General features: G+C 45.7%; 3 protein-coding genes across 4 annotated transcripts; all 3 read left to right on the top strand.

The window, feature by feature from the left end:
• The first annotated feature begins 9,489 nt into the window (after nt 1-9,489).
• LOC142587051 (sulfotransferase ssu-1-like) lies at nt 9,490-15,422 on the top strand. The gene is made up of 3 exons (XM_075697935.1): nt 9,490-9,881; nt 13,025-13,501; nt 14,264-15,422. Exons 2-3 carry the CDS (start codon nt 13,046-13,048, stop codon nt 14,750-14,752), a joined length of 945 nt encoding a protein of 314 aa, XP_075554050.1. The 5' UTR covers nt 9,490-9,881; nt 13,025-13,045; the 3' UTR covers nt 14,753-15,422.
• Nucleotides 15,423-28,984: 13,562 nt separating this feature from the next.
• Nucleotides 28,985-48,116, top strand: LOC142587819 (sulfotransferase ssu-1-like). 2 transcript variants are annotated; one of them, XM_075699105.1, is made up of 3 exons: nt 29,002-29,091; nt 31,814-31,870; nt 44,223-48,116. In XM_075699105.1, the coding sequence occupies exon 3, from the start codon at nt 44,226-44,228 to the stop codon at nt 45,186-45,188; it is 963 nt and encodes a 320-aa protein (XP_075555220.1). In that variant the 5' UTR covers nt 29,002-29,091; nt 31,814-31,870; nt 44,223-44,225; the 3' UTR covers nt 45,189-48,116. The 2 variants fall into 2 exon arrangements, with proteins under 2 accessions (XP_075555219.1, XP_075555220.1); XM_075699104.1 differs by lacking the exon at nt 31,814-31,870 and having other exon boundaries at nt 28,985-29,091.
• A 16-nt stretch (nt 48,117-48,132) lies between these two features.
• Nucleotides 48,133-55,041, top strand: LOC142587817 (sulfotransferase ssu-1-like). Its single transcript, XM_075699101.1, has 2 exons — nt 48,133-51,170; nt 53,777-55,041. Exon 2 carries the CDS (start codon nt 53,780-53,782, stop codon nt 54,725-54,727), a length of 948 nt encoding a protein of 315 aa, XP_075555216.1. The 5' UTR covers nt 48,133-51,170; nt 53,777-53,779; the 3' UTR covers nt 54,728-55,041.
• Nucleotides 55,042-72,089: the final 17,048 nt, after the last annotated feature.

Below are 72,089 nucleotides of genomic sequence, written 5' to 3'. Positions count from 1 at the left end.
CCTTGAGATACTTGTCGGCAAAAGTGAGGTAGCCATGGATTGGAGGAAGTTGCGCAGAACAGACCTAAACGCGATAATTGGGGAATTCGGGATTGATTGTTGGAAAGCGCTAATGAAGCCAGAGTTATTGACGCGATTGAGGCAAGGGCCAGAGATGACGAGGAGATCGTGGGGGCTTGGAAGGATATTCAGCGACACAGAAAGTAAGAGCAGGAAGAACGCAAAATGGAAGAGCGAAAGCGACAGCACTGAATACAAATTGAGCAAATTCAAAAAGAAACGTATGAGCAAAAGCGACAGCACAAATTCGCAGTTCCGTCCAAAAGGCGGAGCACCGATTGCGATAGCAAATTGGTAGATAACCGTACGTAGTAACTGTAGTAGTTCTATGAGGAGTGTAAATTTTTAAACGTTCGCTTACTAACTAAATTAACAGTTATAGAATCTGCAAGCATTACTCAACGAGGACGCAGAAAGAAACGCACACACAGAGACAGCGCTGTCTGTGTGTCTGCTTCTTTATACGTCCTTGTTCAGTGGCGCTTACACATTCTACCATGGATTGAAACCGTGTTTCAACTAAAATAATCAGCACGGTGTCACGCGTGCACAGATAAAGATGGACACATCTCCCTCGATGAGCGCGGAAACTCGCCGTGAAAATTGCGGAGTGATGAATCGCGCTAGCAACAAGCGAATTGACCTTCATGCATGTCTCTCTTCAGCGCGAACGAAACATCGAAAGCGCAAGGCATGCGAAGCTGCCGGCACTACGAGCACTCACTCTGCAAACAGCAGATAGCTTTGAAGACGAGGCCCACGTGGGCGCGCACTGTAACCCCGTCGCAGATCGCTTTCAAGACACACGAGCGCCGTTAACGCGTCCCTACGGCTTTCGCCACAGCTTCTAGTACGGCGTCCGCGTTTTCGCATGGCCAACGCCGTAGTAGACGCCTCGCTTCTCTCCACTCTGTACGGAGCGGCGGGCGAGGACAGCATCGACGCACCATAGCAGCCACCTAAGACAAAGCCACCTAGAAGCTTTGCCTAAGAACGCGCTTCCTCACTCGCCTCTGCCTCGCGCGTCACTGGAGAAGGCACACATCCGAGCAGCGTTCCTCGCTCGCGCAAGCAAGATTGAACCGAGCTTTCCGGCTCACCCTCACAAGCTTTCACTCATACGGACCCTCATAGCTACGCCAACGACGACGGCAGAAATGTCCCTGGAGTGTTCATATAATTTCCATTGAAATAAAACGTCGGTTTCCGGTAATTCAGCCTTCAAACCTGCTAAGTGCGGCTCACGAAAAACTGCGCAGTTTTCTTCGCGCACCCATAAAAATTCAGGAACATCGCCTTCGTCGATCGAAAACCCAGGAAAAGACATCTGAAGTCGCAAAGGTCACTAGCAAAGCACGCCCAAACTCAGCTTTCACAAGTTCACGTGACCTGCAACAACTGAGATTACAGTGCTACGGTATGACGGGACCGCACAGTGCGCTCACGCAGAAAGCGGGAGAGTTCTATTTAGATAGTGAGCGATCAGTGTTGAGAAATATGATTCATCAAAAGCGACAAATGAAGATATTGGACATGACGGGCACTGTGATTACACTGCGCATTGCCAAGCTCATGTGTATTTACGGGAGCCTGGACTCCAATGGCGTTCCACGCAATTTTCACAGATAAACTATTTATGGCTAGGGTTTCGTAGATTTTTCCAGCTCCATAAGCTATAATGTGGGCCGATGCTGGTAACAATGCAGAATAGGTTCAAGCGCAATCGCACGTGCCTCTGTGGACTACTTGTGGTGGGCTACAGGACTTGTAACGCGCCCTTGAACTACCTTTGTCACATCTGGGACCCCAACAGATCCCAGGCATAAGGGTAAGAACAGACGTTTTAAAAAATGTTTGCATTTTCCACGCTATGAACATAACTCTGTGTCTTATCTTTAATTGTCCTTTATTGAAGGTAAGCGTGCGTCAGCGTGTTTCTGTCTTGATTTATGTTTGTTTATTCAAGCCTTCTCACGCAATGGCAGTTGAAAACCACAAGCGAACGTGTTCCCCCTCACCCGGACGCCGCGTGCGTAGAGTAGACTTCACGTGAAGCCGCGATGATTTCGCTGATTGCGAGCTTCTTGAACAGCCGGAGGTAGGTCCTGCTGCAAAGTTGTTTCAGGACTCAGTCGTTAGCTCGGTCCCACGATGCAAGCACACCGGCGTTATTTGCCTCGATGCTGACTCGCTAGTAGCGGCGGAAGAGGTAATCCCGGACGGGGTTGTGCTTCTCCACCTTTGCTTGTCGGGCTGCCTCCAGAGCCTCGACTCGATCCTCGAGCGGACAGGGCTCGTCCATGATGATAGCCTCCTCATCCTTGGTAAGGACCAGATCTGGGGGGAGTGTAGTGTCACCGGGCTAGCGTGTGCGGCGGCACACTCCATCACCTTTCCTTGGATATATTTCTCGTGGATGGCGTAGTACCGCGGCACGTCAGGTTAGCCCGGAGTGTACTGACTACTTTAGCGCGGTTCTTTGGACTCAATGTGTCCTTGCCGCAGGGGATGATGTCACCATTATGATGCATCTTCCAGCGGCACGCAAGTGGCAGGAGGCCTTCCGTGCTTCGGTCCACAACGACTGCAGCTGGGTTGCTCGAGCACGGAAGTCACTCTCTTCTACCCCTGTGCCGTCCCCATTCTACGTTTTTCACTCCTGAGGGTTGGATTCGGGACCTGTAACGCACCCTTGAGCTACCATTATCACACTTGGGACACAGAGGTCCTAGACACAAGGTTAACGCAAGTTTTCAAAAAAGAAAATGTTCGTTTACATGAAGACTAGAGTTCTGATGTCAGTTTTGGAACAGGCATGAATCTGTGTGGTCGTTTAGTGCTTGTTGGGTATTTTGGAAATTTTTAAGCTGGCGTAGAAGTGTTTGTCATTGCAGTGTGTCTAGTGATTCTCTTTCACTTAGCGGTGATGTGCTGAGCGTAGATGTTGTTAGCGCAATGATTGACTCGCTCATTACGCGGTTTTTAATTAGCCGCAGGTATTCTAGGTGGCAGAAGTGGCGCATGACTCGGTTGTTCTTGGGGTCCCCCGATCCAAGTGCCCCGAAGAAGATCGCTTCCAAGGACATCCTTTGGTACTTCCGCAGCAGGGACTCCCGGAGAAACTGGTATCTCTCCTCCTTCCCCTGGCTGCAGGTTGGTTGTCGAACGGGCAAATCACATACGCGATGATGGCCTCCTCGCCCCTGAAAATCACAAGGTAAGGACGGAGATTAGTCGTACCCACTGGCCGACCCTCGCGGGTGACAGTGAACTTGGTTGAGGCAGTGGCTGTCACTCGCTTCACGATCTAGTTGTGGCGGGTTGTGTATGGTTGGCTGTGAGTCATGAAATGACACGGGACATGCGGCCGGGTCTCGGGTTGACCATCGCACATCCTGCACCGTTGGTCCACAGCCGCAGCTCACGGGCTCACTGCGTTCAGGGGAACGGCGTTGAGTTGAGCGCGGTGAACGAAATGGCTAGTAGGAAACCTCGCGATTTGGGCCGGCACGCACAAGGTGGAGAATGCTCCGGTTCTCGGCAAAGCACTCCATCACTTCCCACTGACTGGGTTTTTGGTAGAGATCGCAATTACGCGGGTACGTCAGTGTTGTCCTGAGTGTCCTCACCACTTGAGCGTGTTTCCATCTACCAAGTTTAACATCGCCCCTGTAGATGCAGGGGCTTCTTCTAACTCTCAGCCAACAGCCAGTCACCGAGAAGCCTTGCGGGCCTCTGCTCACATGTACTGAAGTTGGCTCGCCGTGGCTTGGAAGTCACCCTCCATTTCGCCGCTCAGGTAGGCAGCTCTGCCACCGGGTTCGGCAGGTCGCTGCAGAGTCTTTCTTTTTACCGTCGTGAGCGCCTGCAATGCCAGGTCCTTGACTTCCGTGTCTGCAGAGGAGAGAAGTTTGAATGCAGTATCAGCTCTGCTGATGTCACTGATTTCAGCTGCCAGAGGAATGCCAATCACAGCGGCCGTTGAGCTACCGTAAAGGTAGTCGTTCGCAGCGTCGGCAGGCAGGTAGAGCGTCCGCTGGATGAGGGGGCGGGGCGCTGTGTCCAGACGAGACCGCTCTGCCCTACCAAGAAGTTACACCTCGTGGGAAACTAGAGCGCCGGAAATACGAATGTTTTAACGGCATCCAATCTGTACCAAGGGGCGAGCATCGAGGTAAGCAGATGGCTTACCCACGTTGATGGCTTCGTCTACAACTGGACTGGCCGCCCAAGGAAGGTGTGCGCCTCGAAGTTACCGACTCAAGGAATTGGGCGCCCTTAAAATTAATACACCTCAATGAGTGTAATAGGGGTGTTTCGGTTTTCTCACCCTTGTAAAATCCCTTGAAACGCCCTTTATTTTCCAAAAAAGGCTATTCCACAACAAAACACCCATGGAACACCCCATTCCTTCTAATTTACACCCTAATTTTACGGGTGTGAACCAACAAGGCTATAGTATGATAAATGAACGCTGACTCGTTACGCATTTATATTATACTGGTGTGCCAAGCAGTGAGACATCCTGTGTCCTTAGTGCAGCATGCTTTGTTATTACGCTGTGCTGCCTGGCAGCAGTGAACTATCACTGCAGAGTAAGATGACGAAAAGCATGGGATGTGTGCCTTGCTTCAATTACGAAACCTTAATGTTTTTTCTGAAAGGCTCTCACATTAAATATAGTACTACTTTCTCAACCAGGGGAGCAATGGGGCTACACCTCCCACATTCTGGCTCATATACTGAACAAGATAGTTACATAGCTAAGGCTAGGCAGTATTTAGAGTACTTAGGTGGTCCATTAACTACACGGCTGTAGTGAACGCTAACATGCTTCCAGGGACCCGCCGTGGTTGCTTAGTGGCTGTGGTGTCAGGCTACTAAGCATGAGGTCGCGAGATGGAAGCCCGGCCATGGGGGCCACATTTAAGAGCACGTTAAAGGACCCCCAGGTGGTTCAAATTTCCGGAGCACCCCACTACGGCGCGCCTCGGAATCAGGAAGTGGGTTTCGCGCCTAAAACCCCATATTAGAATTTTTTTTATTTTTACTTGCAGGAATAACACCTTTTTCGAAGGTTGGTGTCCGTGTTATACCCATATAGGAAGAGTATCGTTTCTTTTACACCCATGTCTTAAAGGATGCATTTTATTTCACACCCATAGACGAGGTGTTGTCATTTCAGCACCCTTTTCTTTGTAGGGTGTTATACAGCACCCTTTGCTTGGGGTATAGCAATACACCCAAAAGGGTGCCACCCATGTGCCAAGTCATTGACACCCTTAAGGGTGCTAAAATATTTAGAATGCAGACTGTGAAGGTAATAGATATTATACCCACGGGTGTCTTCCCGGAGTGGTTCAGTCAATTGCACTTCGCGGAGTTTAGACGTAGCTTGAGCCGGCTCGATAGGGCTACCGCTACGTTATTGCGGCTCTGTAGCATGCCTAGGTAGCCAACCAGCGACGTTCGATCCTCGGCGTAGGTCAGCCCGTTGTGCTGTCTGTCGCTTCTCTGTAGCACACACATGACTGGGTCGAGCATCAGGTTGAACAGAAAGCCGTTCTGTGTGCAACCCTGACGTAAGCCGGCAGAGATCTCCATCGGTGAGGTGATCCCTGCCCAGCAAGCACAGAACAATAGTTGTCACTCACGCCAGCTCCATGCATTGCGTCAATAAGGGCGTTGTAGGGGACAAAGCCAAACGCGATGGCGAAGTCGAGGAATGCCGCGCAGAAGTCCCCACGGCCGGTTCTCGCCGCGTCCAGGCGCTCCTGCAGTACGATGTTGTGCTCGTGCACACCGTACTACGGCAGGAACCCCTTCTGGCAACGGAGAGCACTTCTTGGGAGGTGATCCTTTCCTGTAAACGAGCCACCCAGCTTCCCACGTGCAGATTTGAAATCGTGCTCAAAAGGGTAATGAGGTGCCAGTTCATGAAACGCCTGAAGTCCTCTTTCTTGCAGATGAGCGCGGTCCATGGCTTCTTCCAGGCAGCAGGTATCCTCCGGTACTTTGGGTAGACGTTGAACACTGTGGTGAGGAAAAACAGCCTTGGGATCTGTGCAGAGCCAGTTTTGTTAGGTGAGGAGGTCCCTTCCGGGGGCAGTGTTCTCGCTCTCGCGAAGGCGGGAAACTACCTCGTCATCAGTGAATTGCGCAAGGCTGACTTCAGCCATGTCGCTTCGCTTCACCTTGCTCAAAAGTCGAGTGGTGCTGGGTTCTTGCAGCCCCCAAGCCTCGCTGAAGTGTTTCCCCGGTTGGTCAAGGGGGATCGAGCAGAGCTGGGACTCACCCTCCACGACCACCCTCACTCCACGTCGGTGATTATTTCTGTACATTGTCTGAATAAGCTCCGCCTTCTCAGTATACAGAGCGCGGCGTAGCTTCCCGGTAATGGAAGCGACGGAAAACATTAACGCCTCGTATACTACCTGTATGGCGTCATCCAGCGTCCAACACCGGCTCTCGTTGCAGCTGGCTGAGCTGTTTGGCGTGCTTGGCTCGCACACCGTCATCCTCGATCGAGCCTGCAAGAAAAACTGGGCCAATTTCCTGGGAGGCGTCGTCGTTGTGCTCAGTGGCTGCATGTGACAGTGGCACTTTGGGAGAGAGGTAGCTGCACTGCTTATTTTGTTGTCATGTGCTGCCTCATGATTGGCGTGTGCCTGCTGAGGGAGGAGCGAGAGAGTTAGCGGTGGGGGCAGCTTCATTACTCTCTTCTGAAGGATAGGAAGACGTCGTTGTCAAAGTCGGTGGAGAGTTCACATTCGCGGGGCTGCTACTTGCAGAAGCAGCTGGCGTTGATGCAAGCATGGTCTCCCTCGAGGGGACCGGAGTCGGAGTCATGCCTGAAAGCGGGAAGTCAGTGTTAGAGTCGTCGCTTGCTGTTGCCGAAGCCAGTTAGTTTGCAGACAAGGCTTGCCGTGCAGCCTGTTTTTGTGCCTGCTGGTGGTTGTCGGGATCTTTCATGGAAGGAAAGGAGCATGGGCGTTCAATGCACTTGTCCGGGTGTTGCATCCGCGTGATGAGGTCGTGCTGGTCGCCACAAAGGCATATATACGACGTCGGCCGGTTTCCCACGATCTTTCCGTAAAAAGAGTAAAAATGGTTAGTTTTTAGGATCCTGGTGCCACGCTATCGCTCGAGGTGTCACTGAAGACTGCCGTCAGGATGTCCAGACGGCCGGCAAGTAGCAGGTTCAGCAGCCTTCTTCTGTAAATATGAAACAGCTAAGGAAAAAAAGAGTATCAATTCCTGCTCGTTGTGCATCGGCTGTGATCCGGGACTGGCATGGATGAAGTAAGGTGGCGGCGGGCTAGCGGGCGAGCTAGCGGGCGGGCGAGCGAACTGGGATTCGGCTGGGTGGCCTGGAGTCAGGGGTGCTTCAAGGTGGCGCCATGTCGTCGAGCAGCGAGAGAGGAGAGCAGAAAAAATAAAAGAAGAACATCATGCAAACAGTAGACAAGCCGGCTCGTGAAGTGCACGTTAGCGCCTTTCTCTCCGCAGCGCAAATAGAGTCGGTAGGTTTCATGCTTGCAATGGCGCGCATACAAAAAGAAGGAAACGAAGTCAGAAACCCACGGCGCGAATGCCGCGAAACAAGAAGCAAAAAAAAAAGTTACCAATGGACTAGAAGTTCCGGCATGCAAGAAATGAAATAGAGCACTTCGATGAAACGCTATTGAATTAATTTTACGAGAAGAGAGAACAATAAAATACCGCAAAAACAACAAGAAAGGAGTTACTAGTTCAAAACCAGCCAAGCAGCGAATCCGGCAACGTTGACGCTTACTCAGCAGGGAGCAAGTCCTTCCAGGAGTACGGGGGTTTTCAAGAACGCAGGGATGTCCGAGCAAGATATTTACCGCTTCAAGCGATCGGATCTTAGCCCAAAAAGGACGACCCACGTCAACTGTTTCTATGTTCGTGCCGCCCTCTCTTTGTCGGCATTCCAAACGCTCGCGTACCTAGATTCCTTTCCTTCCACTCTCTAGCGGTGGTAGTGCCGTCGAAACGAGACATATGTCTAGTGTCCTCTGGCTCTTCGGGACAGCGGCTGCATTATCGCCTCTCTTCCTGCCGTGGCTCTTTCTAGGCGCTTTGCTCCTCAGGAGTCTGTACTATGCGCGAATGTAATGAAAATTATATAATAATAACAGAGGTGATATGAGAATGTGTGTGCGTTACTACCATTACGATGACTACCAATAAAGACAATAAATGTGTCCGTACCTTTGTTAAAAATTCTGTGTCACCTCTGTGTCGTGTGCTCAGCTTCACTAGTCATACACCTTCACAGTGTGGAATATCTCATGATTTCTTTTCTCTTTCCCTCCCCTGAGGACCTTAGCTACATATCGAAACTTCTCACATCGACAGTGCTTTCACTTTACTTTCTTCGTGAAATGAACCAAACGGCCAAGAAACTGATTTTTTTTTTGTGTGTTTCGGAGCTCAATTGGCAGCTTCAATCAGAGCATTCATTGACTGCATTATGAGCCCTATATAAAGTTACATATGTAGCATATAACGTCACTAGAACGATGTCTCGCTCCTTCGGTGGCGGCATTTCTTTATGGTGACCGTTGGAACATAAGACAGCCTTAAAAAAATTCTCGTACAGGAGGAGCGAGACATCGGTGGTCGTATGTGACAGGGGTTTTCTGTGGCGTACGCGCAGTTGGTGAACGGGATGGAGAGAATTGATGCGCAAACAGTGACATTTGAGTCCGCATTTTTTGCCACAGTATTGGCGTATGTCTGCACTGTCGTGAAAAAAAAACGTACTCCCTGAGGCTATCGCAGACATGCTACGATACAGACTATCGCTGTCGATTCATAGAACATTTTGCGCAGTCACTACGATGTGGCCTGCAAATCTGTGGCCCTCTACTTCCCGGTAGAAAAGAGCTTCAAGAAGTAGTTGAGTTTTTTCTAGAGTATTTGCTGCATGCACGCTGCCATGACTCTCTTTTTTAAGAGGGCGGTGTTTAAATTTTTCGTAGCTTGTTGCTTCAGATGAAACTTTACCCTTTACATACTACAAGCTAAATGTTGCTACACGTGGGAAAACACCTCAGGAAGGCCCGGTGAAGCATGTAATCTGGTGCTTTCACGGTCGCAAAGGTGTGAAAGCACCGACAATCACAGGGGCGGACACTTCACTAAAAAAAAGAGAACTTGTTCGCATACTTGCCCCGCTTCTAACTGAAGTGTTTTTGTTCTTCCAAGCAACAGGAGCACGCCTTAGTGCAGTAAGGTGTAACAAGATTGACAACTTGGGTCATTTTGCAAAGTAGATTATTGATACTTTGGAGCTGCATGCTTCTTCGCATTATCCGTGTGCCAGTAAGACACGAGCATAAATGTCTGGGACAGAAATAGATGTCTTTGCTCTGCCCATCGCTTCCAAAAACACTCAAGATAGGGGCGTTTGCTTCAAAGCTCGCATCCACTTCCAGTGCGATACTGCCATTCGTTATCACTACACGCGTAGCGGAATTTTCTTGGCACCAACCAAGGCACGGAAGGAAGACATCGGTGTTATCGCAATACACTGCTTGAACTTCGCCAGCTCCGGCCGGAGGGCGATGTTCGTGCAATCAGGCGCTGTGCTTAGACAAGCAAAACCTGTTTCTTGCAGGGGGCAGTAGCCTCGCGCATGTGTTTTCCTCCAGCTATTTGCATAACACTTACGCCTTTCCGCTACGATCAGTTCCCTCGAGCTCAGTGAACGAGAACAGTACTTCAGAGACGGCAGTTATTTTTACGGCTGGGACTAGTTAACGGCTTTCATCGACCCATCTGCTTGCTAAAAGGTAAGACATCAGTTCTTTTAGTGTCTGAGGCGTATTCTGTGCAGCTTTGTCCAGTTATGCGCGAACCTAGTAGAACTTAGTCCATTATAGCTAGCATTGCTAAAACGCAATTTTCGTTCTGATTTGTGCAATAACTTTTCACAAGGTTTCGACTTGCGCTGTGCTTCAAAATTTTTCCGGATGGCTTATATTACGCTTGCGTAACTGCATAACGACGACAAGTCTCTACAAAGTTTTCTTTTCACAGCAATTTTTCAAAATATGTTTTTAACCGCCCACGTCTCTTGGTTCGCTGGCTTCTAATCAATCAAATTTTTTTCTTCCCATTTCATTTGGTAAAAGTGCAGTGGGCATTGAAAGCGAAGGCTATGCTGAAAAATGTTCCTTTACATGTCACTGCAGGGAAATTTACATACTTAAGTTTTCTCCCAAACAATGTGCTTGAAGAAAAGAATACCCAAATTATGCGCAGTTTGAGGCAGCTGACAACTGTAGTGAAATTCTTAAGCATTTACATTTGCCAAGGCAAAGACGCTCACACATTTTTGGGTCATGGTGTCGGATACCAATTTGTTCCCTAATATTCATTCAATGGACGTATAGAGGCCCTTATAATGCAGTATGCAAACTCTTTCGAGAGATTTGTGTTAGCCATTCAAGAAAAGCTAAGAAATGTCTGTTTTCTGGGGCCAGTGCGGACTCCAACAAATTAGCCCTTGCTAGTCATAGCATCTCCCTATGGTCGCATAACGTACTTGTGAATTCTCTTCGTTGTGACAACAAAATTTATTAGCGTTATAGTGATCTTACACATAACCCTCTGCTAACCAAAACCATGGTATTATAAGGCGTAGACTATCAGTCGCAAAGAGAAGCTGCATGGTTTGCTCGGCATTACAGGAGTTAGAACGTTTTCTTTGTCTAATCAGAAGGCCTTCTACTCAATAACCAGCACCTCTAGTCATACGAAATATTTAGTTCTCTTCACAATATAGTGCGAAATCTCTAAAATGTCGGAATTCGTAATCAATTCTTTTAAATATGGGAAACTGGGCTCATATTACTTAAAAATTCCCACGACAGGTCCCATATTTGTTGTGAAAAGTCTGCGTTGTGTTCCCAGAAAAATATCAGTTTGGACGCCTTATGAACACCGTCATTAAAAGACGTGAGCGAATGAATAGTTGCACGAGCACACTACAAGCAAGTTTTTCGCAACCACAGCGTGCTTGCAGATGGCGAACTTTCTGGAAGGCCACATTAGCCGCATCGATAAACCTGCACTTTGCTTCAGTGAAGCAGAGGCCTTTGCTTCCGAAAATACCAGCTACGACGACATAATGCCCACTTTTGAGACCACTTAGTTTTTTTCCTCGTCATAGTATAGCAGAAAAAAAGGAAATGTTAGGTGATAGTTTAGTGCTGCAAAGCCAGCGCATACGGCGTACTGCTGGTCAGTATACTAATGGCAGAATGCTCGTTTTGAGCTCCTGAACTTGCTTTGGATCACAACTCTCATTCACGCCGGAGGTTTCACAGTGGTCGTGGCTTATTCCGAGAAATACAATTCAACTAGCACTTTGCTCTGGTGACTACTAATTTACTGGAAGAACAAGTTTCACATTATCTTTAGGTCGGTAGTGCCGACACGATTGGGCCGATCGACAGGGAATAGTGGTGGCTCTTTTGTGGCTGTTTGCTGGTCTTGCTATGCACTGACATCAAGCACCTTCGAGGTCTTCGTTTGCCTTATAGGTTTTGCAGCGGCCACCACATTCATGGAAGGAGCACTTGGGCCCATCCTATCGCCGGCGGGAAAAGCTCGCGCTTCTTTGTGAAAACTGTCGCTTGTCGGCATTTGGGGTCCCGTAATCCTCGAATGATACAGCTTCGTGAAGTTAGCGGGCCTTTACCGTAACTCAGAGCGACAGCCCAAAGGTATCTCGCAATATGTTACAGTAAGTAGCAAAAAACTATTGCCCGCATAACGCTTCTCAATGTTGAGTAAGAAAGCTCGCCATCTAGAGCTATCTTCTCCAAGATTAGCGTCGACCACTCTAATGTCTTGAGCAAAAGCAGTGAAATCCTGCGAGCGCGCGCAGGAAAGTACGGCAGCATCCATGGCTTGGCGTCACCGAAGCTAGCGTGACGTCAATTGCGGCTAAGTGCGCATGTGAGTCCCTATATTATTCATTGGCATGACCGTCCACTCTGTCCGACGCGCCTGCGCTATCGGTATGCTATGATATCGGCGGCTCGCGTAGAATTCGCAAAGTGATTGCATGGCACGTCGGACACAGTGAATGGTCATGTCGACGATGATATAGGAACGCACATGGAGGCAGCACCGCATTCGACGTCATGGGATCTTGATTGGCTGGCCGCCAGGTGGTGCTGCTATGCTCTTCAGCATACTGTGGTAGCGATCACCTTCTTTAGCTCATTACTGTGCGTGCTCGCACAAGTAGGCGCCTTAATCAGGCGTCGTTGCGTAAGCCGATATTTTGTATTGTTTGAATTAAATTAACCTCATTTTATCGTTAGCACTTAAGGTTAACCAATCTGAGCTGCTTACTTTATCTTCAGCGCGTGAGTTCCACTTCTATAAATGGACGTTTATTCACCCGACGGAAACCAAAGTTCGTCATACTTCCGGTACTAACCAGTTCGGTGACACACAAATCCTTCGAATGACCGTTCTCCCGGAAAACAGCGGTAATATATTACCGACATAAATTCTTCACTCGGAAAGATTTAATCTCTGCTTCCCTTCAGCAGTATCCTGGAACGCCGTTCGGTTCATACATTCACTGTCTCTAAGATAAAGCTTGGCGTTACCGTAAACGACGAGTTCACATCGCACTCGTTTTATTTGAAGTGTATGTGAAATATATGAATCTGTTCCCAACAGGCATTTCCTAGTGAAACAGCTGCGAAACAACGCAAAAGGAAAAAAAATGAGTGGATGCACATGGGCACTCTGGACGAGTTCGTACGACCCTCCTTGGTAGCATGTTGTTTGTGCTGTTGACCGGTCTTCATGTTCATTACCCACTAGCAGGAGCTTCGGTGCAGTTACGCGGTAAATTGTTTTACACTTCCACAAATATTTCGTCGTTCTGACGTTGCAATTTATTCTGCAGTGGGCCGACGGCAAGACTGCAATGGATGTCGAATCGTACCGAGATGTCGCTGGCGTCTGGCTGCACAATGCCTTCCGTGAGGAAAACGTCCGCTCGGCCATTCAGTACAAGCCTCGGGAAGGCGACATCTTCATCGTAACTTATCCCAAGTGCGGAACCAACTGGGTCCAGTTCATCGTCTACAACATATTGACGCGCGCCAAGCCCCTGCCGAGCCTGCGCGAATTTGGTCTCTTGAGTCCCTTCATAGATATGATCGGCGCCGAAGCGGCCAATAATCCGTCGAGAAACGGACCCATCATGACCCATCTTCCACCAAATGTTCTTCAGCCTGTCAAGGGTTGCAAATACATCTACGTCACCAGGAACCCGTATGACTGTGCCGTGTCCTTCTACCACTTCATCAAGGGATTCACACTGAAGACGGTGACTGATGTCTCTTTCGAGAGCTTCCTCTCCATGTTCCTGTCGGGAAAGGTGATTTTGAATCTTTAGCTTGCTTAGGGCATGCTAGCCCTAGCAAATATTGCACACCTAAAAATACTCTAATACCACTTGAACGTAACTTTCTAAACGTTAGCAAGAAATATTAAATGAATATACTCGTCCCCAATCCAAATAATTACTGTAGAAAAATATTTTGAGCGGTTCATTGATATTGTTCTAAAAGACAGCGGGAAGGAACGACGTCGGTGTCTTCCTCTTAAGAAAACTGCATTTCTTTTCATGTTAATCTGCTCGGTCAACAGTAATGGTCTTGTATTTCTTCTCACGAAGAAAGGCGCCTTACCTCCAAGCAAGCCGCAAAAAAACAGAACGTGTATGCTTCATTGTCAATAGACGCAACAAAATGCCAAATCAAGATTCAAATTACGGGGTTTTACGTGCCAAGACCGCAATCTGATTGTGAGGCACGCCATAGCGGGGGACTCCGGATCAATTTTGACCACAAGGATTTCTTTAACGTGCATCTAAACATATGTACACGAGCTCTTTGGCATTTAACTCCCGTCGAAATGCAGCCGCGTGGCCGGGATTTGATCTCTTGACCTCGTGCTTCAACGAAAGCCACGGCGGGTTAACGAAATGGCATAAGTACTGGTATCGCAAAGACGAAAACTTGAAGCCTGCATTTATTGAATACGTTTAGGTGCCAGCCACACCATCCTTGTCTAGTCGTCATAACTGGGTGCAATACTATATCGTGCTGACCTTGCGTTTGTCTGTATACTTTCGCAGGTTATCTACGGTGACTACTTCGCTCATCTGCTTCCTTGGTACGACCGCAGAGGGGAAGAGAACGTTCTATTTTTGACGTACGAGGAACTGAAGCAGGACACGAGAGGAGAGGTACTGAAGATCGCCGACTTCCTCGGTGACGACCATGGTGCTGCTCTTCGGAAGGACGAAGCCCTGTTCCAGCGCATCTTGGATGCCTGCAGTCTGGAAAGCATGAAGGCTTTCTTTAAGGATCCGCCGACACAGCGGATAAAGGAAATAGTCAAAGCAGTCACCGAAATATCACTGACCTCGACAGAGCCTTTGAACAGGCATCCAGATAGGAACATCGATAAGCACGATGGTGCTGGTTTTGTGAGGAAAGGCATCGTCGGAGATTGGAGGAATTACTTCACGGCAGAACAGCTAGAAAAGACAAAGGCTTGGATCGCCTCTAAAACCAGCGGAAGTGACGTTATGGAACTGTGGCGTGACCATGATCTTCCATGATATTTTAGCTTGAACTCTAACGCGATCCATAAGAAGGCGCCGCCGTATTATATTCAATGTTTGATCCAGGGAACATGTTTCCTGCTCTTGTCTCCAGGATTTCTTTGTTCGCAACCAATGGTAATGTACGGTACAACCTTAAGTGTTGGCAAGTTCGCCGAGAAAGTGTAATTCAACGCCGTAATATTTAAAGCAAATGTTTTATAGAAGCTACACTATATTTGCAGTTTCTTTTCTTTGGAAATATGTCTCAGTACATGCAGCTGAACACTTTTATCCGTTATGAATTGAACTGTCTTCCTTGCATAGCTAAAGCTTTTTCAGCGCTCGTGAGGGCAAATATTCCACCATATTTTATTCACTCTTTACGCGAAAATTTACCAACACTCGCCATACTTTCAAAAGAAATTTTGATACTTCAGTCTTTCTTTTAGGAAAGGTACTAAGTAGAAATATATTTTGATGCATTTACTCTGTTTTATTTATTTTTTAATTTTCGTGTGGTACACTGCAAGAACCCAAGATCACGATGTCGAACCGAGCTAGCTGTAACCACCTGTTCTCCCTTTCATATTGCAACTTAAGCATTGGGATCTTTTTGTGCATATTTTGTTCTCCCGTACCTAATGTATTTCCTATTGTTCTGTTATTTGGGCAGTAAAATTATTCAGAAAATTTTTCTCTGAAGCTTCGCAGCGCGGTAGCGGTGCGTCGTTGGGGAAAGGATTCGCTCTCAAAGTTAAAAACATAAAAAAAGAGAAACGCTGGACTGCGCCCATATTGAGTATGTTTTTTTTTTGTTTAGCGCTTGTTTGAGCAGCAGCAAATCTCGTTACTGAGAAGGTCTTTACCAAAGACCTCCAGAGTAACGCACAACAAGGAAAAAAATATAATGGCCATAAGTTGGGCATGCTATAGCTTCACAAATGGTACGTGTACGAAGTGTGTTTGCATATGATCGTACGCTATCAAAACTGTTCACAACAAATGCGCACAGTTACCCGTGAAGTAACGTGGCACTAATAACACATTTTTATATTTATTGCATGCTTAGATAAACTAATAAAGACGCCAGAACGGAAAAATTGTGCCGTAAATCTGTGGCGAGCATCGACACTAACTGCAGTTTGCAGTTCAACCTCACAAGAAATTGTATTTTTAAACGTCAGATAATATGGTTCATTTTAAGGAATTACATGTAAAAAACACAAATGTACTATTAAATACCTGGAAAAGACTCAGTTTTCACTCGGTGACTAACTTCTTGAAGATGGGTAGGATAGGGCTAGATTATCGATCCGGAACTGAAGAAGGGGGGGGGGGCATACTGGTAATACTGATGTTTTATTTTACTTCGCAAGCAAGAGCTTCCGGTGCAGCTTGGCCACCACTTCTGGAGTATTTTTTTTTTCAATGCATTCTAACGTCAATGCAACGCGACCGGAGGTTTCTCGGGGAGCACCATCGCTCATCTGTAAGATATTACCTTTATGAAGTTTTCCTCTGAATATCTTAAGTTACACATGCGAAACATATACCAGTTGAAATCACGCTGAATCATTTTTTTTCCATTCCTTCAGAGCTACACTGTAACTGAACCATTTCCAATGAACTAGAAAAAGAGATCCCGAGAGAGGAATATGTTTCGCTTCGGCACTTTAGTATCTGCGCCGAGTAGTGGAACGGGGACTTGTTTTTCTGAAGAAAGTCCTCGGGAGAATGAAAATGCATTAAAGTGCTTATGAGACGCATTATTACTCAATGACAAGTAGTTTATCTGGTTCTTTACAACCGTTATATTTGAACACAAACGTATGATCAGTACATTCAACCAATTCGAATTCATCTATTGGCTGAAACAAGAACTATAAGGATATGGATATCACACTGATAGAACGGAAAATGTTAAGGGAAAGGAAGAGTGAAATGTTAATCACAGAACGATTATTAAAAAAGAAATGAAACTGGGGCTAGTCATGCACCACCTATACTAGTGCAGATGACCAACGGTACGTAAGCGTGCAATGCGTGAGATGGCACGTTGTGAAGTAGCTGTAAACAAGCTCGATTCGCTACTTTTTGAGCTGAATGCTCACATAATTACTCCAGTTGCATCATAATGAGTAAAATATTACTGTTGCCAATTATTGTGGTGACTCTTCCATTGCGAACGCAATACTCGCATGGCATCCGAGATCTGTCGGCATAGAGTAGCACGCAACCTAACACGATAGTACACCAAGCTGTCCGTTGGTGGCACTGAGGCGTCGCGCCGCATCGCCCCCTGTACTTGCTGCATTGTACTGCAACGCACTTGGTGCCAAGAGAATGGAAAAGCAGTCGAGGATCACCGAGGAGTGGAGGGTATGATTAGAAAGTTCTCAGGCATAGAAAACACTCAGCTGAGGCAAGAGAGGGCAAACGAAAGACCGCTGAGAGAGTCCTTCGTCCTGAAGTACACTTGAAGCGGACTGAGGAAGAGGCGACCACGGGCAAGATGCGTACCGCAATGGCTGCGGGAAAGCAGCCGTGGATAAAAGCCCACGAGTGGGAGCCACACTTCAGAATTGGTGCGTGTTTCTTGAGCCTGCATGCTGTTCTAAGAATGGTTTGCGTTCCTTCGCCAGCCCATCGAGGTGGGGAGTGCTACCAGATAGTACTTGCAGCCGCGCTGCTGGGTGGGTTCCTTGCTGCAGCGCCGCGGCCAGAGGCGCCACCTCGTGTGCCGCACAGTGTCCAGTCGCAGCCTCCGAGATAGCACCTACGCGCCTTTCGCTAAGGTGCGAAAACGTAATCTCGAAGACCACGAGACAAATGCACAAAAGAGCGGAGTCACCTTCCGGTGACGTTGGGACCCGTTTCCTTGTTGTCTTGTGCTGCCACAGTGCATATCAGGAAGTGAACTTCAGCTTCTTGCCTTCTGCTTCGTGGTTGGTGCAGTGTTAATACAGCATTTTCCTTTCTTTTGTTCTTTTTGCGAAGGAGGAGGGCGTCAAGGAAAGCTTCGCAGAAGGCGCGTGGGCCGAGCCTTTACGAAGGGGTGTAATTATTAATCAGGCGATGATCAGTCCTTCTGCAGTGCCAAGAGAGCTCACCACCAGTCTCATTTCGAAAGCAAGTTTGAATGGCTGAGAAGGCCACATAGTCGTCTCTGTTCCGCCCATCGTTTCAGAAACAGTAAATAGAAGATGAATTAAATGCGATGTCGACTACAGCTCTGTAGTGAGATAGGACGTAAAGTGTGCTTGTTCAAGCCGCAGCGTCAAACCATAGAGCAGCACGTGCCCTATGGCTCCCGTCGTTTCGTGGAACCCTTGTGGCAGCTGCCTTTGTTTCAAGAAATGTACGATAGGCGGCCCGCAATATATGGGGGAGTCCTTAGGCGAAGCGTCGGCATCTCAATTATTTGAAGCACTTCCTGGCGAATGTCTACCACTTTGACAATATGTATCTATCTATCCAGCTGTCTGGCCGCCTACATCTTGTGGCTCTCATGATCGTTTCGTTAACTTGGTATGTATCAAGATTGTCATAGTATGACAAGAGTGTATGACAAACATAAATGATAGGCTATGGCATTCGTGTCATGCAGGTCATAAAACAACCACCTACGTCTTGTTATGTACGAAAATTGGCATAGTATTGTAGCGAAGTGACGCAGCCGTGAGATATCAGACGCATCAACTCACCAGGGAGACGGAAGATGAATGGGGATGAGCTCTGGCAGGGGCAAGTCCAAATCCGCAGGTACGACGACGAGAGTAGCATTTGAACAACTAGATTTATTCTCTTGGTATTTACCTTAAGTTTAAACTGTACAAAATATCTACAAGCAAAACGATGTCATACCCGTCGTCGTCGGCCTGCCTGACCGGCCTGGTCTCCCCTGGTGAAGATGCGCCGTCTGCTGCTGTCTACTTGCTCACTCTAAACTACCCCAAACTATTCCTTAAATAAGTTTCCCCAGCATCCAAGAGACACTTTTCTCCACCAATGCGCTACTTCGTTACTCCGACCAATCAGGCAAGCCGACATCATCCAATAAGCGGCAGAGTTCAAGGGGTCAAGAAATGGTCGCGTCAACACTCCGTACACAAAAGCACTCTGACCATAACTAATTGGCCTTTGACAGCCGAGCGTGAGAAGACGACGCGACATGTGCAGGTGTGACGTCAGGTGCGGCGGGGGCGGCGGCCGCGCGGCAGCACTGTCCGCGGCGCCGTCGAGGTCATTTGTGTACAAAGGTTTGCCCCGCGTCAAGGACCCCACAAAATTCCCCGAAAGACAGCAAAGAAGGCCGCGTTACATTGTCTTCGCGACACCTCCCCCCTACGAAAAAGAGTGTCCCACTCGTTACAAATCATTACTACAAAATAAAACATGGCTCAAGAAGTTAAACGCGCACATTAGGGATTCATATAAAGAACTGAAGTATCCGTAAGGAAGATTTAGCATCACGTAAAACAAAACAAACAAGTTTTGACAAAATGGAAACAAAATGCACAAGACAAGAAACAAAGTTCATTCGCGCGCGCTACGCAATAAAATTAACAATGAAGATTATTCGCTTGAGCTGTAATACACATCAGTGTCTGTGTCATACGGAGCGATGGTTCGAGGCTCAGCCTCCCTATGAAATGTCCTCCAGTTATATGTACTCCAGTTGGAGTAAAGTTCAGTCCCGTGCGGATTCTTGGCTTGTCCTCGATCACTAGTCGACATCTCACACACACGATTACACGGGGCATGCCTCCGGTCACCACGACAACTACATTGTTGCACAACGCGACGAACGCAACACATTTTCTTTTTCTTTGGACGTTCGTTATGAGATTTGCCGTCTGCGTCGTCATCATCGGAGCACTGCCTGACGTGGCACGGTTCTAATCGCGCAACATTAAAAGCGTCGCGTTTGTTGCCGGTTTGGTCGGCTAGAATTTGAGCAGAGTCCGTTTGGTGGGCCGCTTTCTTGGCGTCCTGGGTTCCGCGTTGTGTTCCTTGGCCTTCCTGAAGTAGAGGCTCATTTTTGGAGCTTACAAAGGGGGCGACACTGGCTGGCTTTCTGTGGGCGAGCGGCTGTTTCTGGCAGTCAGAGCAGGATAGGACGTACTTGTTGACGTGGCAAAACATCTTTGGCCAGAAATAGCGGCTGCGAATTTTCTCCCATGTGCGCTTGACACCGAGGTGGCCTGCCGTTATGTCGTCATGGCAGTGCCTCAGAAGCTCCGATCTCAAACACTTGGGGACAACGAGTGCTGCGCGATCTTCTTGAAAGCCTTTCGCTCTTCTGTACAATACACCGTCGACCAGCCGAAAGCTCCGTGCCGTTCTTTTCGTTTTTCTGACAACGGGCGCACTCGGCTGCTCTAGGTGCTGTATTATTTCTTGCATCCAGGAATCCTCTCTTTGCTTTTCGCCGATGTCCACATGATCCAGCACGAGCAACGGTAAGGGATTTTCGTCGCTTGCTGGCGCGGAATCATGCGGCAGTCGGGGAAGCGTGCGGGAGTTGCCTTGCTCAAAGTTAGAGCGCTGCTCCTTCCACTGGGGTCCGTTTTCCTGGAGCCATTGCCGGCACTGGGGCGCAGCGTGGCCGATGCGGTCGCATAGCTGGCAGCGTGGTCGCTCGTCGTCATCACGGGAATTTCTTGCTGGCCAAGGTGCTGGAGGACGACGTACATCTTGTTCGATACCTTTCAGGCGGTCAAATAATGAGGCTATAGAGTCCGCGATCGTCCTCAAGTCCCTGTCGCGGTCGGTGGCCTCTCGCGGGCAGTGACGCTCTGCCGCAGCGCAGGTGGCGAGACATGTTGGAGGCGGCTGCACTGTTGCTCCAGCGGGTGTCACTCCGGCGGCAGGTGCCGAGGCGAATGGGTAGCACGACTGCTGGCCGGCAGGGAGGTGGGTGCCGATCGCTTCTGGTTGGTATGTACGCGTCATCAAAAAAGCTGCCCAATCAATTCGGCGTAAAATTTCGAGGAAAGCAGAGCAGCTGTCCGGGTTTGCAATAAGAATTTTTTCCAGCACGTCCGAACGCAATCCGCGCATGAGGTGCCGCATCCGCTCCTCTTCCGTCATAGATGGATTGGCTCTGGCGCACAGCTGCACAACGTCATAATAATAATCTTCGGGAGATTCTGATGGCAGCTGCATTCGGTTTTGGAGCCGCAAATATGCGATCTCAACTGAGTGACGACTTGTGAAGGACGTTTTTAAGAGCGTCGCCCACTCTTCCCATGTGTTAGGGGCACCCGTTAAAATTTGCGTGGTGTGCCACTTTTTTGCATTGCCCTCTAATGCCAAATATAAAAATTTTACTTTCGTACCTTCATCCCAGTTGTTGAGGAAGGTTACGTGTTCGTAGAAAAGCAGCCACTCGGATATTGACTCTTCGGGCGTGCCTCTAAAGACTGGCGGTCCGATGAAAGGTTCCGCTTGAGGGGTCGACATGGTAGCGAGAACAGTAGGGGGTTCGGTTATATTCGCGCTGTTAGAGCTAGGTTCTTGGGGTTTGTTGCCACGGCCCATGATATTAGTGCGTGGCCTTCGCTACCCCGCACCTCCACCACTTTGTAGCGAAGTGACGCAGCCGTGAGATATCAGACGCATCAACTCACCAGGGAGACGGAAGATGAATGGGGATGAGCTCTGGCAGGGGCAAGTCCAAATCCGCAGGTACGACGACGAGAGTAGCATTTGAACAACTAGATTTATCCTCTTGGTATTTACCTTAAGTTTAAACTGTACAAAATATCTACAAGCAAAACGATGTCATACCCGTCGTCGTCGGCCTGCCTGACCGGCCTGGTCTCCCCTGGTGAAGATGCGCCGTCTGCTGCTGTCTACTTGCTCACTCTAAACTACCCCAAACTATTCCTTAAATAAGTTTCCCCAGCATCCAAGAGACACTTTTCTCCACCAATGCGCTACTTCGTTACTCCGACCAATCAGGCAAGCCGACATCATCCAATAAGCGGCAGAGTTCAAGGGGTCAAGAAATGGTCGCGTCAACACTCCGTACACAAAAGCACTCTGACCATAACTAATTGGCCTTTGACAGCCGAGCGTGAGAAGACGACGCGACATGTGCAGGTGTGACGTCAGGTGCGGCGGGGGCGGCGGCCGCGCGGCAGCACTGTCCGCGGCGCCGTCGAGGTCATTTGTGTACAAAGGTTTGCCCCGCGTCAAGGACCCCACAAAATTCCCCGAAAGACAGCAAAGAAGGCCGCGTTACATTGTCTTCGCGACAGTATATTCAGAGTGTATGACGAACTTAAATGGTACGCCATGACAGGAATGTCATGACATACGTGTCATATAGGTCATGAAACAGCCGCCTACGTCTTTGTATGTGCCAAAATTGTCATAGTAAGACAAGAGTGTATGAGGAAAATAGGTGATACGGCATGGCACTAATGTCATCACATGCGTGTCATGTAGGTCACGAAACTGCCGCCTACGTCTTGGTGCTCTCATGGTCATTTCTTTAACTTGATAGGCTCTCCGGACACTGTTTCGCATAACATCGATTCTCACAGGGTGTGGGATCGGCCGGCTTTTTTTCACATCATGACAAACTGCAAAGCCGTAATCATATTAAAAACCTTTATAACAAATCAAAGAGCAGTGTACTACTGTTTCAAGTCAGATGAGAGGGTCTCGCAATGCGCAGGATCTGCTGATTAAGGCTGCTCATGCTTATCGTGTGAAAACGCAAGAATGATTAAGCGCGTAAAAGCCGGGTCACCTCTTTCATCACTCATCACTTCGGTCAATTATATGAACCCAATGTCTAGTGTCCGAAGCGCGTCACTGCTTCCTCTTCAGAGGATGCCAGCTGCTTACTTTCGACATGCCCGGAAACAAGGAGAGTCTGTGAAAGTGCTCTTAGGTGTACAATGAACTTACCAACCAGTAAACAATGTGTAGAATGAATCACGGACAATACATTTAATAAGTCACGCTTGCAGAACCTTCATGAGACGGGCCTCCATGGTCACGCGTAATTTCATTACCACATTATGGCGTGTGGTCAAACAAGGCGAATAAAAAAATAACGCCCGTAATAAAGTAACGTTCTGCGCGTTCGGCGAAGATGTGATAGTATATGTACAGACGCAAATATAACGCGCGGCATTACTCTTGCAGAAATGTTTGGGTCTAAAGGTGAAGAAGGCAAAATAAATGAATACATAGTGGATAATTTTAAAGCATGACTACAAGATGTGGGGCGTAAAGGCAGGTAAGGTTTACAGCATTCCTTTCCTGCACAAATAACACACAGCCGCAACGCACATTTTCACGGATGGCTCTACAACTCCACATCGTTCATCATGCGGACCTTTTGTTCCCTCTACAGGGCAACGATTCTCGTTTCGTCTTGAGCGAGCGACATCATCTACTTCAGCGGAGCTATATGGCATTAAGGAGGCCCTTGTGTATGTCCTTCGACAGCAGCCGCCAAAGACATGGGTGATTTTCACAGATTCAAAAGCAGCCCTACAAAGTATGTGGAACAGGAACAAGCGTTGCAATAATCAACCTGCAGCATTTCACCTTGCTTATCTTCACCACAGGGCTAAGATTGCTGGGCATTGCATAAAGTTCCAGTGGATGCCTGGCCATGCCGGCATTTCGGGTAATTAAAGAGCGGATGAAGCTGCCAGAAATGGACTCCAATACCACAAGTTAAAAAGAACATTTTTTACAAAAGCCCACTCTGGCGGCCGTTTCCGCCGCCACTGTTGTTGCTGCTGCGGCCTGGCGTGTATGACCGGCCTCATTGTTCGGAGGCGCTACGGCGGGGTTTGCCTGCAGGACCTCTCTTGTCTGAGTTCCTTCTCCCGGCGTCCTCTTCATCCGATCGGCGCCGTTCCCAGCGTCGCCGGCAGACGATGTAGGGCGTCTTGAAGCGGGCTTTGCAGGCCTTGTCCGCGGTCAGGTGTTTGCCTCCGCATAGGCTACAGCAGGAAATAGTATCGCCAGGAATTTAGTAGGCGTTCGGGGACCTTACCGAAAAGCGACTTCATGACAAAGGGCCTGTACACGGATGGAAGGTCAGGGGGACGACCAGGCTCCAGTATGAAAACTATCCTGCCAACCTTCCAACAGGAGGGGAAGTGGCCCAGTTTGAGAGCACTGTTAAATACAGACAGAAAGAAGTGGGGATGCTGCTGAAACAGCTGGCGGACAAACATGCCTGTAAGGCCGTCCGGCCCCGCGCCGCACGAGGGTTTCAAATTAGGCCAGCCATCTTCCGTCGGTTGTCCATCTTCTGGCTAGGGTACAGATCAATATGCGCACTTCCTGCTGCTGGGGTCTCCCGGTACATCGCATATCAGTGTGGCAGGAGGCTACGTCAGTGGTAGGCCAAGAGCAGCATGATCTGGTGATGGTCTTGAAAGTTGCATACGCGCCCCCAGTTTGGTCTTCCCTCCGCCCACCTTACCACGCCTGTTCTCTTTGCCCAACGGTCCCTTCAAGTCGCCATGACGGGCGCTTACCACTTCGGGACACATCCATGGTCTTCGGCGGGGTTGGAGACTCCGCACACTCGGCAGATCGTGTTCGAAAGGTTCGGGCACACGTCCATTCTGTGGCTCAATCTTCGGCACGCATAGCACACGTCGATTTCTGTGCAACGTGCACTCCGTGAGCAGGTTACCGTATCTCACGTAATTGGGTACTCTGTGCCCTTTGAATGCAATGACAATTGATCGAGTCTTACGGATTCGGTTTGCCTGTAGGGCCGTTGGGTTGTGCTTGTGCACAACATTGTCCTCAATCTCCTGGGCCGTATCCTCGAGCGAGATGCCCCTTATGACGCCATGCACCGGGTCGCCTTCTTGGCTCATTTGAGCCAAGAAGGCGCCAAGGCCTAGCTTGCCCGGAAGGCGCCAAGGCCTAGCTTGCATGGAGTGCGCGGGATTTAGGCCTAGCTTGCCCATGCCTTTATGCCTGACTCTTTCACCGGCAGTTTTCCAGCCTTACAATCTTGTGCACTGGTCTGACGAATGAAGGCAGTTGGAGCGGGAATGATTACGGCGAAAGACTCAGGGAATTCTGTCGAGCCGTGTCCCAAGTGTTAGACAACGTCGTACAGCACCTGTGCGAGCCACCGACACTTGAAGAGTACCGAGAAGTAGCAGAAGACATGAATGCCTGCTCTTCGCCGGGCCCAGACGGCATCCCAGTCCAGTTTTGCAAGGGATTTTTCAATGCCGTGTAAGAAGCGCTTTTGTCCAAGTATAGTAAGTTCATATCAGATGGCATTCGGCCAAATTATTTCCGCGATAGCCGGATCATCCTCCTCCCCAAGTCAGGCGGCCAGGCCTGCAACCCAGGGTCTTGGCGGCCGATGACGCTGTGAAATGCAGGCTACAAGATAGTCTCGTCAATGCTACCAACGAAAATGAGTAGTGTTCTTCCAGACATAATCAGCCCGACGCGGATGCGTACACTACACTCTTAGAAATATTTACACCCTTTGAGGCGTATCTTGTCCCACAGCAATAATCGTCATCTGTCGCGCCCGCGTTTGCTTTCTTTAATGCTACGAGCCCGGTACTTCCCAGTCACGAATGGCATGCGCGTTATCAGTGTGACGCAGCTTCTCGAAAGGAAAGTAGCGAGCGCCGAGCTTTCAAGAAAGGAAACTCGGGCAAGACAGATGACGATTATCGTTGTGGGACAAGATAAGCCCCAAAGGGTGTAAATATTTCTAAGAGTGTATCAAAAAGTTTGCACCCTTTGGCGTATATATCTGCCACACAACAATCGTCATGTGCCTTGATGCGTTTCCTTTCTTGAAAACGCTGCGCCCGCTACTCTTCTGTCGGGAATGCTATGTCATGCTGATAACGCGCAAGACGTTCGTTACTGAAAAGTACAGGGCACGCAGCGTTAAAGACAGGAAACGCATCAAGGCACATGACTATTATTGTTGTGTGGCAGATATACACCCCAAAAGGTGCGAACTTTTTGATAGTGTAGAGTACCAGTGCAATAAATTTCTGTCATCTCTAGCATTGACAAGGGATCGTTTTGCTTTCGCTTCTAGGACACGAATTTCAGGATACTTGATTTCGCTGAACCAAGCGAAAGCTTTCGATCGTGTTGAGTATCCGTATCTATTCGATGTGCTGGAAGTATTCGGTTTTCCTGCCTAATTCGTAGACAAGATCGGCTTCTTGTACTCGAGCTTATCGGCCAAGCTGCTCGTCAACGGTTTCCTAAGCGATTCCTTCCCCATCACGCGCGGCGTTAGGCTAGGGGGTTCACTGAGCCCTCACCTGTTCGTTTTATGCCTTGGCCCATTTAACTCTGCATTTCACTTTGCCCAGCGGTACGTGCATTTCCCTTGCCAGGCCAAGGAGAGATAAATGTGTCGGCATATGCCGGCGCCGTGCCCTTCTCTTTAAGAAATGAAGACAGTTACTATGCCTTCTTACATTTGTTTAACTGTTAGTCTGAATTATCCGGAGCCCCTCTGAATAACGACAAAACTAAGGCGGAGAAGCTGAGTGTGTAGCAGGGATTAAAGTCCTGGGAATAGTTTTCCTCACGTCTGGCGAAGTGGCGCAGGAGACGTGGTGAGATCTGCGTAAGAGAGCAGAAAAGAAGCTATCAGTGGTATCAAAGTTCTCGCTGACGCTAGCAGAGCGCAGCTTGATATTAAAAACCAGCACTTGCGCAACCTTTTACTACGTTGCGCGCACAGCGGACCCACCCCGCAGGACTTCACAGAAACTAGCTACACTCTGTGGTTCTTTCCTCTGGGAAGACAAAACAGAATTAGTGGCACGTCCACTCCTTCAGCTTCCAACAAACATAAGAGGACTTAGCATCCCGTGTGAGCTCCGTCGGCATTGCAAGGTTTTTACGGCCTCGTGAACAATCCGGAATATCCAGGCAGGAAACTTGTCGACTATTTCTTAGGAAAGTCCAGGAAGGTCTTTTTATCAGGAATAAGAAGAAGACCTACGGCGGAACAGGCACCACCATTTTATAAATATGTATGCAGCTGCCTTCAATCAATCAGATCAACCTTACCAAATATACGTGTACTTGACACACCGGCAACGGAGGTGTGCGAATTACTAGCAATAGAGCTCTTGACGCAGGAAGATCTGCAGCATTGCAAGAACGTCAACTGGAGCAGGCTAACGACATCGGCCGTGCCTGCCGAGGTGCGCGACTTCGAGTGGAGTCGAGGTTGGCTCGTTTTGCCTACGCGGAACCGCACTGCAGCGTGCGTAATATCTTCCCATAACCGCTGCCCTCAGTGCAGACAGAAATAAACGTTACGGCATGCTCTATTTGATTGTACTGTTACAAAAACATTTTGATGCTTACTGTGGCACATGTTCGGTGAACGCATCGATTCGAGAACGCAACCCCGAAGACTCTTCGAAGTTGTCTTGTGGTGCGTGAGAGCATTCGTGTTGTGACGACAAAGAGGGGCTGCGGCAATACAGGGACGGCCAAAGAGAGCGATATACCGGTTACTACGCCGCTTGCGCAAGAACATGTATGAACAGGCTTGTGTGGACCTGATTAACCAAGATGAAGACCAGTTTCAGCGGAAATGGTCGACACGTTTCATAAAACTTCACAATGGGCGCATTACCGCGCAGCTGTTACCTTACTGACACCCTAATTCCGGGCAGGTAACAACACCTGCCAGATTGTATGTAACCTCAATGTTTGTTGTTTCATCGTAATGTACACTAGCTGTTCATGTAATGTGACGTCATTGTTGGTGTTTTTTTTTCTCTACGTCAAGACCACATGTACTTTCTTGATTAAGCTTGTTGGAATGAACTTCTATTCAATAAGCCTTAACGCTAGTGCGTCAAAAAATGCATTGTCGGTAGCCGCTATCACTGCGAGGACTCGAGGGATTTCAGCGCGTTCCCTTGAGCGCAATGTCTCCCGGTGTAGGATACCGAGTAGTATGCATAGGGTTCTCGGTGGACCAAGCGTCTCACGTTTTCTTCGCTATTCCTTCGGTAGCCACATTAGGTGTTCAAAGTAGGCATTATATTGTGGCCAACAAGCTTTTCCTTGCCTTTTTTTTCTTTCCCGTGCCTCCGCTGCACAAAAGAAACAAAGACATTGTGGCGGCGCAGCAAATTGCCCCATGGCGAAAGTTCGATTTTATTATTCTTCTTTTGCGAAAAGTAATGGCCCACGGGACACTTCAGTTCCCGGATACTCTTAATATATTATTGCGATATCAATTATATGGACACTCCAAGCGCATTTCTGCCGTCGCCGTCGCCCTAATCTTATCGCCAGCAAGGGCGTTAAGATCGTCACCGCGCGCCGCGTGCTGTATGTGCGAGTGAAAGCGTAGGGGGTGGGGGGGGGGGGCTTGGATGAGCCGGCGATGGTGGCTCAGTCTTGTGTGCGCAAAGGAGAAAAGCGGGGAGCAAGCGCGCCGCCTCCAATCGCGAGCGATACATCAGGGGGAGTGGAAGAAGAGGGGAGGGGCTGTGATTTGTTAATCTCTGAGCGCGCAACATGTTTCTTTGCCTTGTTTGACGCATTATATATAGTGTCTTTTTCTTAGATACGTAGATTTAGTGGAAACTTGTACGTACATATAAATATCTTGTCGCGAGGTTTTGTGCATACAAAACTCGGTCAATGGTCGCTGCAATCATGACTAATAAATTTTTTTAGGCTCTGAATGTGCGTTAGATAATATACAGCAACGCATTTGTGCATGCAAGCAGCAAAAAAAAAAGATAAATGATGACGCCGCAAAGCTAATTTAAGAAGTATGCGGCAGTTCGCTTTCTTTTTTGATCGACAATTCAGGCTGAATCTGACTTTAGTATAACTCGGGCACATGATTATACGCGCCGATACGGAAGTGTCTCGCAACAAGTGTCGCGATGTTTCTACGGCTGAGTGCTAACCGATTTGCAGAACCGCCGACGTTACCCGTCGTTAACGACACTGACACCAAAGTCGCATGCAACTGGCCGGAGAATCGGCGCTCGATTGTAATGAAGCACAGCACTGTCATTTCCAACAACGCTGGCGAGGAAGAACGCCTGTAGTGCGGTTCCTTCAACTGCACGAGGGAGACAGGGCGTTTTCTTCGATGCGGAACAAAACCACGAGACGGCCACGAGCGTTGAGCCACGGCCTCGCCTTCAGATTACCGCTTGGCTTGCGTATAATAACAGCGTGCCGGCGGCTGGAGCGTCGAGGTCAACAGCGCCGGCGTTATAGTGGACGTGTGCCAACCACTTACGCTCTTGCGGAAACCACTTTGTCGCAGCATTCGCCGTGAAACCGGCTGCGTCGCTGACGCCTCCTCTGCTTCGGTGAGTATCGCTAGTCTTCGAAATTTTCCTATATTTTATTACCGCTTTGTGAACCGCCGCGGCAGCTTAGTCAACGCTGTGATGTTGTGTCCTCGTCTCGGGGTCTCGGATTCGATCCCGGCGGCGGCGGACGCATGGAGCCCGAGATGGTCGAAATCAATCCTGCGGCTTGCGTTTCCCCCTACAGCGTAGCTCGTGATCATATCGCGGTTTCGGCACCTAAAACTCCTGACTTTCATTTTATTGTTGTCGCTTTCGGATCTGAAATGGTTGCACAGGACAGCATAACAATTAGCGCCCCCGAAAGGCACAATAAAAAGCTAAAGCTAATACAGTTTAGGGTGATGAAGTACACTTTGAAATCATCGTTAATTGCAGGGTAATGAACTTCATTACTAGATAAGATAAAGGCTGAAGTGTCCTTTTTTCTTGAAGTTCGCAACGGAACAAGTCACTCCGCCGTCCATAGTACAAGCGTAGAAAGGCCTTGGTAGTACCTCAGCAAACGCGCATTACAACTAAGAATTCATCAGATTTTGCCAAGGCCTCCTGCAAAAGTTCCCAGATCGCTTTCTCGCAACTCACGCGCGCACGAGATGCTCGGGCAAATAAGAGAAAGGTACTTCCGTCTACAATAGCTCGTGTGTGTGTATGTATGAAAGGTCCCTAGGCCATCCTTGGAAACCGATACAGGAAAGCGTTATTATGAGGTTGCGACAACATCAAAACTTTAGCCGTTGTTCGCCACCAAGTTTGTCGGGCATTCATTGGAGTACGCAATGTGGATAGAGGTGGCGGTGAGTTACTGTTTTTATTTTTATTCTTTGGTATGCTCTGACATGTCGGTATGCCACCGCGTGATTTAATAAAGTCATTTCGATTACTTTTATTGCAACTTCCACGGAAATTACTTGCATGCACCTATAATGTGTTTCCTTTTTATTTTATGTGAACGCGTTAAGTGCATTTGTTTTTTGAAATTTTATGTAGCATGAAACACTATAGCAACAAATTATCGAGCAAGCGTGGTGATGCGCACTTAGTGGAATTGTATGGCGTCCAAAGTGCGACGACAACAGAGCCCTCTCGTCGCTTTTTCATTTAACTTGGGACGAGGTTTATTGCACTCGTCGAGCGGCTCAGCTGTATCGGCGAAATGGCCGCACGACACGCGATGGTGACAGCGCTTTCTAGAGTGTCCATCTTGTTGTTGTTCTTGTTGTTGTTGATGATGTTGTTGTAGTTGTTTTAAAACATGGCTCGTACACACAAGTGGGATTGGCCACACTGGCTTGAGTGAAAAGTACATCGAACAAACTGCCAAAGGGGGTTGAAAGCAAACATTCAAAACCAGGTATTAGGCAACTATAAATGTTAATGCAAATTTCCAGCAGGCCTATTATTAACTCTGGCTAAAATGAAAATAAACCGTCTCACAGTCGGTACACTAGCAGCGAAGCATTCCACACGCTTCAATGAACTTGTGCATAGCAGTAATCATTGATTCATGGCTTGTGCCTAATTCACAGGCACCAAAGGCAGGCACCACTTCAACATTTGGTGTAGTAAGCGCTTACGTCAGCTTACATGTTGGAACCACGAGGAAAATTCTGCGAAGGAACGATAAGCGAGGGCAAGAAATAAAGAAAAGGTCCATAGCTTCTGGTTCACTTAAAGAACAGCAGAGGTTAGTTATCGATAAACTAGATCTACGAAGGTAAAAACTTAGGCGGCGACCTCTGCAAAGGAAGCTTGATAAGGTCACCTGGCATTCTCGAGAAAAGCATTTGCTGTTGTTACACCCGAAATTTCGACGAAAATCCCTTGCGCAAAGTAGGCATGATTTCTTACAATTTAGAAATAAAATACGTTTAAATCTAGTTCCTGTTGTAAACGCGATGTCAGGAAGAATATTTAGCACTCGGCCATTTAGTAACGATGATGCGAGCGAGTCAGCTTATTCATTTAAAAAGATTACAGTATGTCCGGAGACTCAGACAAAGCCGACTTGAAGCACATGGTTTGGGGCAAGAGTCGAAAATACACTGAGCAGGTGTTACCGATCAGTAGAAGTAAAATGAGTAGAAATCGAAAGCGCACCAGTAACAATTATTACTTCAGATTTCGGTAGACCCAATTTTCTTATGGCAAGAATTATTAGCAGAAATCTTGCAATAAATATCGGAGCGTGACGCTGTGCCACGAGGTTGACATATCAAATGCTTGTTGTAATATTTCGCGTCACAGCAAATAAAAAAGGTGTTGCGCTAAGCGGCACGACAGGAACAATTTATAATCAAGTTGTACGCTTCGTGCTACACGTAGTAACCAGTGCGCACAGGGTACCATGTTCCGAATGTTTCTCCAAACGCATCACCGGAAGACTCTTTTTTACGCGAACGAAGTAAGCAACATGTACTGTTGATCTCTCCAGCTTGGTAATGGTGGGACGCTCTTCTGTCTTGCGTCCACTAATATACCCGCCTTGGTGGCTTAGTGGCTATATTGTATTGCGCCCTAAGCATGACGTCACGGGACCAAGTCCCGGCCAGTGCGGGCGCATTTTCATGGGCGTGAAGTGTAAAAACGCTCGCCTGCCGTGAATGAGGGGGACGTTTAGGAAGCCCAGGTAGTCCAAACTACGCTCGAGCCTTTCACCGCGGCGCGCCTCATAATCAGGTGGTGGCTGCGCCCTTAACAGGACTTCTTTTTTTCCCCTCAGAATCCGACTACGTCGCATAGCGCAAGCCGCGGAGCAAGTCGGCCTAGTTGAGCAAAAGTGCGAGAAAATGAGAAATGGCGTGAGTTCGAAGATGCTAACGCCACCTAATGACGTGGATAATCGGGCGCAAGAGGAGGTTGTTTGCTCGTCTTCGGCTGCATGACGTCATCGCAGATGGAGCAACCGGGCGCTCGGCGGTGCGCTCCGCGGGACCGACCCGCGGACGCCTTAAGCCTGTTTCACATGATGCGATTTTCGTCGCACCGGAAGTGCGATTTCCGTCGTTTGCGATGAAAATCGCAGTCGCAGTGCCGACCCCCCGATTTTCGGCTGCGACCAACCGGTTGGTCGCACAGTCGCACCGTCGCACCGATCGCTGCGATTTTCCGTCGAAATTGCGCGGAGAGCTGTCAACGGAGCTATTCCGCCGGTTTGTTTTGGAAAACGGCGTCTCGCACGACAAGTGCAATGCGCGGAGAGGTGGATCGTCGAATTCGGTACGTACGCGAAGGGAGAATAAAAAACTTGTACCGCAGATTGCATTCTCCGATTGCTATGCGTTTGTTGACACGCTACACAGCAAATGAAGTGCATTTTCACGTTTGCTTCGTACGCCTTTGGGAGTTCTCAGTACTAGGAGGTGTTCGAACCCCAGCAGACGACGAGGTCGTCACAATTTTCTTTTGCTGAGTAGCATGCAGAAATCGCGCTTACAAAGCAGCTTGAATTACTTCAAACTTGGCAAGGGCAAATGACAAGACAGCAAAGTACCCGAAGTTTCAACGTTGCGCTGAACGCGATACCGTTCAGTTGCATTTTCTTGTCGGTTTTCAAGCATGAATTTCCCGATGCATCTTGAAAGCTTATCTTGCCTCTTATTAAATTTGACAGAGCGAAAGTGTAGGCTATCGTAATGAATTTGCTACGATAGCATTAAATCCGTGGCTTGAATAAAACATTACATGCACGTCAAGTTGCACCTCTTCTCTGGATATTTTTTTTTCTTGCACAGAAACCAATAAACATTGACTATGTTGCGGACTTTGTATCCTTGCTGCATCTCTATGAACACATGCTCTGCAAGGTACTTAACTGTACAGCTAGTAGATTAAGTAAATTGCTTGCTATAATGGCACAGTGACAACGTACCCTCCTGCACAATTATGTAGAACTCGTGCAACAATGCGAAAAGCAGGCAAATGGCCTTTTCTAGTGGGGATAAAACAGTATAAAACGACACGCTGAAGAAAAGTAAATCAAAACTGTGCAGTGAAGTCAGCCAGTACAAGCAGTTCTTGCACGTTCACGGCTGATCAAGTGTGCAGAAACATTCATGCCTTACATGTTTCTAGTAAGTTTCTAATAAGTTTGTGATCACATATATTAGTGTGTAAAACCATATAACGATATCCGCTGCGATTACTATCTTTATAAATAATGAAATACCATGCTACTTGCAAGAACATATATCACCCGAGGATTTTAGAACAAATTTCTGCATTTCAACTATACACAATATGTGGTTTATTCAATAAAATAACACAAACTGGGCTTTTTTGCAATGACAAACTTATTCCAAACTTTACTTACATACAGGCAAGAAAAAAAATTATAGACAGAAATATTGTTCTTCAATTTGCTCACCTGCCACTGTGGCTATAGCATTCTGCTGCTAACACAAGGCGAGGGGTTGTTTTGCCAGCCATGGAAGTCGCATTTCAATGGGAGTCATAGGTGAAAAAAAAAGCTCTTGCACTTAGATTTAGTTCATCACCTTTTATTGAACCCTTACACTTCAATATACTATTGCATAGGGGGGCATGCTTATGCAAAATCTAACACCAATTGAAAGCAAAGGGCAGAATTGTAAAACAACCATGTTTCGTGATAATTCGAGTGTGTAAATATTCATTGCATCAATATGTATTGTTCAACAGCACTGCACAAATAAGCATGATCAGGTATAGCAAGTACTCTGTCAGGAAGCTGGTTCTACAGATGTATAATATCAAGGCATGAATGCTCATACTACATATACGTCGCACACATAGCACAAAGAAAACCTTTTTCAAGAGTTGTCCCTTCTGGCAGATATGAGTGGGCCATAAGCAGCAGGAACTTTATTGCAGGACATTGTGTAATACCGCTTATGAAAGAATGAAGAGAGTTAAGAGGCTTTTAACAGGAGTACCTCATGCTGCTCTAATAAGAGGAACGATGAGCAAAAACATTTTTGGTAGAGCACTTAAACAGTAACTTTCTGAAAGGCAGAAAATTCCAGGTGAGAGTTGGAGGTACATTTGGCCCACACATACCAACAACACGGGCATACTACAAGAAACACTACAGCCTATGGTGTATTACAGTCTATGGGAAAGCTATCTTATGCAGAAATCAAGAATGATGCAACAAGCCCTCGACAACACTTCAGACTTTCTTGGCCGGTCTGGCCTCTCGCTTTCTGATAAGTCAGCTCATATCAACGTCGAAAAAAAAAGAAAGACTGGAATCAAGAACTGCCCCAGATTGCACATTGTGATCCACATGCTGGACAAGTATGCCCACAAGACAACATCCACAAATCCTCAGCCAGTGTAAGCCCATGACGGCAGAGCCAGCACGTGGGTGAAACAATTATGCAATGCCTGGACGCAACTTCCACACCTGGTGAAAAGAATAATCTCGAAATAATGGGGGTGGACAAGTGGATACTATAGAAAATCGCAGATGCTGTGCTTGTGTCCAAGGTATGGTACGGTATGAATTACCAGCAGCACACAAAAAAGACAACTCGTCGAATACAGGCATCGGGTAGTAATAACAGGTCTTTCCAACTTTACCATGCTTGAAGACCTCTATGAGAAAGAGCTAACGAACAAGCACCTAGACAGTAGAGTTGCAGCCTGCAGCACAAATTCTTTGTCTCAAGAGCTCAGAACTTCGTCCCAAGATACTGTGCCAGCTAGCATATGAGATGCAAAGACGACTACCCCTCCCTTCAGAAACACAACCTCGGGAGTGCCTGAACTTGAAACACAACAGGCCCATACCGTGGAATATGGGGGCAAACAATTAAGCCAGGAGACTATATGCAACTGCCAAACACACAGAGGAGGTTGCTAATCATGAAGATGCAAGCAAACATAAGGCACATATGGCATGGCAATAGCAGTGTAACAGTAGTATGACACTACATAAAGCTAAACCCTATATAAGTGAGTACCATTCCAGGTCATCCTACACCTAGAAAAGCTGAACTGAAAGCAATCAAAGCAGCACTTGTAGTGCAGATTACACCCTGCACAACACCCTGCATGGATTCACTAGAAACTATTTGGGCCTGCACATCACACAAGATTGTCAGGAAAATCAGGAGATTGACACGCGACTTGCAAGCACATGGCCAGAAATTAAATTACAGGATACATAACCGTGCAGATATTCCAGGACACAAGCAGGCTTATAAGCCCGACATAATAACTGAAAACTAGATGACTTTGTGTGTAATCATTATTAACTAAAGTGCAACAGATTGACAACAGACAAGAACGAAGTGCTCTGTGTGTTCACTTCGTTCCTGTCCATCGTATTTCTGTTGCACTATAGTTAATTACTATAGATTGTAACACCATAACTTGATACAAACATGCACACTATAGGATGCAGACAAATGCTCAGGACAAACTCCAGAATGTTTGCATCCTGATACTTATGAAAGTGAACGGTTTCATTCCATGGCTGTCAATGAGACGGAGAGAAAACTTGATTGTGTTCGTGGAACAAAAATGCATTGATAAGCTTAGACATGTAGTCATTGCTTAACACTTTCGAAATGAATAATTATAGCTTGCTATCGACATTGAAGCAGCCTTTCGACAGCAAGAAAAGGAATCAGTTTTTCCAGCTCTGAACATCGAATTGCAGGAAATGCAAGCAGACACAAAATTCTGCCAATATAATCTGTTTAGGAATACCAAATTGGAATAAACATGGAGGCTTGCACTTGTACTTTCTCTGGCTGAGCAATCTAGTTTGAAATGACTCCCATAAGCATGTCGTAACAATGTTGATCTAATACAGGTTAAATGCATGACTATCTTAAGAAATCTGGAAGATTGCTATAAATTACAGTGAAGAAACTATAATATCTAATAACATTGATAATAATATTTATTTCCACAGAACAGGCTAACCGTGAGAGGCGTGCGAGGCTGAGCAGAAAGCTGAAAAATTCTACGGCAAGTGCGCCTGCCGTGGGCCCACGATCCTGCATTATGGATAGCGCGTATTGATATGGTCTTCTTGTTAGAAGTTCCGAGTATAGTACCAGCGCGAGACACGGGACAACAAAGTGGACGAGAAGTGTGTCTTTTAGAATGCTATGTTACAACGTACAGGTTTCTACAAAAGTGACGGTAACTGCTCGAAACATTTGATTCGTCGGCTTTTGCGCCTTTAGAAATATTTATAGAGGGCTCCCATATATATATTCGCAGCGCAAGCACGGCGATGGACGAACCAGGCTAGCGCTAAGGTTGAATTTCACAACACAATTTTCATTCCACGTCGTAATCACACAGATCGTTTGAGGCTTCGTTCAGGGGCACACGCGGGCGTTCGGGTTTGTGCTTCTTGATGCGTTTGGCGTAAGAATATGGCTAGGAGCAGGCACCACATATGCGCAATGACGGGCATTGTACACGCATCATTTCTCCAAAAGCTGACGCCGGGCACGGGTAGCGCGAGGATCTTGTTGGGCTGACACGACAACTTCGTGCAGCCGAACTCCGAATACTGCATATACGGTGAGGGCAGCTATATGAACTTGTCGGTAGGCCATCTTGTAGATTGTTGTAGCGCAGGCAAAACGAAACGGTCATAGAAGGTAGATAAGACAACACACAGCGCTGAACCATAGAATAAAGAATTGCTGAACCACCTGCGAACAGCTGTTTACGTGCGCGATGTTGCACTGATCTACAGAAACCGCCGTCGCGCACTCCAAGACAAATCTTAACTAACGGTTTTAAATTAGTAAACGTACATATTATTTGCTTCTAATCAAGATAAGTCAATAATATTATAGTGTAAACGTTTTATTCACTACAATAAAGTAATTATGCAGCGTGTGCCGCGAAACCTGGCTGTAAGCAACCCTGGGCGTCGCACCAGTCGCATTGTTGAAATCGCAATCATGTGAAATGAGCCCTCTAAAAATCGCATTGCGACGCGTGCGACAGCACCGATTTTCGTCGTTGCAGTCGCAGCATGTGAAACAGCCTTTACCGTTCACGAGACGTCACCCGCGAATCACTAGAGCATTAACGTCCGCCATGGGGCGAACATGAGCGCCCAGTATTATAGCGTGGTGGGTCGTAACCTTCTTACTTCCTCAATGTGCCCCATTCTTTGTGGAATTCAGCTGCCCGGCATAGCTGCATAAATGGCGCAATAAGTGCCCTTTTCTTTGTTTCCACTATACTTTTTACAGTTGTTACATTGTTGAGCGCTAGAAAACACAAAGTAGTCATTCGCATTGTAGCTGATAACTACTCTGCAAACATAACTTTGAAGCTCACGGGGAGTGGCTCCTTGTCAACAGCAGCAAAGCATGCGGCCTTGAGACAGTGAACCATCAATTTTTCGAAGCTTTGATTACTGTCACGTTCTCAAAAATGTCGTAATTTTCTGGAACGTGATGTCACAGGCAGGGCAGGTTTGATCAGCGGCACATTTTTTCGGAAGTTATACGACCACCTGAACAGAGTTGCTGCATCGTTGGTAAAACATCCGTAAGGAAAGCGCGTATATATTCCTTTAATGTCACAGCACCGGAAAGCTGCGTTTTAGGGCAGTACTTTTTTCACAAAAGTTATTGCTGCACGAGGCCATAATATTCAGATTCATCGCTCATGCAGCATCCGGTGCATGTCGACAAGAGTCGCAACAAATATTCCACATTTATACCATGAAACGATTCTATCAATTCTTCAGGTAAGCTGCATAAAAAAAGTTATTCATGTTATGATCTTTTACGCCCGAGCCAACGCATAAGTATTTCTGGCTATAGGCGGCACTCTACCAACTGGGAATTCTACAGCAGCGTTTCAAAGTGCATTGAGAACAGTGCCTCGCCCCTTGTGTTTTAGTTGTTTATGTGCAACTGTTTCATAGTTCCTAGGAGCTAAGCGGCGGTCTAATTAGACACTGAGACAAACATTAGCATCGGATTCCATAAACACAGAACTGCAATCCTTGTTTTTATTTACACCGTAACGATGGCTGATTTTGCATCCACTACACGTTTCCCAACCCTCCTTCTTTACTGAAATACTCCAGGCATCACTCACGCGCTTTAGTTGCTCTTCCTGATGAGTACGCGAACATAGCGCTGCCGGCGGCTTGCAGCTGAATTACGTGTAAAGTTAAATCACGTGCCAGAGCATTTGCGTCAGGCGCACTCGTATGCCTTGATTTTGGTCGTATTACCGTAGAATTTCGGTTTATTGTGGTAATTTTACGCAACAGCGTCGGCGCTGTGTTTAGACTATTTTCCGCTGTATTGCAATATCTGGTTCTTATCTGTGCTCATGTGCGCCAAACTGTGCTCTAAGTAAAATCGCAGAGATTGACAGCAAAGGTGGTAGCTACTAAAAAACCTAAACGGTGTTTGAAGCCCAGTTGGAAATTTTATAGAGCCCCATACACATGTTCGAAATAACAAGTTCCATCCGTAAGAGTAGGGTAGTCGAGTACCTGAAGCCACATGTAAACAATTAGTTCATCTCGTCATGATCGCGGCACCGCACAATAGAGCATTTTTCAAAGAATCTTGTTGCATATGTTCGGGTGTAAGTGTACAGCTTTATATTACTTTACTTATTTACTCTCTAGTGGACAGCACTGCACACACGTCTGTATCGAATCGTTCTTCATTATGACCGTTACGCCTTATATACCATGAAATGTGACTTATCTGCTTATGTACAGTTACTATAACCAACCCTAGAGGCATTGCCCCCCCCTCCTCCCCATTGCGCCCACTGCACTGAAATCTGCCAAAGCCATGGCGCCGCCATTTGCCACGCCGTGCAAGGGCGCAGGTGATGACGACAAGATGCGATTCTCACTAGAGTGTACTAGCCGGTACATCAGCGAATCGCAAGTTACTAAGGTATTATCCATTAACTCTTATCCCCAATTCTTCGCAATCCAGGTCTCTGAATATCTCCTGTAAACACGCTTTGAATAGCATTGAAGAGATCGTATCTCCCTGCCTGACGCCGTTCTTTATTGAGATTTTTTTGCTTTCATTATGGAGGACTACGGTTGCTGTGGAGCCGCTAGAGATATCTTGCAGCATTAGCATTTTTACATACGGCTCGTCTACTCCCTGATTCCGTAATGCCTCCACGACTGCTGAGGTTGAGAATGAATCGAACGCTTTCTCGTAATTAATGAAAGCTATATATAAGGGTTGGTTATATTCTGCACATTTCTCTATCACCTGATTGATTGTGTGAATATGTTCTATTGTTGAGTAGCCTTTACGGAATCCTGCCTGTCCTTTGGTTGATAGAAGTCTAAGGTCTTCCTGATTATAATTGCGATTACCTTAGTAAATACATTATAGGCAACGGACCGTAACCTGATCGTTCTATAATTTTTCAAATCTTTGGCGACCCCTTTCTTATGAATTAGGAATATGTTACCGTTCTTCCAAGATTCCGGTACGCTCGAAGTCATGATGCATTCGTATACAGGGTAGCCAGTTTTTCTAGAACAATCTGCCCACCATCTTTCAACAAATCCGCTGTTACCTGATCCTCCCCAGCTGCCTTCCCCCTTTGTATAGCTCCCGAGGCTTTCGGCTTTCTTTACTTCTTCCAGCATTACTTGTGGGATTTCAAATTCCTCTAGACTATTCTCTCTTCGATTATCCTCGTGGGTGTCACTGGTACTTTATAAATCTCTATAGAACTCCTCAACCACTTGAACTATCTCATCCATATTAGTAATGATATTCCGGCTTTGTCTCTTAACGGATACATCTGATTCTTGCGTATTCCTTGTTTCTTCTTCACTGCTTTTACGATTCCTCCGTTCCTGAGAGCATGTTCAATTCTATCCATATTATACTTCCTTATGTCAACTGTCTTACGCTTTTTGAATAAATTCGAAAGTTCTGCCAGTTCTATTCTAGCTGTAGGCTTAGAGACTTTCATACATTGGCGTTTCTTGTTCAGACCTTTCGTCTCTAGCGATAGCTTAATGGCATACTGTATAACGGAGTTTCCCCCGACTTCTATAGCACACTCCTTAATGATGCCCATAAGGTTGTCGTTTATATCTTCAACACTAAGGTCCTCTTCCTGAGTTAAGGCCAAATACCTGCTCTGCAGCGTGATCAGGAATTCCTCTAATTTTCCTTTTGCAGCTAACTCATTGATCGGCTTCTTATGCACCAGTTTCTTCCGTTCCGTCCTCAAGTTTGGGCTAATTCCAGTTCTTACCATTCTATGGTCACTACAGTGCACTTTGCCGAGCACGTCCACATTTTGTATGATGCCAGGGTTAGCACAGAGTATAAAGTCTATTTCATTTCTAGTCTCGTCATTCGGGCTGTCCACGTCCACTTTCGGCTATCCCATTTGCGGAAGAAGGTATTAATTATGCGCATATTCTTTTGTTCTGCAAACTCTACTAATAACTCTCCGCTGCTATTCCTAGAGCCTATGCCATATACCCCCACTGACTTGTCTCCAGCCTGCTTCTTGCTTACCATGGCATTGAAGTGACCCATCAGTATGGTGTATTTTGTTTTGACTTTACCCATTGCCGATTCCACGTCTTCATAGAAGCTTTCGACTTCATGGTTATCATGACTAGATGTAGGGGCATTGGCATCTTATTACGTTCCACAACAAGACCTGCCGCCCTCTCGTTAATGCTATAGAATTCCTGGATGTTACCAGCTATATCCTTATTAATCAGGCATCCGACTCCTAGTCCTCGTCTCTCCGCTAAGCGCCGGTGACAGGTTGTGCCCGCTTTTTGGCACTGTATATGCTTATTTTGTCCTCCTAACTTCACTGAGCCCCATTATATCCCATTTACTGCCCTCTAACTTCTCCAATAGCACTGCTAGACTCGCCTCACTATAGATAACGTTCTAGCGTTGAACGTTGCCAGCTTCAAATTCCAATGGCGGCATGTCCGGAACCAGAGCCTGGAAGGGCATTGAGTTTTGTTGTTGTTGTTGTTAAGCATGGACTGGCCAAAAAATTTCACACGACTTAGGGGTCAAATATTATCATATATAATAGCTATCCGAAACGGTTCTAGGCGCCCGTGTGCGGACCACCAGAAAAGAACCCGTGCCGGTTACTCCGCGTTCTTTTACACGAGGAAGACGGAAACATGAATGGAATGTTGCACTGCAGTTTCTTTTTCTTTTTCTATAAGAATACTTCTCCTAAATCTGAGTACAGGGCGCCGCATGGGGCAGATATTCTTTACTTGTTTGAAGCGGCACGCAGCAAGTTTACATACGTTTTTTCCGTCTGCGTTCCGGAAGTCCTACTGGTGAAAAACTATATGCGCAAAAATACACACCAGATACATACTGCTTGAAGATTAAGAAAAAAGGTTTTTCTTCAAAGGGAACCGTACAGTAACATAGTACGATAAAAGCCGACAGTGCCGCCGCAATGCATGCGCAGTCACCGAGTGGCATTAAAAATAAACTGAATTAAAGAAAATAAAGAACAGCATGTATTGCTAAAGCACAAATACGTGTCATATCCAATTATAAACACCGTTTGAGCGGTCTGATCCCAAACAGAAGCGCGCGAAGTGACACGAACGACCCCGCCGAGCAGAATCGCCAGCAGTTTGCAACGCCCCGACCTTGATGCGGCCCAATGTACTTCGATTGCAGCGCCGCCACAGCATTCTTCGTCCTCGCGCGCCTCATTGCAAAGCATGCGCCACCCTAGCCGCTAGCCCTGCTCAACCGTTTTCTAGTATGCTCTACTACTGACAAGAAACGGAATCAACGTGTTCGCGAGCCTCCCTCGGTAGGGTCGCGCCATCTAGTTGATGCGCCTCCAAACGCATTCTTTCAACCACTACCTGCACAATGGCCTGCACCGTCAATTTTGTAAATATGTTATAAATAGCCATTGCCTCTTCCGCAGAAAAATATGCAATTAATTTTACACATCGTCTATAAGCACGTGCTGCGTGTAAATGCTTGCTTTAACACCACATTTTCATTTGTTTTGGAGTTACATAAATGAGGTGAAGTAACGGCAGGTCCTTTGCGGTTGCCACTTCTTTCGCCAAGCTTTATCTCGTGAATTCATATACTGACTCTATGTCTGCGTGAACGTGTGGTGCAAGTATCTTTGTCGCGTAAGGCACCAGCATTGTTGTTGGTGGAAAAATCTGTGTAGCGGTTGCTTTATGTTTTATAACCCGCACAATGGGTGGCCTTCAGAATAAACCCGCGCCTTTATTGACAGGGGTAACAGACGTATCGTGCCGTGTAGTGGTGTATCGTTCCTGCTCGCCGCAGTGGTAAATAACACACACGAGGAAACTTTTAATTTTCTATTTTTAGTGCAGCAGACATCCGAAGATAACTAAAGAAACAAAAGTGCGAAACTTCGAAGTCGGGATGGTGGTCATCATATTTTTCTTTTGTAGTGCAAGTCAACTTCATTTCATCTCCTCTTTGTATTATGTACTAGTGAATGCCGCCTTTATTAGCGCTGCTGATGAAAAAAAAACGTCAAATACATTATTTTCACAACGTCAAACGTTCGCACCAATGGCAAAGCCTTTAGCGCAATTAAAAAAAGCTACAGGGACGTGACAGAGACACAGGACAGCGTCAAGTCCCTGTCTCTTTTTTTGAATTGCGCTAAAGGCTTTGACGTTATGAGTAAACCGTACCAACTAGCCCAAGAATCAGCCTTGTTAAAACCAAGTTAACTCGGCAGCGTCGGAGCGCTTACAATCTGTAATAGCAAGTTCCCTTATTCATAACATAAGTTCCGAGAAGAAATATTTAATCCTAAAATAATCTCTGATCACTTGTCTTTTGCATAGACGATGTCTTGCTGCTGCATTTTTAGCGTGCAATGCGACGACAAGAACGAATTCAGCTGGCCTTTCTTCGACTTTTCCCGCGCTGAGCCGAATAAGAAGCATCTAAAAGGCCACGAGAACCTTTCTTTTCCGTTAAAATATAGCAACCAGTACTATTCTAAACAAAGGGCAAAATTTATTAACAATAAAAAGATCAATTCAGCTCCTATTCGAACCGTGCGCGCTCTCGCAGGGGCGGAGCAATGTCAGGTGACCCAAGTTTTAACGATGAAGACGATGGTGATTTATTTGCGTTGTCTTCAAACAGAGGCGGTGATAAATAGTCACCTAGCCTGTTCGAACTATCCGAGTTATGTAGAGATATATCATTCCGGCATTTTGTTTGTCTGCTTAACTTTTCTTTTACTTCGTTAAAGCCGCTTTATCGAAGTTACCTATGTTGATAACGGATACAGTCCAGTATTCTGATACAGTCATATCAATTTCCTCCCTGCTTTTTTTTCGACACTTCTCTAAATGGCCCTTGCTTATCTCTGCTGCTGGCCGGTTAATGATACCAATCGCTATAAATCCTGGTGCTTCAGGAAGGTCGACATTTCCTACAGGTCTCGCTGGGTATTCGCATTCCATTAGGATGTGCTTTGTCTTGGGATTTAACTGCAGCACACACATGCCTCATGTTAACGTGAATACTTTTCGCCTTCGTAGTTATTTTTTTGCTTAGGCAACAAGCTTGGACCTCAAATAGAAAAGCACTGCCCGGGGTCTTAATGTACAGATTTTATTTTCTAATTTTATTCGTCAATTCTTGTCAGTCAACATGGCCTCTTTTTTTTCCAACCTTTGCATCCAATTTACTGTTTCCACCGAAAGTGTCATTGTTCGCTTAATTGCTGGCAGTGGTTTATTCGGGTCTCTACAGCCAGGTCCAGTACATGGGGATCTTTTTAATCATGGCTGAAAGCTTGAGTATTTGCAAAGTTGGCATATTGGCTTCCGAGAAACCATGCTTGCAATTGCTGTTCACCTCTAAAGAAGGCTAAAAAATACTGTCCATAGATACAGTGTTTTTAAGTCCATCGACATCTAGGCATCATTACGAAATCGCATTCGGATCTTCGAACCAAATGTCATACATAGATCGCGTTTTCACTTGTTTGTTGATATAAGGAACATGTGGCTACTGTTACTTCAAGGAACACTGTGTTTAAGAACGCAGAAGATAGGTTGCATTGCTCGGCTATTACCTCTTCGCATGATGAAATTCTCATTCTCGTACTTCTTTCAATTACAGACAATGGCGGCGGAAGTGTTCCGGACCATTGAAGGCATATTTCTAGGCAAACACTTTCCGGACGATGCGGTACGGTCAACCCTTGCGTACAAGCCACGACCTGGAGACTTGTTCATCGTGAGCTACCCTAAATGCGGCACTACGTGGACACAACATATCGTGTACAACATTCTTACAGACGCCCAGGAACCGAAAGATGATCTCGAGTTGCTGTTGCGTCTTCCTTTCTTGGAAATGCAAGGAGGGCAGGCCGCTGTCTATGCACCAAGACCAGCTGCCTTCAAGACCCACTTACCTTTTGACAAGAACCCCTACTCTCCCGAAGCGAAGTACATCTACATTACGAGGAATCCTTACGACTGTTGTGTGTCCTTCTACTATCACACGCGAAACATGCCACCTTACCTTTTCGAGCATGGTACGTTCGACGAATTCTTCGAGTTATTTCTTCAAGGGCGAGTCGACTTCGGAGACTACTTCGAGAACGTTCTCTCCTGGTACGCACACCGCAATGACCCCAACGTGCTGTTCTTGACTTACGAAGAGCTCAAACGAGACATCGGGTCTGGAGTATTGAAAATCGCGGCTTTCATTGGTGAAGAAAATTATAGTAAGATTAAACAAAACCCAGAACTTCACCGCAAAATGCTCGAGAGATGTAGCTTGCAACACATGAAAAAAGAAGTCAATGAGGGGCCTGAGGCACTGGAATCGGAATTGAAAGATTTACCTCAGCTCAAAACACTAAGGCCGGAACTCCTCAAAGGGGTTAAAAATGTTCTTGAATTTACAAAGAAACCAATGACGGGTGAATTCATCAGGAAGGGGCAGGTGGGAGACTGGAAAAACCATTTCTCATCCGAACAGATTCGACGAATGAAGGAGAAGATTATCAAGGCTACGAAAGGATCGGACCTGATGAGCTTGTGGAAAGACGTGGACATTCCCCGCATGGTCCCCAATTAAGACGACTGCAGATACTGCAGAAGGAACCATCGAGTGCAGAACTGCAGGAATAACTTTCTATTCGTACTTTTGTTGGCCACAAGTGTCGTGAAAGGTACGAGTGCCGTGCGCCACATGTATGTCATAACGTTTCTCCCAGCAAAAGACGCTCTTATATTTTGGTGCATGTAGAAATTTTCGGCCCCTAAGATTAAAAAAAAACGTAGTTTAACAAACAATGCCTGATGAAGGCACACTTTTTTGCTTATATAAGAAAAAAATACACCAGATAATGTATACTAACCGAAAGAGATTCTTTAAGTAAGTTTGCGTGCGCGAGGATGGTGTCTTCCCTTCAGCGCTGTGCTCACAAGATCGGCGAGTAGCCTTTGCGATGTACTTGTTAACTTATTAAATTTGGCAAGTTGACTGTTCATTTACGGGTCTAAGCGCCTATGTTCCAATGTCTAATACAGGAGGGCATCGCGTGACCAAAATAAATTACAGGATTTTGAAAAACGCTATTGTTGGTACATTCATAAAAATATTTTTCAGCTTCATTTTACTAATCTGGGCGCACGATGAGGGCTGGAAGCAGTCCAGATGTAATGATTCCCGCTTCCTTTGGGTTCTTTCTATGAAAGGGTTCAGCGTCCCTGCCCTATTCTTATTTCGCGAAGCTCACATTTTGGTACCCGGCCGACGCGGACGGCGCAAGCGCGCTACGATGCATTTGATAACTTTGCAGTCACACAGTGTCACATTGTCGCAGTGTTGCAGTGTCACAAAAGCGTCAAGAATGACATACACGGGTGGTGCGTCCGAGGTGCTGTTTGAGCGCTGGTTTGGGAATCTGAACATAAAAATAGGCTAACATTTCTCTACGATTAACACAACAGTGGCTGTAGTTTTTAATTCGCACAAATGCTTCAGTCTCTTTCGGTCATGGTGGTTATCGCCATCATCATCATGTTATTTTTTTAATATCCACTGCAGGAGGAAGACCGCTCCCTACAATGTCCAATTGCCCTAGTATTACGCTAGCTGATTTCAACTTGCGCCTGGTAATTTCACCATTTGATCACCCCACCTGATTTGCTGCAGTAATCGCCTGAGCTTCCCTTCCCTTTGCACCCATTCTCTAACTGTAATGGCCCACCGGATTTCTAGGTACGAATGGCCTGCGCAGCTCCACTTTTTCTCTGAATTTCAACTTGAATATCGGCAATCCCTTTTCCTCTCTTATCCTCAGCGCTCTCTTCCTGGCGCCTAACGCTACGCCTAACATTTTTCGTTCCATCGCTCTTGCGTGGTTATTAACTTGTTCTCGAGCACCTCCAAGTTTCTACCCCATTGTTAGCGTTGGAAGAATGCAATTTTGTGCATCTCTATTCAGGGACAGTGGTACGCTCCCAGTCAGGATTTCGTAAGGACTGCCGTATGCACTCCAATTTTCTTTTTTTTTTTGCAAATTTCCGTTGCATGGTCAGGGTCTCCTGTGAGTAATTGACCCACATAAGCATACTCCGGCACAGACTCTAGTGGCTTAGCGGTGATAATGAATTCTTGCTCCCAATCCACGCTATGAAGCGTTACCTTTGTCTTCAGCATATTATTCTTCAACCCCACTGTCATACTTTCTTCGTTAAGATCTTCATACATTTGTTGTAATTTGTCCACAGCGTTGCTGGAATGGACAATATTATCTGCAAACCGGAGGTTGCTCAGATACTCGCCATTCTTCCTGACTACTAAGTCTTCTAAGTCTAATAGCTTGAATATTTCTTCTAAGCATGGAGTCAACTGTATTAGAGATATTGTGTGTCCTTGCCAGACCCCTTTCTTGATAGGTAATTTTCTACTTTTCTTTTGGAAAACCAACGTAGCTGTGGAATCACTAAGTATTTCCCAAGACATTCATGTATGCCTCCTGTACTCCTTGTTTACGCACTGCTTCTATGCTGCTATCTCTGCTGAATCAAATGCCTTTTCATAAACTATGAAAGCCAATTAGAGAGGTTGATTGTTCTTCACAGATTTCTCAATTACTGGATTGGTTACATGGACTTATACCGTTGTGCAATATCCTTTCCTGAAGCCAGCCTGTTCTCTTGGTTCATTGAAGTGTTGCCTTTCTCCAACAAAAATTATCTTGGTGATTATTTTCTACAATACTAAATGCAAGCTAATCGGCCTATAACTATTCAATTCCTTTACGTCTCCGTTCTTATGCATTATAATAAGCTTGGCATTCTTCCAGGTATCTGGTGCACTTGATGCAGTGAGGCATTGCGCATAAAAGGCAGCAAGCTTTTGAGGCTTTATATTGCTTACATCACTGACTACATCGACTATGTTGCATCTTCTCGTGCCACTTTGCCCCGGGTCATGTATTACAAGGCCCATCTAACTTCATCGCTAGCTATAGAAGGAGCTTTTGTATCCTGTTCATTACTGCTTCGAATGAAGGTACCGTGGCTGGTATGGGTATTGTGCAGGTCAGTACAAAATTCTACAGCTGCATTTACTATATCATCGAAATAGCTGATGACAATATCTTACTTATCTTTCAGGGCATACATCGTGCTTCCTGAAGAAGGTATTCATTACTCGGGGTCAATTACTTTCCGCGAATTCTGCCAACGACTCTCTTCTAGTGTTTCTAGAATTTATGCCGTACTTGCCAATTGCTTATTCCCCAGCCTGCTTCGGCTCCACATTTTCGTTTAAGTCGCTAGGGACTGCAGTACAATGAATTGCCGACTTCCTCACTGCTACTTCAAGATTTTCATAAAGCTGTTCTATTTTATCATCATGACTGGAATTTCGACTTTGGATCGGTCATCACCGTTTCATAAAGGGCCCCTCACCGGATCTCGCCATTTTGAGCTGACAAGCGCAAAGCACACATTGCGCGATAACGATCGTGCCTGCAAAGTATTACATCGCCACGCGTATTACATCGCTTTCGCGGTGACAGGTGACTTTGTGAATTATTCAAGGCAACATCGGTTATTTGGGTAATATGTTACTTGAAAAGAGGAATTAAAGCTTAGACAAATAATAAAACACACAAGCCGAATGCCTGAACGTTTCTGTTTTACTTCAAACCGCAGCAAGAGACGTGTACTTCCGATTCGACTGCATGTTCCCACGTCGTGCAGTCGCGCGCGCAGACGCTGAAACTGTCATTTTCTACCGTGTTCCAGCTCGGGATCATGCTCTGTGATACGCTTGTGTCTGCCTCAGTATTCGTGTATCGCTGACTTATACCGCTACTCAGGTGCCCTCGTGAACAGCGCGCAAAATCGTGCGCTGCGCGAAACGAGACGATCACAACACCTTGCGCGTGACGCCGTCAGCGGAATTGCGCCTTGCCGCAAGAAAGCGAGTAGGAAAAAAAAATGAAGGCGGAGCCCGTGAAGTGTGCGTCACGCGCTCCTCGAGATCCGGTATTGGAGAACGTAGGGAAGGAATTTCGCTTGTGGAGGCTAGGCGGGGCGAGTGGAGAGAGTGTTTCGCTTGACAGGGAAGCTCGCTTCGTGAAATGATGAGTTCGCGGCACTGAAATATTTCTATCTCGGCTATTAATCACCCGATTTGAAAAAAAAATGCGGCAGCATGCTCCCTAGCGACACGAAAGAACGTCCAGCGTATCATCAAAATATGATATGGGACCTGGTGAGGGGCCCTTTAAGCCATAACTAACATTATCCACTTTAACATAAGGTATAAAACTATTGTCGAAATCAGCATATCGGTGTGTGCGGGAATGATAACAGTGAAAATAATGCCACTAAAAGAGATTAGAGCCAGAGCAGCTACGTTTGAGTCATGTAAATTGAACCTCTACGGGTGCTTCTCATCGCTGTCATGAACTTATTCCCTGCAGCTTCGGACACGTTTCAAATTTTCAGCAGCATCATGGAGGGTCGTGGATATTCGTTTGCTCCTCAATTTAATTTTCATTTTAGGTTATTTGAGCTGCGTAGTTTTCAATCAGCTAAACAAGCTTATCGAAAACTTCAGATTGACAGCGTTTCATTGAAAACAAGCTGATTGAAAACGTTTTCATTGTATCTATCTATCTATCTATCTATCTATCTATCTATCTATCTATCTATCTATCTGTCTGCTTCGGCGAGAATGAGAAACATGCTTTTTCAAGGAAGGGGTAAAATTTCTACGACATTTTGACAGTACGTGACCGCACTCCATCAGTAATTATTGTTAGGTGTTCAATAGTGCTCCAACAGCGAGATTCAGATGTGGAAGCCTCGATAGAGGACCCAACTGGTTATACTTGCAAAATAATTGCGACTCACAGCATCAGTGCAGTCCAATAGGTATGGCGTTCCACTCTTGAGTTTGAGGTCGCAGATTCGATCAAGCCATGGCGGGCACGTTTCCATGGCGCCGAAACACAAATGGACTGCGATGCTTAGATTGAGATGTACGTTCGATAAGCAACAGGTCAAAAGTACTTCGGAGTCCCCCACTATGGCGTGCCTCATAATCATGTCGGTGTTTCGCATGTCAAACCCAGTAATTTAATTTAATTATTCAAGGTAAGTGAGGTGAAAAGCGTTTAGGGTGACAAGTCCAGGAACTATGACTCCGAATTGCTAGGCACACAAGGAGAGAGCGGCTGCTGGTATACCCAGCCTCTTTCGCTAGGCACTTCCCTTCCTTAACGCCAGGAAGCCAGTTGGATGAATCGTCGCTTACAATACTAAATGCATTCTTCAGCGATCACTCAAATCTACGATGACTAAAACATAGCCTTGAGAATAGTCGACTCCTGAAGACGGCACAGAGAGAGAGAGAGAGATTTTGCGGGTCCTGGAGAGGCCTGCCTGGCAACATGCCTTGTTTGCTACTCTAGATGGAAGTATTAAAAATTAACTGATTTGCAATGTTCGCAACACATATACACAACATGTAGTTGTGTTCTGCCTCCGAAAATACTGGATTTCGTTCGCCAATATAAGCCGGCCAGATCTTTGAGGCTTTTTTCGTTAGGGGATCATAACCACGGTTTTGTGTGACTGCAGAACACACAACAGCTATTGCCTAAAGAATGTACGGAAAATAAGGTACACGCAAGACACAAATGAAAACGGAAGTAAAAGACAATGTTCATGCCTCATGTGCTTCCTACCTGTGCAGTGTTTTTCGTCTGCAGTTTTGGATCAAATACCTGCCTCTTCCAAAGTTTTCATTCACAAGCTTTTGCGGGGCGCATTATCATGGGTCTCATATTGTTTTTTATAATGTGAGAGATTTTCGCATTTTCTAAAGCAAAGCGAAGTTTGAAATGATCATTGTTATTAGATTTCGTCGTGTATTTTCTTTTTCGCGCCACACCTGTCAATGAAGTTTTGCATTATGGCACGAAACGTTCTAATTTGGCGTGCGTTTGCGCTGTCGAGACAACCCCTAATTCTGCGTTTTCTTCTGTCGATGCAGCGCGCACTTTCCTCCGGGAACGAATGAGAGTTGGCTACATTTCCAACGGCAATAGCGACAGAGATTACGTGTTGCGCTCTTGACAAGGCGAAGAGACCGAAGTGTTCGAACAAGCGTTTGGACGGACAGTCGTCGAGCACATGCCCTAAAAGCTACGGGATAACAGAAAAGCAATTGTGCTCTATCGATAGCGCTTATCGGCGATAAAGTTTTTGGTGCACTAGGAAGAGCTGGCATCTGGCGTCCTTGCATCCAGCCCACATAGTGTGCTTTGCCTCCTAAGCGTTGTTGCAGACTTTGAGGCAGGAAAGTAGTATCGAGGATTCGCAACAACGCGGGACATTGAAGAAGATTGCGTGTCTCTTGCATTATCTTTGCGTAGCCGCCACTGTACGGCTGGTTTAGCCGGCGCCGAGCACTAAAGCTTCAAGGACTTTTGCAGTGAGGCAAGAAAAGGCCCACCGTGCAGTTAGTCGGAGAGCACGGCGTGCGGGCTGCCAGGCGAGCGGCTGAATTGCTGACATCTACGTCTGGGTGCGTACTTTTTCGCCGTCACATTGAAAGACCACACGCATGTCATGCCTAGACCTATGACAAGCTCAACAGAGCTGACATTAGGGCGAGGTGGTACGGATACGTGGCGGAAAAGTAGTGTAACTTTACAGGGACGAATCAAGAATAGACAAACATTGGCCCAACACCAGTGTTTTGTTGCATTTTCTTCAACGGAAGAGCTCTGTGAAAGACCTTCTTTAAAAGGCTCGCCTAAAATTACGGGCAATTCATTGTTAAGTTCTAGATTCTAAAGTGATTACTTATAGGGCGCAGAAAAAAATTACGTTTCATTGATATTCAATTGTTGAACTACTTTTAACTTTTTTGTTCACCTTGTTGTTGAAACATTGTTCAACAGGTCCTTCCTTGTTCCACATGTTTTGGGCATTTAAATACTGCTTCCAAAGACCCCATGCACCATTTTTCTTCCCTCGCGTAAGATAATTTGCGCAAAATGTAATGGTAATTGCCGGTCATTGCTGTTTAATCTCATGCATTGCGCTTATATCCCTTCATAAAGGCGTTAATAATCTGAACTTTTTTGCGGGGAGCGCAGTAGTGAAAGGGTAGCTTTAAGTTCTAGACGGGTGACATTCACTTCATGCTTTAGATTAATAATCTAAATTAGGAATTCTCTAAAGCTGTCGATACTGGTTTCTCAATCCTAATAGCAGATAATCCTTTCAGTTGACTAAGACTCCTAAGATTCTGCCGAATCTGTGCAAACATCGATCAAGTTTGACATCGTTCTGACATTGTTCTGACATCGTTCTGACATCGTTTTGGTACTTATTTCGTTTCCCCCTATTTTTTGGCAAATCTAATAATTTCGAACTATTATCACTTATGTGCACTGAAACTGAAAGCGCGGCAATTACAGCACTACGGCCGCATTTGTACGGCCGTCTGCCTTTGAGAACTATGGTGACATATAAGGAACGTGGCGGAAACAACGCCACGCCAATAATTACTAGCGCCAAGCAACATTAATATGAATATGAGCGCAGTTTCGAAGCCATGGGACTAGATGATCAGCACATTAACCCACTCTCCCGTGTAACACTCCGGGTAGAGCGCTGGCTGTACAGACTTATTTTCAACTTCCAACTTCATCAGCACCTTGTAGAGTTACAAAAATCTGGCACTATGGCTTGATAACATAGGAGGCTTAAATACAGAAGATTGCTTCTTCTTCTTCCCTGTGTACGAGATAATGTTAACCGACCTGCTCAACTAAAAACATAATAAAGAAAGTACGGTGCCAAATATAAATATCAAGCGTACACTGTTAGGTTGTCGGAGATTTGACGGCTGGAAACCGAAGCTGTTAAAATTGCACTTGGCCCCCATGTCTTCTTTTTCTTTTTTTAGAGCTTGACTAACGTTTGCTCGGACACCCTACATACTATATACAAAATATATGAAGCTTGGTCAATAAAAATGGCGGCTATGACAAGTTGTAGCTAAGGAAAGCAAGGAAAATCTAATAAAATAACAAATTGCCAGAAACGCCACAATAAGAAAACGCTAACAGAGCAAGTCTATGGACCAGGAAGGTAATCGAGACAAAGAAAGATTATAGGAATACTGAAAATACAAAAAAGAGCATGAACAGACCAACGCAACGGAAACAAAATTAAACAGGCATAGAAACCACTGTTCACAAAGAAGTTATCAAGTCGTAGTAGACTAGAAAATATTGCAGAGTATAAAACTCAACGCTTTGCAGGAACATAACCGAGTCCAACCATCTTCTGTAAGGAAAAAATGCTCACTCATATAACCAAGCTCAAAACACGCAGTCAAGGATGTTGTGTGCGTTGACCAATTGCTATCATCCCAATGTACGTGATGCACCCAACGCAATTCAAGCTAGTTGAACATTTATGAAAATAAACGGTTACGAACTGTTTTAAAGGTAAGATCGTTCCAGTTCCTAACATTTAACCCAGAATGAATATTGTATTTTTGTAGGGCACTGTCATTGTTACTACTAAGTTTATTTTTGTAGTAAGCATTGAAAAACTCGCATTGATTAACTCACCTATGCATCTCGAACAATTCAGTAGCAATTTCACTGCAAATATGTTTTCAATGATAAATTGCTCGATTTTTTCAAGTATGGTTTGAAAGTGACAATCTGTGTTAAACAATGTCATGGACGGCGGAAAAAGAAATTCAAGCATTGAGTTCTGCCTTTCTTCATGCCCCTCAATAGTTTTTATTTATTTATTTATTTATTTATTTATTTGTTTATTTTAGTAGCTTCAGTGCCACTAGGACGTTATTATAGGAGGAAATCTCATCGATTCTACTAAACACACGACAAAGTAACAGGTCCTCAGATACGGCATTCAGTCTATTGTTTTTTTTTATCTGGTATAAGCACTCCACTATGCAGAGAGAAACGCCTGAAGTACGTACAAATTTTTGTGATACAACATTTATTCGAACAATGCCTACAAGTGCCTGTGTAGTAGCTACTTTGAGGTGTAGCGTCTGCTGGATGAGGGACTCGCGTTTGCATTTAGAAAAGGCATGCTCACTAAATGTTTTATAATAGATACACTACGATATTTTCGCAGGCCATGGCGGCGGAAGTTTTCCGGACAATCAATGGCATATTTCTGGGCAAGCACTTCCCTGACGAAGCCGTGCTGTCTACTCTTGCTTATAGGCCACAACCAGGAGACTTGTTTATTGTGAGTTACCCTAAATGTGGCACCACGTGGACGCAGCACATCGTATACAATATCCTGATGGACGCTGAAGAACCCGAAGACCGCTTGCAGCAACTCATGCGACTTCCATTCTTGGAAATGCAGGGTGCCGAGGCCGCTGTCTACGCTCCGAAGCCGGCAGCTTTTAAGACCCATTTAAGCTTTCAGAAGAACCCGTACTCACCTGAGGCAAAGTACATCTACATCGCCAGAAACCCTTACGACTGTTGCGTGTCTTTCTACTACCACACCAAGAACATGCCACCGTACCGATTTCAGAAGGGAACTTTCGATGATTTCTTTGAATTATTTCTTAAAGGTCGGGTGGATTTCGGAGATTATTTTGAGAACGTTCTTTCCTGGTACGAACACAGGGATGACCCCAACGTACTGTTTCTTACGTACGAAGGACTTAAGAAAGACATAGTCGGAGAAATACACCGCATTGCTGCTTTCATTGGCGAAGACAAAGAGCGGAGGCTCAAAGAAAACCCGGAGCTGCTCCAGCGCATTCTAGAGAAGACCAGCTTGGAGCATATGAGGAAAACAGTGATTGTGAGTCCTCAACCTCCCCCGCTCGATGTAAACGAATCACAGTTACTGGAGAGCATCAGACCTGAGCTTCGAAAAGGCTTCAAAACCGTTCTCGACTTTACGAGAATGCCTATGAAGGGAGACTTCATCCGCAAGGGAAAGGTTGGAGACTGGAAGAACCACTTCTCGCCAAAACAGATAACGCTCATGAAAGCCAAGATAGCCGAGGCAACAAAAGGGTCTGACGTCATGAACCTATGGAAAGACATAGATATCCCATAAATGTTAACGGCACCTGCAAGTGCAGAAGAAGGTACATAAACACGTGATGCAAGTCTAGTGAAGCAAAAATTTACTTTTTTGAGTGGTCATTGTGCTATTTACCGAAGGAAGCGTTTAGCAGTGAAACTTGAAACTTTGGCATGGGGCGTTGTATGGCCTTAGTTGCCTGCTAAGCAAACTCTCGACCGTAGCGATAATAGCACATGCCCAATATGAGAGCAAAATCGTTCCGCTGATGTGAGTGGCCGTCCCAAATATAGATATTCACGCACAAACCTTTCTAACAAGCAAAACTATACAATGCAGGAGGAGGAGGAAATAAAGACAGAAGGCCGGGATGCTAACCAGAAATGCGTCTGGTGTGCTACTCTACTCTGGGGGACGGGATAAACTATACTATGGATACAATAGATACAAAAAAGCAACGCGACAAACGTTAAATCGAATCGATCATAGCTTTTTATTTGTATTTCTATAGAAAGCAGAATATTTATACTGACATATGTCAATATTTGAAGAATTTGCATTGCACGTTTACTTTTTTTGTCAAGCGATAATATTACGTTTAGCATAAATGTCGGTCTTCTGCAGTGAGGGAACTAGCACCATATATATATATATATATATATATATATATATATATATATATATATATATATATATATATAATTTTAAACAAGCTCTAATGACCCAGATATATATTTAAGTAAAAGCTTAGAACAAGTGGAAAATAAACCAAACGCTTGAAACATACCGCCCCAAACGGAAAAGCACACAGTACATAAAATTTCATTGTAAACGAGAAAATACGATTACCTTTATTTTGCAATATTATAGGTCATCCGAAAATTTTAGGCGACAAACATTTACTGTCGGCTCCTTTGTTCAACACTGACGAAACTTGTCACCTTGCATCAGACGGCGCTGACATATCCATTCTATCAACCTTACGGCCCAGATCCTCAAGCATCCTCTTCCTTATATCTACCTTGCACACGCTATTCTCCCTACAGCAGCGTTATACCTCCCTGCCCTTGTAAGATCTCTGTTGCCATGTCGTCTACTTGTGGTAGAGGAGAATTGCACTTTTTTACCTCTTAAAGGGTGTTAGAAACTTTATGTCGGTATAAGTTATTAACATTTTTTTAATTGTGATGGGCCACCTTGTCATGTATATTTTACGACGTTCCGCTTCTTCGCATGAAGACATTAAACGGCGTTTCTTTTTCTTATAAATATGGTGGCAAATATTCTGTCATATCGCATTTTTAATGAATGGAATTTCTCTGCTAATGTGTTTGCAGTCATAGTTCCGTGTTTTAAGCGTATAAATGAAGCACATCAGGAGATAAAATTTACCATTTTGGTACTATCTTCTGCGGTGAAAATGTTTTCAATCGTTTTTGATGCAATACAGCAACAATAGAAGTAATGTACACTCTACATTGCTGGTGTCATTTTATTTTCGGGGACCAAGCCCCAGCCTCAATAGTTTAAACCAAGCACCTTTGTACCTTGCAAACATTTCAGTTTTTTGGTCACACTTACAGCCGTCCTGTAGAGCTCTAATGCATGTTTATGTTCCCTCTTAGTTATGCAGCAATTTATGATAGCATTTCTTCGTTTTGTCCAGTTGACGAAAACGTCAAGAACCATCTAGAAACAATAGTCATAGTTAAAAACGCTATTCTTCTCGCTACACGTGTGTGTTGTATTTGCAGTCATGGGGATGTCTTTAACGTTCCCCAGCACAAAATTTTATTTTTACTCACTATCGGGCATATCTGGTCTTTTATCAATGTTCGCAATTTGTCTTGCGCACATTATCGTCTTTAACACTCCATGCTCATTTCTGTACATGTCAAGAACGCCATATAATATTGACACATGCATGCCATACTTGACAAAGAACTGGTAATCGCAGAGTATGAAACACGGTGACACAGGTAAAATACTTATTTAGGGCAAATATAAACCAAAAACACGTACAGGTTTACAAGGAGGTGTAGCGCTGTAGAGTTGCAAATACGCAAAAATGTGTGTAATTTTTTCTAAAGTACACTTTAAAAACAGTTTTCATGCTTTGGAGAGTGTCTTTGTTGTCCTGCAATCTCAGTCCATCTGCCGTGACTCTTGTTGAGCGCTGCGCACCTGGTACTTCGAGTTGAAGGACGGCATGCCTGTTGTCAGCGTGACATATCATTCTAGACAGGACACTAGTTGGTGCTGTGTTTTCAAGAAAATAAACGCTAGAAAAACAGATAGCGATCATTTAGGTGGGATTAAATTACGGCCCTGGCGGTTCAGCAGCAACATTTTTCAGGGCCCATGTCTCGATGAATGTCGCCGGTAATGCAATTAGCGATGAAACAATGAACTCCTGCACCGCATTGTAAAATTTTGTCTTCCCTGTAAAGGACATCCGTTTTGTGTTGCCGACCTCTTCTCGCCTCCGGTTCCTCTTGTGTAACTAGGCGTCTCATTTCTCAGCGGACACCAGTGAGAGATATTCACTCTGGAAGATTGGGATGCAATGTACACATACCCAGTTGCACAAATTCAGTTTCCCAAGTTGCCTGTTTTCGCACACACGTAGTGCCACATGCGCCATTTCCAACCCACTATCACACAAGTTGTCTGTTCAGGCATATACCTAGACGACCAAGTTGGCGTGAAAGACATTAAATGCGGACATACCTAACAGTGCATGATTTCCCATAGAATGCTAACCGCATTAAACACCCCGCCTGAGGTAGATTAATTGTTAGGGTGAAGTTTGGTCAATTACCATCTTGCAGCTACGCAACTTTTCTGTTGAAGTTACATTCCAATGCCTTCGTGCAAGATAATCGCATAATAAATTTACAAAACCCTAGATGGTAAAAGTAATTACCTAGCCCTCTAATATGAGCATTCCTCAGATCACACTGTAGTTTCCAGGAGGCAAAAGCCATTGATGTTTTCGGCTTATACTAAAACAAACTCGTGCAGGCGTCCTCCCAATGTGGTTACGTCTACAGAGTGAGATTACAGAAATCAAAGTTGCGCTTGAAGGCAATCGCAGACATAGTTGCATGGAATAAAGACACTGATTCGCTGTCTACCTGTTATCAAAGCACAGCCACCGTACATAAGCGCCTCCTGGCTTCTGTGCACGGAAGGAAACAGCCTTTAGTAGGTATGTCGGTTCTGCCTTAAGAGCACGCACACATGTTGAGCCATTCAGTAGCCATTCAGCGTGGAGTTGGACTGCTTGCATGCAGTCTAAGATGAAGATCATTTTGAAGTCAATCATCATGAGCAAGCTAAAGCAAATATGAATAAAGAAATCCGAAGTTTGACGACACTTTGTACCCCGTCATCCAAGCAAGTGTCCCGTCGTCCAACAGATGACACGACACTTCCGATAGTATACGTTCATTGCGTATGTCAAGTACAGATACGTACTTAAATACGCTGTGTCTCTGTTCTGGGTTTGATAGTGAACATGGCTCCTGTATGGATGGCCGAAACGTCATTAGATTTTCAGTTACCTTAGTCGGTGCATCTTTTCGCGCTTCTTCAAAGTATGAATGATTGTGAACTGCGGACAGTGACCCTTTGTCTGCCACTTAAAAAACCCATTTTGGAGAATTACTTGCTATTTATATTTCGATATACCTGCAAGATCAACCAACTTGACGAAGTGAAGAAGTGTTGCTGTTACGAAACCTTTCATAATGGATTGCCTTCTGGTAAGTGGTTTTGCTTCATAGAAATGCCACACGGGCACACATAATATAGTTAGGTTGGGGCTTTCGGACAGTGCGAGAGCATTTTGTTGCTGGTAGGACACCGGTTCCTCTGGTAAAAGCTATACCTGTGATAAACTAGAAACAGTGTAAGAAAACAGACTCGAGCTTGCTCGCCCAGACCTAGATTCTTCTGTATCTGTGATGACCACGGGCCACGGTCACTGCGACATTAGTGAAACATCACAGAACTGCTTGGCTAAGTATTTGCAGTAAAAGACACACGATACTCTAAGGAAGTTGTCACACCGCTGTTGGTTTTGGAAGGCAACTCCAGTACAACTCTCGAAGCAATATGAACAGGGGTGTGTCATTTTTCTCATGGACGATAAATGTCTGCAGTGCGACATTGCAATTATGTACTTTAATTTTAGGTAACTAGAGGAACTCTTCACTTTTTTTCGGTCTTGCCACTCAACCAGTTCTGTGCAAGGGTATAAGTTCAGCCGCAAGTCATAGTAAATAGTCAGAGACTAATTTTTATCCCTAGCAATCAAGAAAGGACGTCTTTTTCATACATTAAAAATTGGGGCTGGCTCACACGTCTTGTTATTTATGTAGCAGGCTTGACTGATTTGTCAATTTTCAGCCATAGGTGAAAAAGTAAAATGATCTTAATCCGGCCTGAAGCCCCATTGCGGTAATGCATGGCCAACTCGGACAAACATACTGGTCTTTTGAGTGAAATATGGTGATCTCATATGCACATATTAGGCTCCAGCCAGTCTTCCCTACGCAGATTTGACAACAATTGAAAGGAATACAGTACACTGCCTCAGAGACACACTGGACAAATTTGGTGGTATTTTTAACCAAGTAACCTTCGCCTGCTTCCTTGCCTTTCTCAGTTCGATTGTAAGCTGCTGTGCATAGGCTGCCTACTTTATATTTTGCTGGAAATATATGCGAATAGCAGTCCACAAGTAAATTGAGGAAGGACCTCAGGCAGTGGAGGCTTCCTTAGTCAAAGATAACAAAAATTGTTTGCGTGTCTATGAGGAGTAGTACAGTCTATTATTTTGATCAAGTGTATATTTGGTCGAATGTACGTGGGGTGTGCCGAATGGCCAGTGCCGTAGCATGTACCTAGAAGGGCACAATAATCCACTCAAAGGGCAAGTCTTCTCGTCACACTTGACCATGCATCGACATGATGAGCTGTGCGCCAGATTTAGATTTTTCATCTGTTTTATTCACCTACGGCAACCGATTCATGTTACAACATCAATGAGGAATACCACATCCTATAATGGGACGTGTTTTAACCAACGCTCATTATAATTGCTTGACAAAGATTAACACTCTCTAACGACATAGAATAGCAATTGCCATGCTTATTTATTCAGTTTTTATGAAAGTATTGTTTATCATGCTTTTCTAGATTTCTTTTTCAAGTTGTGCACTCCCTCTGAAAGAAGCGCTCTGGTGTAACCTATAAGAAACACCAGACACAGTGTGGTGTACTTCTCGATTGGAACATATGCTATCATACCGAAGGCGCACACAGCCATGACGTAGTAGAATAGAAATGTACTGGAACTATGCCGGTAGCTAATGCAAATATTGTATAACGACTGGCACTTTGATGTCTTGGGGATGCATTGGGTGGCCTGTACACGAGCACTCTTATGCACATTTCCTCGCCAAGTAATCAGCTAGTGAGAAGATTTTCCAATTTAGGCTAGCAATCCACAGACCCAGCTGCCCTTTGTCTAATTGAAGCCGATACACCCGAAGCGGTTCACAACATGTACACACGCCACAGCTGATCCACATTGCGTGTTTGTACAGCGAAATGTAATTTCTGCGTACTGTGATTACTGCTGCACCCAAAGGCCCCACACAGGGGTTCCTCAATAACTTTATGTGAACCGACATCACATAATTTTTTCGCAAAAATAGCCAGAACATCACCAAATTGTTCTGCCGCAAGTAATACAGGGTGTATTTCAGTGGTTGATTGCCAAGTTTTGTTAATTATTGGTGCTTTCTACCATGCAGTGTACACACGCATTCATTTTAAGACGACGACCCTCCACCTCGATAACAGACTCTCCTCAACGATAAGTAGGGAAATTGAACGGAAGGAAAAATATGACAACCATAACTAGACGGATACTCTGGTTTCCTTTTATTCAACTTCCTTCTGCTTTCGAGGAATCGTGGATATGGTCAACAAATGTTTTATTAACTTTCTTTGATTGAGCAACGTCTAACATGACCCATATGTACAGGCCCACGTACATGTTGTAAAAAGTGCTGCACCTTCACCTCAACCGCAAACTTAGGATACGTATAGATCAAATTACACGGGAATCCCAGGATTATGCAGCGATTCTTACAACGAATAACTGGCGAGGATTTTGCGATCGCCTCTCAGGCACATTGAGCACAGCAAAAACGTGGTCGATTCTTCGCTCACTCACAGATCCGAATACAACAAAGGGAAAAACATTTCAACAGCTGCACATCCTAATGCACGAGTACAGGGACGAGGTCTCGACACTCCTCAGAGAGCTAGAGAAGCATTTCATGCCCACAGGCCCGCCGCCGCAGTACTCTGACTATCCTTATTTAGGCGAGGCGAATGAATTGCTCGATGCAGACATCACATCTGACGAGGTGCGGGTGGTCCTACAAGACCTACGCCGCAACACGGCACCGGGAGCCGACCACATCCGATTCGCCACCCTTCGTAACCTCAGTGACGCGGATAATAACCACCTCACCCATATCTTTAATGATTGCTGGCGCAAGGGCATGCTTTCCCAAGTATGGCGACTCGCCGACATCACATTGATCTCCAAACCGGGCAAGCCTGTTAAGGTTGAAAACTTACGATGCATCTCCCTAACATCATGCATTGGTAAGCTCATGGAGCATGTACTCTTGCGTCGTCTGCAGCCCTTCCTCGAAGAAAAATCATTCTTTCCCAACTCTCAATTCGGATATCGGGCTCATCTGTCTGCCAAAGATGTGTTTTTACAATTGCGGGAGGAAGTAATAGGACCTCCGTCATCCGCCCAAACGAGAGCATTCATCGCCTTAGACTTAAAAGGGGCATTCGATAATGTTCAACACGATCTCATCCTTCGCAATGTTGCACATTCACACTGTGAAGTTTGTATGTACAACTATATCCACGCTTTTCTTCGAGATAGCACAGCCACCGCAAGAACGGGACCTCATCGATCCGGTACGATTCGCCTTGTAGGACATGGGACACCCCGGAGCTCAGTTCCTTCCCCTACTCTATTAAATATCGCGCTCGCAGGGCTCCCCCGGCAACTCGACCAGATCCCTGATGTCGCCCACGCTATTTGTGCGGATGACATTACTATATGGTCGACACGGGGCTCCGACGGAGCCATCCCGGAGCGACTGAAGCAAGCAGTCGACACAGTTTCCGAGTACGCGAGAAAATGCGGCTTAAGATGTGCACCGGAAAAGTCGGAGCTCATAATTATTCCCCCCGCAGCCGTTCGTCTACTTCCCCTATCACTGTACACGTGGATGGCACACCGATACCACAGGTTAATCGTGCTCGTGTCCTCGGCCTACACGTTCAAGCGGATGGCAGGTCAAACTACACTGTTGCCCTTCTATCAGACAGATTGAGCAAATTCTGGCCATGATTTGGAGGGTATCCAACAGGCGCTCGGGCCTTCGAGAAGAGGACCTGCTGCGCTTTGTGGAGGTATAAGTGACCAGCCGCCTTACATATCATCTCCCATTTCAGCGGTTGACCCAAGCGCAACAACTTCGCATAGACGCAATGATTCGCAAAGCGACGAAGCTGGTCCATGGCCTCCTGAACTATACTTCCACACGCCGTCTCCTTAACTTAGGGACACGTAACACACTAGGCGAGCTGATAGAGGCATATTGGGTCAGCAATAGCCAGCGCCTCCTACTCACTCCTACTGGCCGCCATCTTCTCACACGGCTAGGATACTTTATCCCACCCCGTGAGGCTGAAACACCTCCAACGATCTTGTCGTCAGCAATACGCCAAGCACTAAGTATTCATCCATTGCCACGTAATGTGCACCCCGAGCATGACAAAGGGCGGCGCAAAGCTCGTGTACGATATATTGGCCGCATGCTGGCAAACGTCCCGGAAATACATACTTTATACACGGACACATCACGCACTCAAGAGTGTTATACCTCGGTAGTTTTGGATGGCACCGAATCCCTGATAGACTCTGCTGCAATGCGCGGAACAAATGCCGCTTGCGGAGAAATTCTCGGTGTTGCTTTTGAAATTCGATATGCCATCCGTGTTCCTGAGGAAGTGTATATATTGACCGACTCGCAAGAGGCATGCTGAGCGTTCCTATCAGGACATGGCATTGCGAGAGCGGTGCACCGAATTCTCAAACAGATCCTTCAAAATACACCAACCCCACCTCCCGCATCCACTTACTCTGGACCCCTGGTCATACCTCGCTGCCGGGTAACGAACGCGCACGTGCGGTTGCCCGAGAAATTTCCCTCCGGTCGAATCGGCGCGGTGAGACGACTAGTTCAGAGTGGGGGGATCCCTTGCTCCGTTACAAAGGCATACTCAGTCATTATACGCGCATTCGTCGCACCCACGCCGCACCACCGCCGTCCTTGTCGCGGGAGGAAGGAGTGGCAGTACGCCAGTTACAAACCGCAGCTTTTCCAAATCTTGTCTCTCTCAATAAATACTACCCACACTGGTATGCAGATCGTTGTCCTGGCTGTGGCAGCTCCCCTACAATCTTCCACGTCCCGATTGAGTGCACTTCATACCTCTTTCCTCCCTTGCCAACTCTCCTTTACCTCCTACGCAACAAAGAATTGTGGGACGATGCCCTCCGCGACGCACCTGCCGAGGTCCTCCGAGCTGTGATACAACGGGCTCGAAACGTCGCCGGAATCATCTTAGGGACCCTGGACTGAGGGTTCCTCCCACACGGCTCTCGGAATTCAAATATTAATAATAAGGATGTTTTACTCTCTTTCTCTCACTTAATATATATATATATATATATATAGAGTAGGCAAAGTGGGATTCTTCAGGCTACCTTTCGGACGTAAAGACCTTGAGTGGTGCTACAAGGTAAACAGAACAAGTATTTAATTTCGACAGTTTCGATCGGTGGACCGATCTTCATCAGTGTTTACAAAAAAATCGCAGTTCGGCCCTGGTAGTGAAGACACCAGACCGGGTGCCCGGTCGTTCTTACATACATCAAACTGAGAGGAACAGTTGTGACAGTGATTGATTTTCGGCGCCTTGATAGATTTACAGCGGCCTTTGGCAGCTATGCAGGGCAAGAGGAAGGCGGAGTCACATGTATGTAGAGCAAGGAGGTCAGTGAGGAAAAAAAGGAAAAAGAAAGAAAAAGGACAGAAAAAGAAAAAAGCACACAGGAGGAGGGAAACCAGATTGCAAGAGCACTTGCAATCTGGTTTCCAACACACCCGTGCACGCGAGCAGAGAGAATCTTTTTTCATCCATAAATTTGGAACGTACACTAAAGGAATTAATGAGAGTCTGGGGCGACTGACGTGCCTCCGGGATATGCCGTGAAAGTGCATGGGAAACGCGAATACATGCTCTGTACTCTAAAATTGAGACGCTGGCTGTTCACTGCTTGCTTACCCCTCCGCATGCGCCTCAAGGGGGCGAGCGGAAAACCAATAAATTCAGTTTCCTGGGCCCTGCCACTGAAGTGGTCATTCTGAGTGACCTATTGCCCTTCTTGAAATACGCACGTGCTGATTTGATGTCGGTTGTCTGTTAAACGTTCAAAAACTGGACCACAAGGAGGCTATTTAACTCGGCTCCCTAAATCTAAGCCCATGGGCGCAATTGCTTTGCGAATCCCACAGATATATTCTTTTTTGGAACTATTTTTTTTCTTTTTTTCGCACCGTAGCTGGACCACAGAGTTGCCGGAACGGGCCGTGCCTTGTATATGTGTACTGTGACACTGTGTTTCTTTCCACAAGTTGCCGCTCTTCTGTCTTCCTTCTGGGCCCCTTCTCTATTGTCCCCCCCGCCACCCGATTCAACTCGCCCTCTCTCCCGCTACAACGGCAGCCCACGCACTGGTGCTGCGGAGCGACCGCTTTCTCCCTCCTTGCCTCGGGTGCATGGGAACCTAGCTGCCGCTACTTCCCGCCCCCCTCACTCTCCGACTTACGTCTCCCTCCTCCTGTGTGCTTTTTTCTTTTTCTGTCCTTTTTCTTTCTTTTTCCTTTTTTTCCTCACTGACCTCCTTGCTCTACATACATGTGACTCCGCCTTCCTCTTGCCCTGCATAGCTGCCAAAGGCCGCTCTAAATCTATCAAGGCGCCGAAAATCAATCACTGTCACAACTGCTCCTCTCAGTTTGATGTATGTAAGAACGACCGGGCACCCGGTCTGGTGTCTTCACTACCAGGGCCGAACTGCGATTTTTTTGTAAACACTGATGAAGATCGGTCCACCGATCGAAACTGTCGAAATTAAATACTTGTTCTGTTTACCTTGTAGCACCACTCAAGTATATATATATATATATATATATATATATATATATATATATATATATATATATATATATATATATATATATATATATATATATATATACAGGCAGCATAAATCAAGCATCAAAGACGTTCAAGCACAGGTACCATATCTAAACAGGGTGTGACTGCCATCGGGACACACCAGAAAATTTTGTCACCCGTGGTGGTTAATTTTGGTATGGGAATGCTATGAATGCCAGCAATCTAACGCATAAGCTCATTACACGTTCATTCGAAAGACGTGAGACATTCACAAGAAAACTGGTCTAGAGCACAATCTAAAAACACATTTTATGCTCACAAGAAAAACACTCATCACGTATTCATCAGAATGACGGTGGCCAATAGCTTTTAGAATTACATAAAGAATACATAAGAAAATTCCAATGAAACACATGAGAATGTCTAATTGTTCTGATGTCAAAACTCATGAGTGTGTCATGGGAAACTTATCTCACATTTTGTTAAATGCAGTGCCTAACAGCATGAAACATCTCACAATATCGTGCGGTAGAAGGTCAGCCATAGTCTGTAGTCGAATGCACGAGTCGAATACCTGTAATCGTTATGCGACAAATTCATGCATACTTGTAGTGCAGACACGGAGTCAACCGAACCTACATCAAATAAAACAAAGACCACAGTGATTGCGGGAATGGTAAAGTTAGTGCACCTGTGTTCGTTCGAGACCGCAAGAGCACGCTTTTCTTTGTTTTTGTTAGGTTCTCGGTTTTGCACAGCCGACACCGTATCACCTGTTTCCTGTGCCGCAGACTCAATAACAGGAAGTTGTCAAGTACAGTGAGTGATCACATTTGAGCGGAAGCTTCTCAAGTGATATACTCACGGCAAGTGCCTGCGGTGAGTTTTGGTACAACGGATATCCTGTACTAGAATCCCAACACTGCCAACTTCCGGCGGTGGATCACGGAGCAAGTTTCTGAAGTTAAACACCATTTGGAGCTCACTTCTACTGGCGAGCAGTTCGTGTGCAGGTGTCGCTTATATATTGAATGTGAAGTTTGGCGCACGCCGGGGCATTTGGGTCATGCTTTTAGTTGTACACAGTTAATGGTCAATGCCTTCGAGTCATCCATTGTCTTCTTTTTCTTCTTTAGTCCTTCGTTTTGTCTCGGTCTGTCATTCAAAAAAAGGAAAGGTAAATAAAGACTGCAAGTCAGGAAACGATATCATTTACGATGGACACAATAAATTCATGAAGTACTCCGAGATCTCTGTCATACAATTACTAAACGGCTGTTGTTTAACGCGAGAATTTTCATGGCTATTTTAACGAACCTAGAAACCGCCATAAAAATGTCTACACGAGCGCGCACACCGAAATGGGCCCTTAATTGTGCCTGAAGCGAATAGTGTTTTTAAACATGTGTGCGAAGCAACCGTCTGCACATAATAAAAGAAAAATGATCGATAGAGCAAGACGAAATTTTGACGCATAATAATCGGCGATGATTGCGATATATTCTGGGGGAATTGTAATGATCCGGGCTATTGTATATTGAGCGTGACACACAGCTGCACATTTGATAAGATAGCTCTAATAGAGTAATAAAGTTCAAATGTAACAAAAGAGACATAACAATATCAATTGTTTTAAGAAACGTAGAAAATAAAGTAAGGATATGTGGAATATTTCTTAGAACCAAATGAATTATAAACATTGCACGACTTGCGGATAGATAATTGTCGCATACAACATCATTCTTATCAAAAAATAAATACATACGGAGGAGAACGAGGAACAATATACGCAGAATCTATGGATGAATTCAAAGGTTTGGCTCTAATGTGACGAGCAAGAAAATGTTAAATTCTGCGAGACCACTTCAGAATATAGTGCGACGCAAATAATTTTTGAGCACTTGCAATTAGTTGAGGCGTGCGGATTTCTAATTGTATATCTGCAGGTTTACGCCGGGCTCCCTCTAATATATCATATAAGATTTGTAAATGGTAATGAAACATTATAAGTACTTAACTATGCACAGTAATCAGAGCGACGTGGACTAAGCGGAGACGGACGCGGTTGAAGAAAGACACATTTAATGGCGCGCGTGTGTTGAGTCAAGCCGCAGTTTTGAGCTGCAACATAGATGCCGCTGTAGTTCTATTAATTATTATGGCACTTATTATGACACCAACAATCATAGAGTGGCAAGGAACAAATGGTAAGAAAAACAGCATTTCTTTTAAGAACTACAACGACCTAGTGCAACGGAGAGGAAAGCTTGGCTATATGTATATTTATGCATATTTATATCAGCCCACAAGGCGATGCTAATACGAAAAGCGAGCCACAAAGTAAGCGTTGCGTAGACGCTTACTTTGTGGAACCAGAATAGGTGTTAACCTGTTTAAATTTTCTATATATAGAAAGGCAGCGTGATAATGGCATATTTCTTCACTCTACGCAGTTGCTAGGTCAAGAGGTACGGCTGCTGACTGATGTATTTCATGATGTTTCGTTATGCAATGCTCGCGCAAGTGGTGTTTTCCAGATTGTTTATTGCCCTTTCAGACCTTCATTGTTAGACAACCCTCATCTTGCGTCTTTCCTTTCGTGTTAGTGTCGTTTTATTCACATGCAAATACAGCTGCTATGATTCTATACGCAGATTGCTTGAAAATGCGTTAAAGTTAAGTATCGTGACATAAGAAATGAGTTTCTTCGTCTATGCCTCACCATTTAATTTCAATGTGTACAAGGTTCCCAATGGGAGGCGACACTTCTTTACTCAATTTTTTTTTTTTTGCTGAGTCAGAGCTGCGTCTATAAAAGCAATTATTGCTGTAGGCAAAATGCTTCACACTACGGCGAGACGGAGCCCTTCACGCGACCTTTTAATTTCTTATAGGTTTAATACGACGCCGTTTGGAAGCGAAAATAATATCGCGTGATGGGCTGTGCTTCTGTGGCGTTCACTGCCCCCGGGAAGTTTTTTATCCGATAATATTTTATTGGTATATTGAGTCACATTCTCAGCCACTCAGTCCCTTTCTCAGCCTCCGCCTAAAATTATTCTATTTCCGCTACGCGGCATAATGGCGCGTTCTTCAGCATTTTTAAGCACATACTCAGTGATAACTGGTTGCCTTCTTAACCACGTAAAGCGAGAAAATTTTTATGCAATAATTACGCTATGCCAACGCCAGTTATAAAGTTGTTCGTAGCCAGCACGTCAGTGCTCCCATCCAACTTTGTGTATAACACCAAAAAGTTCTAAAGTAGGTGGAATATTCGGGAGAAAACTAACCTTTTTGGAAAGCCTTAGCCCACCACTCCTACGCTAGGCTTAAATGTCAACTCCCATTCCGACGTATGCACAGAGTGAGATGCCTATGCAGTGAATAACCAGACGGAAGACGTTGTATGCTGCTTAATTGTAGAGGGAAGGAGTGGTGATGACTGTTGCATGTACAGAAAATGACGACGCACATCAAGGTACATTTAAGAGTTCTCTACATCTTGTGCGACAGTGCCACATGCCCATTCTGAATTGTTGGCCATGAAAGGGCACACACATACTGGCATGTATCAAATGGCCATATCAAAAGAAGTGATGTCAGTCATAGAGTTGTACTTACAAAGTCCTCGCCTACCTCACCACTCTATCTGGATAGCCACGAACTAAAGCACTACTACAGTGTAACGACAACGCTAGATGACGTCACGGACTTCAGCGCCACCACAGCGAGACAATGGGTACCAGCGAGCATAAAAGCAGGAGACAGACTTCGCTGGACCTCTGGGCTGGGCAGCTCTGCTGGCGCGATGAGTTCAACCCCGTTCGTTTTTGCGATACAAGTGAGTGAACGTTTTGGGAAATGCTTACAATCCAATTAAGTGTGCCTCATTGTGCTTTTGTGCCCAAGGCTGCTTTCAAGTTTGTTGTGTGACTTCTGCGTGCATTGTTCTAAATTGCTGCTCACAGTAAGAGATGGCGAAAATAACCCTGCGCCTGATAATGAGCAGTTTTCCAAGCAGCTACAACAAATTGCAGGTTACGTTCACGCTATTAACGACGAACGTCTAACATCCATCAACTTAAAGATTGACAGCCTACGCCATCTTGATACCAAGGTTTCCAGATGCATGGAACAAATTATTAACCTGCAGAAAGCACTGATATCGCATCAACTAAAAGTGGACAATCTCGAAAGCCGTTCCAGAAGATCAAATCTAATCGGTTACGGTCTTCCTGAAGACGCTAAGGAAAATGAAGGCTAACTCGAACACAAAGTGCACGAAAGCATCCTTAAGTGTGTCCTCAAAGTCGAAGCTGTAACAACTGGAATGATTCACGGATTGACAAGCCAGCAGCTAAGAAACACTAGACCGGTTATTTTGAAACTCTTGGACTACCGCGACAAATCACAAATCCTAAGCAACCGTTAAAAGCTAAAATGGAGCAGTTATTCAATCAGCGAAGATTATTCATGACGCGTAAGAAACATCACGAAAAAAATGTGGAACTACGCGAAAACGAGAAAAGAATCTGGGGACAAGGTATCGCTGGTTTATGAGAAACTGTGTATTATTGATTACCTCTACAAATGGGAGGACGAAACAAATACTGTGGGCCTAAACAGACCACATTCAACTACTTGGAACAAAAACGAACAGGAACCAGGAAGGCAGTCAATACGCCCTCGTAGCAACGCACTCCGTCCGAAATGACTTTCTGCAATATTAATGAGCGTAGCATACAGAAGAAATGTGACTTCCTTGAAGCCTTGCTTGTGCGTATCGAAGCAGATTTTGTTGCTTTAACCGAGACATGGCTAACAATCAATATAGGGGATGCTGAAACAACACCGCCAAACAACGTAATCGTGCGGAATCACTGTTGTGCCATACTGCGAGCACCACGTGGCGACCACAAGGCGACGGGAGCTGCCACACTACAGGCACCACGTGACTACCACGAGATGGCGAGAGCTCCCACTTCTCCGTGACGAATCAGGAATTCGAAGTAGGCGAGGTCATCATCCTGCCCACCCCCTTGTTCCTGCCGACAAGAACTCGCCCAAACCGGTTCCTGCCGCCGAGGCGTCGCCGAAGGGATTTAAGGGAGAACCGGCCCATTGTGAGGACAGAGAGAGTTGCCACCAGCCGCCCCATCGGTCTGGTGCACTATTCGGCTCCGCTACTTTAGGCTACCTCCTGATATTACCTGCTATTACCTGTTATGTTGTGCACACTGTACAAAGCTTTTAGTTTCCTCCTCGTCGGCTACAAAATTCCGTCTCTCGTCTACGAGCCCGAGTCGCAATGGGACCGACTAACACGTGATGGTGGCGTCGGGCTATTGACTCATACAGAAATCCCTCATGTCCTGTTACCTGACGTCACAGGAGTGCAAGGAATTTTTAGGAAGCTGGCATTTTCTGCATGCAATATTGTCCTCGGCTGTGTTTATCGTAGTTCCTCATGCGAGGTTCAAGGAATAGAAAAACTGCTGGTATGCCCAAAAGGTCTTTTTTGGTGCCAGACTAATCCTTATAGGGGATTTTAGCCTGCCTGATGTGAACTGGCAAACATTATGCCTGCCGAGATGCTTTTCAGTCTTATGTTTTCATTGAATCTCAGCCAAATCGTCACAGAGTCCAAACGTGTTCATCTAACTACTTCCAACACATTTGAATTAGTTTTTCTGAGCAATCATTTCCCGTTAGACGAAAGAAATCTTGAATTCATCAATGGCATATCTGACCATAAGATTACGTTATGGGTTGTACTTCCGCAGAATGCTGCAATTTCTTCCCAATCACGCATCACTTCCCTGGACTTCAGCAGAGCAGCTGATACCAGTATTATTTACTACTTATCTAAAGAATTTAGCGCCTTTTAAGCCCTTTCCGTACGTCCCACCAGAAACATCGAAACCTTGTGGCATAGTTTCAAAGTTATCATGTTTCATTGTGTTTCCAAATGTGCACCTTCTAAACTTAAAAAAAACGAGGAAGTACAACCCTTTGATCTCACATGACATCTTTCAACCAACCGTAACGTCAAGCGTTAAAAGAAGGTCAACGAAGGTTGCACCTAACCCTTCATCTCTAAGTAATTTTTCTCTAGCTATCCAAATGTAAAAATCTAAAAGAACACAGCGAAATCAAACTTTTACTCAAGCACACTTCAAGCATTCATAAGAAATTCACCCACCAAATCCTATAATTACCTTAAACCTAAGGCATGACGTGATCCCCTAGTGTCGCCAGAAACTAAAGAAAAGTGCCAATTCGCTAGACAAATGTTCTCGTTCTATCTTCACAACTGACGATGGGCAAGTACCTCAAATCGACATCACCGTTAATAGCAGACTAAGCCCTCTTACCGCCACGAAGGCCGGAGTGCTGAACCTTCTCCTAAACCTGGACACGAAAAAAGGGCCAGGCCCGTGCAAAATACCGAAGACATTTTTGAAAGGATGCGCAGAATGGGACGGCGAAGTACATATTTATAATATTTAATAAGTCATTATCATAACATGTTGTTCCAAAGGATTGGAAATCTACAAAAGCTGTCTCAATGCATAAATCAGGCAGAAAAAACAACCCGTCCAACTCTCGGCAGATGACTGGATTCTTTATTGAAAAATTAACTAACATGATGACCACACATCATTCAACATCGACTTAAATGCAGATCCTAACTGGTGTGCCAACTGGCAGATGGCAATAAATTCTAAGAAATCTGCTGCGATGTCCATCATGGAAAAAAAGTAAGTCGAGTTTTATGTGCATTGTTAACATTGTGCCACTGATACGAATTCATGAACACAAGTGCCTCGGATGAACATTAACACATGACATCATATGGAACTCCCTCATAAATAACATAACAGCTACTGCAATGAAATGACTTTCCTTTCTTGGAAGGCACCTCTGACTAGCACCACCCGATACAAATCTTCTGGCTTTCAAAACTTCCATCAAGTCAGTTTTTGAGTACGCAAATGTTATCTGACTCCCATACACTAACCAACAAATAAAA

Source organism: Dermacentor variabilis, chromosome 7 (genome assembly GCF_050947875.1).
Source record: "Dermacentor variabilis isolate Ectoservices chromosome 7, ASM5094787v1, whole genome shotgun sequence".
In the NCBI taxonomy this organism is placed as follows: Eukaryota; Metazoa; Arthropoda; class Arachnida; order Ixodida; family Ixodidae; genus Dermacentor; species Dermacentor variabilis.
The sequence above is the reverse complement of the archived record's forward strand: the minus strand, read 5'-3'. Positions and strand labels throughout refer to the sequence as shown.

Coding starts and splice junctions, on each gene's coding strand:
- LOC142587051 (XM_075697935.1), top strand. CDS start 13,046: ATGGATGTCGAATCGTACCGAGATGTCGCTGGCGTCTGGCTGCACAAT. Junction 13,502..14,263: donor CCATGTTCCTGTCGGGAAAG/GTGATTTTGAAT, acceptor ATACTTTCGCAG/GTTATCTACGGTGACTACTT.
- LOC142587819 (XM_075699104.1), top strand. CDS start 44,226: ATGGCGGCGGAAGTGTTCCGGACCATTGAAGGCATATTTCTAGGCAAA.
- LOC142587817 (XM_075699101.1), top strand. CDS start 53,780: ATGGCGGCGGAAGTTTTCCGGACAATCAATGGCATATTTCTGGGCAAG.